The 69,237-nt window shown below is 51.3% G+C and overlaps 4 protein-coding genes across 5 annotated transcripts in view; all 4 read left to right on the top strand.

Annotated features, from left to right (window-relative positions):
• The window catches only part of RAC2 (Rac family small GTPase 2), a 10,234-nt gene extending 384 nt beyond the window's left edge, over nucleotides 1-9,850 (top strand). The window contains exons 2-7 of one of the 2 annotated variants that reach the window (XM_073325579.2): nucleotides 2,917-2,988; nucleotides 4,796-4,913; nucleotides 6,302-6,364; nucleotides 7,232-7,391; nucleotides 8,768-8,900; nucleotides 9,606-9,850. In XM_073325579.2, the coding sequence (XP_073181680.1) occupies nucleotides 2,917-2,988; nucleotides 4,796-4,913; nucleotides 6,302-6,364; nucleotides 7,232-7,391; nucleotides 8,768-8,898 (544 nt within the window). In that variant the 3' untranslated portion in view covers nucleotides 8,899-8,900; nucleotides 9,606-9,850. The other variant, XM_073325599.1, reaches the window with a different exon arrangement.
• Nucleotides 9,851-13,537: 3,687 nt separating this feature from the next.
• On the top strand, nucleotides 13,538-18,677 carry SSTR3 (somatostatin receptor 3). Its single transcript, XM_073325566.2, has 2 exons — nucleotides 13,538-13,835; nucleotides 17,258-18,677. The coding sequence occupies exon 2, from the start codon at nucleotides 17,295-17,297 to the stop codon at nucleotides 18,513-18,515; it is 1,221 nt and encodes a 406-aa protein (XP_073181667.1). The 5' UTR covers nucleotides 13,538-13,835; nucleotides 17,258-17,294; the 3' UTR covers nucleotides 18,516-18,677.
• A 10,366-nt stretch (nucleotides 18,678-29,043) lies between these two features.
• C1QTNF6 (C1q and TNF related 6) lies at nucleotides 29,044-32,922 on the top strand. Its single transcript, XM_073330238.2, has 3 exons — nucleotides 29,044-29,200; nucleotides 30,673-30,922; nucleotides 32,284-32,922. Exons 2-3 carry the CDS (start codon nucleotides 30,679-30,681, stop codon nucleotides 32,829-32,831), a joined length of 792 nt encoding a protein of 263 aa, XP_073186339.2. The 5' UTR covers nucleotides 29,044-29,200; nucleotides 30,673-30,678; the 3' UTR covers nucleotides 32,832-32,922.
• Nucleotides 32,923-55,753: 22,831 nt separating this feature from the next.
• Nucleotides 55,754-68,227, top strand: IL2RB (interleukin 2 receptor subunit beta). Its single transcript, XM_073330225.2, has 9 exons — nucleotides 55,754-55,855; nucleotides 56,235-56,355; nucleotides 57,321-57,396; nucleotides 58,166-58,274; nucleotides 59,193-59,341; nucleotides 59,865-60,033; nucleotides 62,343-62,454; nucleotides 64,386-64,470; nucleotides 65,259-68,227. Exons 1-9 carry the CDS (start codon nucleotides 55,774-55,776, stop codon nucleotides 66,087-66,089), a joined length of 1,734 nt encoding a protein of 577 aa, XP_073186326.1. The 5' UTR covers nucleotides 55,754-55,773; the 3' UTR covers nucleotides 66,090-68,227.
• The last annotated feature ends 1,010 nt before the right edge of the window (nucleotides 68,228-69,237 follow it).

Below are 69,237 nucleotides of genomic sequence, written 5' to 3'. Positions count from 1 at the left end.
GTCATGCGTTATGTCGGGATGGGGGACGGGCATTTTCCGGGGCAGGTGTACAAGGCCCACTGAAGCACAAACTATTTGTAGGTTGGCCAATCTCCCCTAGATGAAGGTGTCGCCTCTACAGTGCCTCCCTCACTGCAGCTATTGCTGGTAGAATGGGAGTCAGGTTTAACATACAGTGGGGGAAATTGTGGTTTCCCTTCTACTGGGCCACGCCACAAGCCATCGGTGTGGGTGACTGACACATGGCAGTGATGCATGGATAGCGCCGTGGGTCCTCTTCTGTGGATCTCAGAACCTATGCTCTTTCCATGAGTTGTCCAGGAGATCATTGAGTGGGACTCCCATGGACGCAGCAGGGAGGAGATGTTCCTTTCCCCTTCGTCCCCGAGACACACCATGCCCTCCGTCTGCCTTAGGTATGTGAGGCAATGAAACCCTGGGCATCTGAGCACAGCATAATCGTAGCCTGGCTTATCCATTGCTTGGCCAGTGTGCACCCTGCTGTCAGTGGATATGGCCCGGCCAAGGCCTTCAACAGCAGGAGCTTCCTCAAGGCGGGCCCCAGTGGGCTACTGCCCCTGCAGGGGCACTAAGAGACAAGCAGCCAGGGCCCAGGAGAGCATCTGCGAGGCGGGAGTAGTGTCTGGCACTGTGAGGGTTAAACCACTTCCAGGCTAGGAGCTGGTGATGCTGTTATCTGGGGCAGCTATCGGTAGCATATGAAGTGACATTTACAGAGGCCCTGCACCCCGCAGTCACTTCCTCCTTTCAACTGGCCCCAGGAGGAAGTTTGCAAACAAACGATCAAATTATAGAAACCACCTTGGAGGCAGGGGCAGGCGAGAGGGTGGGGGAGGGACAAAGAAATACAGGGCAAACCCCAAACAAATGTTGGTACCTGCCAGAAAAATACCGTAAAGACCAGAAACTAAGGGCTACAGAGCCGTACCTGAAACCACCTGCACAGGAAACACCCTGGGACTAACCCCACAGTTGCCCCACAACCTCTCCCCAGAACTCTGCTAACCCCCCAACACAATGCCAGTACTCTGCCCCATAACTCTACCACCCCCAGAGCCTCCCCATAACTGTTAACCCCATAAACCCTATAGCTCTGCTAGCCCCATATCCCTCCCCACTGACCCCATCACTGCCCTCCAACACAATAATCTCACAACCCTCCCCTATAGCTCTGCTAGCTCCATATCCCTCCCCACTGACCCCATCACTGCCTTCCAACACAATAATCCCATAACCTTCCCCCATAGCTCTGCTAGCCCCATATCCCTCCTTCAGCTCAACGGCTCTATCCCCATAACCGGCCCCCAGCACAATAACCCTATAACCCTCCTCAGGAACTCTGCTAATTCCATTGCTTTAAGGTGATGCCAATCCACCTGGGAGGCAGGTCAGTATTGTTATCTCCATTTTACAGATGGGGAAATGGAGGCACAGGAAGGTTATATGACTTTCCCAAGGTCACCCAGCGAGTCAGAGCTGGGAAAGGCCAGTCCATTAGCCACTAGGCCATCCTTCCCCTGTTTATCCTGGCTGTGATTTCTTTCCCTCTCTGTAATCTCTTTTTTCCTTCACAGTTGGCTCCCTTGCCCTTCACTAGAGATGGTTGGAAACTTTTCTGTGGAACCTTTTTTTGTGTGACCAACTCATTGAAACGCTGTCTCGGGTCCAGGATGGAATTTCTGGACACAAAGAGAGCCTGGTTTCCCCCAAATATCCCATAGCCTAGTGGTTTGAGCACTCAGGCTGTGGGGGACGTAGGTTCGAGTCCCTGCTCTCTTTGCATTTCTTTGAAGTCCCTTTGGCCTGGTCTCTCTCACACTAGCACTCTCTTCTGGGGTTGGGATGGGTTGGGATGTGTTGTGGCTCTGGCCACCTAGTGCTCCACGATGCTCCATTGAAAGAGGGGTGGTGCTGGTGGCCTGCAAGGGTAGGTCTGCACAGCAAAGAAAAACCCGTAGTTGCCCGTGCCAGCCGACTCAGGCTTACAGGGCTGTTTCATTGCTGTGTAGACTTCTGGCCTTAGGCTGGACCCTGGGCTCTGGACCCTCCCACTGTGCTCCAGGCCGAGCCCAGAAGTCTACACAGCAAAGAAACAGTCCTGCTCTATGAGTCTGAGTTGGCGTGCACAGGCCAGCCGCAGGTGTCTAGTTGCTGTGTTATACAGGAAGTCAGACTAGATGATCTGATGGCCCATTCTGGCTTTAAACCTTATGACTCTATGAGAGGAGAAGGGGAGGAGGGGGGAGGAAGCTTTGGCTGCTTGCTCAGAAGCCCCAAGAGCAGCCTCGCTGCTGGCAGCCTAGCTCACGAGTGCCATGTCAGCTGGAAGGAGCGAGCGATGACGTTTGGTAGGTAGCCTCAGGAAAGCCAACATGGTGCCGTGCGCATACAGCATGAGGTGTCCTTTCCCTCGTACTGACGCCATGTCCCAGTGTGGCATTAGAAGGTGCTGTCCTGTCGGGGGTGCCATCTGGGCAATTGCATTCTGTTACTCTACGTTGTCACTGCTGTATCAAACGGACACATATACTCCTCCGTCTCCTGTCAGAAATTCTTTGTTGCTGTGCACTGAAAAGCAGCTGCTGTGCTCTACCCCAGTACGGCTGCATTTCAGCTGAGCGGTCCCTGTGTAAGGTCTATAAAATGCCTCAGCTTTCAGACTAGAAGAACACTAGAGCAATGTAACATCTTCTGTCCTTCCCTTTCCCTCTAACACTCTAACCCTGCTTGTGCAGTGATTAGGGCTGGGAATCTGGTTTCTCTGTTCTTCTCCTCCAGCCCTCTGCTATGTCTGGCTTTCTGGCCAGGGAAGGCGTGATATCCATCCCCCCCGCCCCTCCGCCCCCAGCAGGAATCACAGTAACAGATCCTGGGTGTGTTTTCTGTCTCTTCCAGAGCTGTGGGTAAAACCTGTCTCCTCATCAGCTACACCACCAATGCCTTCCCAGGCGAATACATCCCCACTGTGTGAGTATCCAGCAGATGGAGGGCTGGGGGCCAGGCAGAGGGCAAGCAGGAGGGCAGAGGAACACACAGCCATCGGGAGGACCAGCTCTCTGCACCCATAAGTCAGTATTGGGTCAAGCCTCGACACCAGAAAGCTGTTCATTTGTAGGCTATGGGGTTGTCCGGCATCTGGATAGTCCCAGCCTTCATTTTGCCAGCTGTGAAAGGGACAAGGGGCCCACTTCATCATTGCCCTGTGACTCCTTTACACCAGGAAGCCTGACCTAAAGGGACCACAAGGAAGACATAAGCCCTGGCACAGGGAGCCTTCATACCTGGTGCAGAGCCAATTCTGTGCTGCCTCAGGGGGAACCCTAGCTGTAGGGGACAGGGTAAAGGATGCAAGGAGCGTGTCCAGGCAGCAAGGTGCAAGGCCAGGACAGATCTGCACCACTGCAAACTCTTTTAGGGGCCACTGAATCGGGGATGCAATTTAGGATGGCCCCAAGCACAGGCTACTAGCAGCTCTTGATTAGGGATGGTGCAAGCTGACGTTCTTCTCTCCCTTCACCACCGCTGGCATGTGCCCTTGTTCTCAGTGAATAGCACCGTACTGCACAAGAAGTCCCACTGAAGTCACTGGGGCTACTCCCTGTGTGTGGGGGTAAGGGTGTCAGAATCTGGCCCTTGGGGTTCCAGCTCCCTGGAAGAGCCAGGTGTGTGTTGCTGTTATACTACAGTAGCAAAGGAAAGTGTCCTGGGAAGCTGCATATAAATCACTGTGCAGACAGGGCTGGGAGCACCTGAAATCCTCGCCCTTTGGCACGGTCAGTTTGAGCTGAGCTTTTGGCCACGAGAAGCCGCCTCTTCTTGGCAGCCGGATTGTGCTGCGATACTGTCACCTCCTGCGTGCCAAACGGTGTGGTGCGTGTAGCTGTGCGACTCCTTCTACTTGCTGTGCACCACACCGGTTCGTATCTAGGACCCCTGCCCTGTGTGCCGAGAGAGGCAGCCATTTTGTTCTCTGAGTTGGGGCTGCCTGTTCCAGAGGAGACATGCACATGGTGTGCTCCCTCACGGGGACTTTACTTTGGTTCTTTCTTGTTGCTTTTTTCCTTCACTTTAGACTGAGAGCTTGTGGTTGCTCTCTGCATAGGGAAAAATATAACAAATGGGGTCAGGATGGGAGACCTACGAGGAGCACCTGTGTGGGTGGCAACTGTTCTCTGTGCTGCCAGTGACCCTGTGTCCCAGCACGGTGCCAGGGGACGCTCTGCCCCAAGACAGGAAAGCCTCACTGGCTATAGGCATTAGAGATACCACAGCGTGTTTTGTACGAGTAGGGGTGCAAGCCATGGCGTCCTGACCCAGTTCCAGTGGGGGTTTGGCAGGGAGCACGGTCCTGTGTGATACAGAGAAGGCGGATGGCGTGAATCCGGTTAAGAGGGCAATCTGGCTTCTAAAACAAAAGGGTACAGACGAAGGCTTAGAGAGCACAGAGCTGGAGTGGGGCGTGGGGAGAGCTTGGCGAGGGGAACTTGAGGGGAAGTAAGAGATTGGGACTTCGCAGGCAGGATGGAGCCCCAAAGGCAGTGGGAGAAGCTGGAGCTGGGAAGGATTTCGGGACGGCTGGGCTATGGGGAGGTAGGTTGCGGTGGGATGGGTGCAGGCATTCGGTGAGCCAGCAGCATCGGAGCTCTGCAGGGGGGTGTCTCTTTCCCTCCCGGGCGCATGAGGAAGAGGCGCATTGTAGCCATGGCCTCCTGCCCCCTGAGCTCTCTTCTCCCTTGTTTGAGGAACCGACTCTCTCTCTCTCTTTGCGTTGCAGGTTCGATAACTATTCCGCCAACGTGATGGTTGACAGCAAGCCCGTAAACCTGGGGCTGTGGGATACAGCTGGACAGGAGGATTATGACCGGTTAAGACCCCTCTCCTATCCGCAGACGGTGGGTCATTTCTCACTGTGCCCTGCTCCCCCACTCATTGCATCCAGGGCACATTCCCTTGGCAACATCTCCTCCCTGTGCTGGAGAAGTCGGACTTACTATTGGCCTGTGATGGAGCTAGAGTTCCACTCTTAATTTGCTCCTATCTCAGAGCTCACCAGCCCCCGAAGACCCCATCCCCATTATTTTATATGCATGCATTTGGGGGTCCAAAAGGGTGCAGGGATTATGGGGAATATTTTGGAGAGCCATCTAAATATCATACGGTATCATTCAGCATTAAGGTGTCTCTCACAGGATTTGAATGACTCTGGGGATTTGCAAATGAGGTATGGAGACTTTCATGTCTTCTTGTGTCCTGATTGTGAGACTGGAGCGTTCCGAGTCCATGAAACAGAGCTTCTTACCTTTAAGAAGCGGGGATGGTGGTACTTTACTCAAGCTCCATCCACAGGCTGCTAAAACAATCAGGAGTGAAATAGTTAATTGTTGGTTTCAGAGTAACAGCCGTGTTAGTCTGTATCCGTAAAAAGAACAGGAGTACTTGTGGCACCTTAGAGACTAACCCATTTATTTGAGCATGAGCTTTCGTGAGCTACAGCTCACTTCATCGGATGCATGATGTTAGTTAATTGTGTTGATATGGTCATCAGTGGGATTCAGAGTCAACACACATTAGTGCCATTGCCCCAGGCAGTCCGGCTGCAGATTCGGGAAGACAACACTGTATCAGTTCACATTCAGCAGGTTTCCTTCACAACTTGGAAGGGCTAGAAACATAGGCTCAGAATTGTTGTTTTTAAACTAAAGCTTAAATTCTGCAGTGATGGGGCCACCAGAGAAGTATTTTTCTGAGTACCCAAGTACCCACTGGGTCTCACTCCTGCATTTATAGTGACCAGTTTGAATCTGGCCCCACCTTGGCAGAGACCCAAACCATCCCCATCTGATGGTTGGTTGATGATCTGTGGGAAGTGAGTGAGGGGGCGTCAGTCCATTTCCCAGGAGGACAGGAGTCCCCATCACAAAAGCTCCACTGCCACACTTAGCAATGATAGATTCCCTCAGTAACAGCGTCAGCTGTTACCAAGGGCTGGCTGCGCCAGGAGACTGAACAACCTTCTCTCCCCTCCAGGCGGCTCACAAATGTCAGGACTGAGTTGCACAGATTGGGAGGGATGGAGGGAAAGTGCATGGTGCGGTACCTTTTGGGGGGGGGGGGGATAACAAGAGAGCTTGAGTCTCCAGGGCTGTCAATCCAGCCCCTTTCACCGGCCCACCCCCACTCCAATGCTGGACAGAATGCTCCAGTATAGTGCTGGGAGGGGTCCCCCTCACGCAATGCGACGTGCACGGCCTAATCCTCGAATGCTGCTGTGTCCTTACAGGACGTCTTCCTGATCTGCTTCTCTCTGGTCAGCCCGGCCTCTTATGAAAACGTCCGCGCCAAGGTAAGCGCATCGTGGCTGGTGTGGAGGTATCTGTGCGCAGAGGGCCGAGGTAGGCACTAACTCGCCACGTGCAGCTCAAGGAGCCAGCGAGAGCCGCACAAATAGATGCTGGCCTTGAAAAAGGAACGTTTGTGCAGTGAGTGTGGGCGGTAACAGCTGATGGATTAGCTGGATCCTGAGAGCTATTTTTCTTTGTGTCTCTCTCAGGAGTAGCTAGAATATTGGCCTACCACAGCCTCTGGGTTGTCCAAGAGAGATTAACGAACAAACCGGGCTAGATTCTAGGGCCCACCAACTGTGCTGCTCCAGGACATGAGAGTGGGTAACACACTGTTCCCCGTTCTCACCTGGGTGCTTCCTTAGCACCCGCCCCCCACTCCTGCCCCTTTACTGCCCTGGCCCCAGCAGCTTTCACTGCTGCAGCCTGCACGTTCAGGGGGCAACTTTCAACCAAGACCAGCTCAGCACAGCTCTTATGCGTGGGTAGTTTCTGGGGCATGGGGATACGTTCCCCCAACATTCAGCTTGGGGCGGGGTGGGAACCAACAGTGTATTTCCCCGCAACTTTCAGCTCCCACCTAAAGGGGAGGGAGGCAGCTGGGGGGCGAAGCCTGAGGCTGTTGCATAGCTCTCTCCCTTCTGCCACTCCGGTGTCTCAGCTCCGGGGGAGGGAAGTCCCACTTTGGGCTCTCTTGTCAGGGGCTTTGCCTCTGGACCCCACCATGGAGCTGATTGGAGTCTGGCTGCAGTTGTCCACACTACCACACAGGACAGTGTAGGAGAAAACAGTGGCAGCTGGATTTTATTTGGTGTGTGGGTGTGTGTCTTTCTCTCTCTCCTCCCGGCCCATTCTCGACCTCCCTCTAGTGGTTCCCTGAAGTCCGACACCACTGCCCCAGCACCCCCATCATCCTCGTGGGCACCAAGCTGGATCTCCGTGATGACAAGGATACGATCGAGAAGTTGAAGGAGAAGAAGTTGTCGCCCATCACGTACCCGCAGGGCCTTGCGCTGGCCAAGGAGATCGGTAGGTAGAAGGCCTTACTGGCAATACGCCGAGGCTGCTGGGGGAGAGGACGGGTGTGTGTGTGTAAGCTCTCCACCAGTTTGGCACGCGCTTCCTTGGCAGGGGATGGGGAACATGGGCAGGATCCCATGAAGCTGAGCGGGAGCTGCTACCGGGCACCTGGAAGAAATGCCAAGGGGTGTGTGACAGAACAGGGTATTGGGGGCTCTGGAAGGGCAGGCTGTGTATAGAGGCGACACCTTCATCTAGGGGAGATTGGCCAACCTACAAATAGTTCGTGCTTCAGTGGGCCTTGTACACCTGCCCCGGAAAATGCCCGTCCCCCATCCCAACACATGGCCTCAACCTTTTCTTTTTGTGACACTCTTTGTGAGGGGTCCGACCCCTCAGCTCCCTGTCTTCTGCCCCTCTTCTGGCCAGGATCTTTTGCTGAGACATCCCCCACCAGCTACCCCTCCCCGGCCTCTTCTAGCTGGTCAGTCTTTTCTGTGAAAGCCACAGCTGCTCTGCTGGCAGAACCCTCCTCCCCAAGTCCGGAAGTAGGAGGGACAGTGAGGTCTTTAATTTGTCTCAGAGAGACCCAACCGCTGCTTCCTCTTCCTGTCCCCGTGATCTGGCGTTTGTGCGAGTGACTCGGGGAAGATGGTAGCTCTGCCCCATCCTTTTTTGTTCATCTGTGTGTGTCTCTTTCCCCTGCTCCGCTGCACGGTACAGCACTTCCTTGCCTCGTGTAGCCCCTGAACCCGAGACGTAGCTAGGTGAGAGGAGAGGGTGAGAAGCAGAGGCACAAGGTAGGGAGAAATGGGGTGTTTTCAGCTGGGATTTCAGAGAAGAGCGGGCTAGTCAGTGAAGCACAGCCATTCCCCCAGGGACGAATCACAAGCACTCGCCCCCAACCTACCTCCCATTCTCCACACAGCCACCTCATCCTCCCCTCTCAGAGCGAGGATGCTCTCCGCTCCACCAGCCTGGCCACATATCTTGACAGCCCGACCAGGGTTGGGGATCCATCAAATCTGTCTCACATGGCTGTGAAGCAGGTTTGGCAGGGCTAGGGCCAAGTCAGTCTCTCTGATCCTCAGTTCCCCAACTGTGAAATGGGGGTAATAGCACTGCTCTACCTCACAGGGGTGTTGTGAGGATTGATGTGTTATTTATTGTGAGATGCTCAGCCATGGCAGTGTTGGGGGCCAGAGCAGACAGACAGAGAGAGACAGATGGATGCATCTGTTCTGGCTGACATTGGCCCCTGAGATTTCTTCATTGATGGCGTCTCTTCTGGGTGAGGACCCTTCAGAGTTGCAGGGCTGGGCTGGGGACCTCCTGGATTCACTCCCATTTCCTCCCAGTGATGGTGCAGTCTTCTCTCCTGGCAGATTCTGTGAAATACCTCGAGTGCTCGGCACTGACGCAACGTGGCCTGAAAACGGTGTTTGACGAGGCGATCCGAGCAGTTCTCTGTCCCCAGCCCACCAGACCAAAAAAACGGGGGTGCAGCCTCCTCTAGGGGTAGGTGAAAAATGGCTCCCCTCCCCTCCAGACCCCAGTCTATCAGCACTAAGGGGATTTGTCTCTGTCGATAACCCCCTCGCCCCTTCTCTCCCTTGAAAGGACCCTGATGCTGCCTGGGGGGAGCCCTCTGCCCTGAAGAAGACCCCTTGCAGGACTCCCCTTCCTGCCGCACCACTCTCATGAACTTCCTGACTCTACCCTGAAGAGAGGCTGCTGTTGCCAGCTTCCCCCAATGGGACCCCCAAACCTGCCTCTGATCTGGGACCTCAGTGCTTCCTTGGAGACAGGGGCGACCTGTTGTGGGGGGTGTGGAGCTTAAGCCCCTCCCCTTAAAAATCAACTCGACATATACGGAAAACAGCAAAAAAGCCCCTCCCCCTGCAATTTTCCTGCTTGGTCACTAGGGGCTGCTTTGTAGCTGTCCATTACCAGGCAGCCGCTGCCTCTCCTCCCCCTTCACATTGCTTCCCCTGCTCTTCCCCCACCCTCCGCATAAGACCCCAGGGAGGCAGGAGAGAGGCACAGAGTGGCCAGGGACAGGAGACAGAGCTGATCAGGGCCAGGTGAGGGAGAAAAAAGGCTCTCTTCTCTCCTCACACCACAGCTGGGCTGGAATGGGAGGGATGGATGAGGTGGGGAAGGCAGGATGGAAGGGTACAAGCTGGTGTCACAACCTGCCTCCTCTTGTTATTCCATACACAGATTCCAGCCCCAGTCCTCAGCTCGCTCATGACACCAGGCTCTGCTGATGTAACAGTGGTTGAAGGTTTCAGCGTCTTGGACCTTGGTACTGCTTGGTGGTCACAGTGCTTGTTTGTTTCTGCTGCCTAGAAGGACCAATATGGGTCTGTAGCACTCATTTGTCCATTTGCACAACCTCCCTCCCTCCTCCCGTCAATTTCTGTATAGGGAATGAGAGTTAATAAACCAACTGTACCTTCCTGCCATTGGTGTCTTGTGTCCCTTCTCTGGCACTTCGCTGCAAGCTTGGCTGTCCGGGTTTGATGCTGTGGCTGCACCATGCTGGCTGTGGCATCTCTGGACACTCGGAGGGACCACAGCCAACCAGCTGAATCCCTCCTGCAGCCGTCAGACTGGCTGGGCGTCACCGCAGCTGAGATTCAAGCTGGGGACGGTGGCGGTGGCGGGGGGTTCTGAAGGCAGTGTCAGCTGAAAGGGAGTGGCCTCCTATCTCTGGCTGAGCTGGTAGGTGCCTGCATTTAGCTGTTGCTAACCTTCCTTCAGATCTGCCTGTTTCTGTGGGAGAAAGTCTCCTCTCCTCAGGGACCTATCAGCCAAAGGGCCTAGCCTGACAGAGCCCAGGCAAGCCTCTTCCCCAAAGGCAGAGGAAAGGTAAGGCTAGCAAGTCTGTTGTGAGGGGCACAGGAAGGGAGCCTAGGACTACCTGAACTTATGGATCCTCTAGAGCGCCTGCTAATACGGTCTGTCAGAGCTTACATACTTTCCTCAACGGACCTGTACACACCGTCACTTATGCCTACACCCATACACACACCTATACATACATTGGCACTCACTTACATAGCCAGACATACAGAGCGGTAAGCAGGAAGTGGGGGGCGGGGTGGGGATGAGTCATCAACCAAGGCAAATAGCCCACCGATCTGCTGAAATCCAGCAGATGAGAGCTGCCCCAGCAGGGCGATGGAATCTGCAGCTGACGGCACCTGGGTGACTGATTCACTGCAGGGGCACCAGGAGCCTTGGCTGCTGCTAAGAATAGGGAAAGCAACATTACGTGATGGCTGTTAGGGCAGATTCCCGAGCAGACTTCTCCCGAGCACTGCAGATCCTGGCTCACCCAGGTTTCCCTTCTCCCCACCCCCATTACCAGGAGTCTAACGAGCTGGAGGAGGGTTCAGGACAAAGCAAACGGTAAAGAAAAATCCAGAGGCAGTAATAGGAAAGGGCAGGGGGACTGGATTGAACCAGCTTTCCACTCTGCAACAAAGAGTTTCACAGGTTAATGTCAGCTAAGGTCTGTAACAGAAAATTCCATGGGTTAAACCCTGGTGGTGGGGAGTTCCTCAGGTTACTTCAGGGGTAGCTCAGAGGCAAGGCGCACCTCAGAGACAGCCTGTGGCACTATGTTTCATGCATTAACTCCTGGTAACATTCAGTGGCGGTGGGCTCCGCAGATGCCTGCACTGCGAGATGAAGTGCCTGGGCCCAAGTCACAGCTGGTGTGGGTGCGGTAGGCACAACACAGTGGAGTCTGGTCTCAAGTTCCCTACACACGCATATGTATGGGGGGTGTAAACACCAGAATCTATCACCAACCCCAAGCTTTCAAAACTCATGAGTCAGGCAGGCCTCCCCCTCCCCCCAACAAATCATGAGAGTGGCTTAAAATCTGAGGACTCATCCCAGGCTGAGGTGTCGGCAGAGGAAGTTTGGGAACTAATCGATAAATTAAACAAATAACTTTTTCACACCCCTGAGCGCCATAGCTATGTTGATCTACATTTTAAGTGTAAACCAGGCCTAAGCCAGCATTGCGGTCCTTTTATTGCAGCTTAGCTGACACAAAAAGGTTCCAGCAGAGCCCAGAACTGGGATCCCAAACTGTAAGCTGCAAGCAAGCTGGGAGGGGTTGCAAGCACTTTGCAGGATAGGATTAGAATTCAAAATGACCTTGACAAATTGGAGAATTGCTCTGAAATCAAGATGAACATCAATGAAGACAAGTGCCAAGTACTACACCTAGGAAGGAAAAATCAAATGCACAACTACAAAATGGGAATTAACAGGCTAGGCGGTAGTCCTGCAGAAAAGGATCTGGGGTTTATTGGATCACAAATTGAATATGAGCCAGCAGTGTGATGCAGTTGCAAAAAAAGGCTAATATCACTCTGGGGTGTATTAACAGGAGTGTTGTATGTAAGACATGGGAGGTAACTGTCCTGCTCCATTCTGCACTGGGGAGGCCTCACCTGGGGAACTGTGTCCAGTTCTTTCCTAAAGTGTGGACAAATGGGAGGGAGTCCAGAGGAGAGCAACAAAGAGGATAGGGTTCGAAAACCTGACCTATGAGGAAAGGTTGAAAAAACTGGGCGTGCTTAATCTTGAGAAAAGAAGACTTGCGGTGCAGGGACCTGATAACAGTCTTCAGCTATGTTAAGAGCTGTTATAAAGAGGACGGTGATCAATTGTTTTCTATGTCCACTGAAGGTAGGACAAGAAGTAATGGGGCTTAATCTGCAGCAAGGGAGATTTAGGTTCGATAGCCGGAAAAACTTGCTAACTGCAAGGGTAGTTAGGCTCTGGACCAGGCTTCCAAGGGCAGTTGTGGAATCCCCCATCACGGGAGGTTTTTAAGAACAGGTTGGACAAATACCTGTCAGGGATGCTCTAGGTTTACTTGGCCCTGCCTCAGCACATGGGACACGGGACTTGAGTCGACAACTCAAGGTCCTCTCCAGCCCTACATTTCTGTGATTTTATGTTCAGTCGATGGAGTTGCACTTGTGCCCATTTGTATCAGGTCCGAATTTGGCCCTAGGAGCTCAGATATTGAAGGTGGGAAGTGGCAACCAGCAGGATCTCAGATGCGCCCCCAGAGAGGAATAGGAAACAAACAGAAATCACTCTCATGAAGGAGGTGAGGAAAGGATTCAGGGAAAGAGAAGCCATTAGTGGGAGGCCCGCAGAAGGAACAATGCTTGGCAATGTGGGGTTATTGTTTTTATCCAGAGGGACGTGTTTGCAGAGGGGGCTGGATTTCTCCCCTTGGAGCCAATCCCTTTCTGAGCCCGAGATCCGATCACCTGTTTGCTGAGGTGAGGCAATGGGCAGAGGAAGGGGGGGGGTCTCGTTCCCTAGGAGAGCTCCAGCAGGGAAATGGAATATGCCCTCAGATAGGTAGGTGGTAGAGACAGAAAGATCCCTACTCCCCCATTCACCCTCCCTTGTCCTATTGGAGATGCTTGTGGGACAGAGGCGGGGAGAAGGGTGGCAGTGGAAGCTGGGGTTCATGCCCCCCTCTGAGACCCCTACATATACCAATGCGCTGTGATCATGATGAAGCCCTGAGGGCACCAATTGTGCCTGCCTAGACTGTAAGCCCCTTGGGGCAGGGAACTCCTCTGCTGCACGTCCGTAATCCCCCACCTCGCCTGCGGCCCTATAAAAAAACTCCCCCTAGAGAGTAGGGATCAGCCACCTGCTCCATCCAGCCTGCCTCCCCTGCACTGCGTTCTCACAGCACCCAGCCGCTCTCTGCATCTCTCCTTTCCTGCTTTCACTCTCCTCCACTCCCCCTCATTCCTTCTCCGTGTCTGGCTTGCCCTCCGTCACCATCTGTCACAACCACCCCCTCATTCCTGTTCTCTCTCTCCCTCCCCCTCTTCCTTTCTCCCTCCCTCCCTCTCTCTCTCCATCATAATCACTCTGGTACTCCCCTCTTTTCCTTCTCCCCGTTCTCCCTCCCCTACCATTCATTCTCTCTCTCTTATTCTCATGCTCGCTCTCCCCCCCACCCCACCAAGTCTATGCTGATTGGCTGATGGGATCATTCCCAGGAGTAACTGACACGCTTGATATACCTAACCCTGTCCACCAAGCCCCCACTTCAGTGGATGGAGAGCTGGAGAGGTGAGTCCTGGCTCCCCTGAGCGGTGCTGGGAGCTGGGTCTGGTCCCTGCAGCAGGCAAGCCCTGGAGACCAGATGGGAGAGTGTGAACATCCAGATGAGGCAGTGCTGGAGGAAGGCAGAAAAGTCCCACCACCTCTGGAACAGCAGAAGAGGTGAGGGCAGCAGGCACCTCTGGAGAGAAGTGTGACAAGCAATTCCAGCCCCTCAAGGACTCAAACCACACAGAGATTTCACTGGGAAATTGTTTTTAAAGGAGAAGAAACAATATGACACACATTCTCCCTGCGCGTGGAGGAACACGTAAATTCCATTGACGCGTAAGTACCAGGCAGATCTGCCTCCTCTTTCCGCCCTCTCCTCCAGGCGCTCTCATGTGCAGAAGTTGGTTCTGCCGTCCCCCCACATGGAACCTGCTGCCTCCCCTGCCCTGCTCCGTCCCCACAGACTGGGGGCTGGCGACGGCCATGGTGTCTGTACCCAGTGCAGGGGGTGAGAGAGTCATGAACTGGAGTAGGAATGAATGGGGGCAAGGCAAGGTGGGAGGGACAGAGAAGGTGCAGGATTCGAGAGGGATGCTATGTACATTGTTGCAGGGAATTCTAGGTGGGTTTCCCATCACTTACAAAGCTGATCTATACTTGGGTGATTCCCCTCCCCCCCCCCCAATTTCTCCCTCTGATTCCTCATTTCCCACTGACAATGTGGAGTAAAAAGGTTTCTTATTCCTAAAGACTTTGGATTTATTAGATAAAAATAGAAATTGGCATTTACCTCACAAACCCCCACCTCCCTGGGTCCCCAACCCCTCAGCACAAACACACTCGTACCACTGTTATTGTTTATTTGCATTACTGGAGTACCTAGAGACCCCATCAGGTGCCCCAGTACAAAAAGTCCTGGCCCCAAAGAGCTTATAAGCTAAGTAACCAGGTTTTTGATCCTATACCTCAATAGTTTCCTCAGCCTCATTGGGTCCACCACATCTGCACCCCCCTCCCAGAGGTCCAACCACACCAATACTCCCATGATCCCCATGCCTGCAGTCAGAGCGCCCACTGAGATCCCTTGCCTCTACCTGCTGCTCTTTATGGGACTTAGATTTCAACACTCCTTACTTCCTGCCATCAGCCTATTCCTATTCTCTAGGTATGTCTACATGGCACACTAAGTCTGGGCTCTGACTCAAGTTTGAGCCCAAGCCCCCTTCCGTCCACACACAAATCAGCCTGCCTTGGGTCAGCAAGCATTCAGGACCTGGGTGGGTCAGAGCCTGAGTCCAGTTGAGACTCAGGTCCAAGCCCTGTCATTGTGCAGTGGGGAGGCAGGTCAAGTCACTGACCTGAGTCAGAAGATCTGCGTAGCGCAATATGGACATGTTAGCACAGCTGTAAGACTTGGGGCCAGCAATTGTAAACTCAGGCATACAATGCAGGGTGGATGCTCAAGTGTGAGGTTGGAAACACTGCGTCCACAAGCCCAGGTCCCACAGACCTGGGCTTTACTGTGCAGTGGGGACATACCCTCTATCACTCTACCTGGCCCCCATGCCTGCCACTCCCCTGAAAAAATGAACATGTATATACACCACTGAGAAGGCTCTGGAAAAGCTTGGAGAAGAGTTCAAAGAATCATAAAGGTTAGAAATTGGAAAGGATTGAATCATAGAATTATAAAACCAGAGGGTTAGAAGGTACCTCAGGGATCATCTAGTCTAACCCCCTGCCAAGATGCAGGATAAGCTTTCTATTCAGTCCATCTTTCCCACCAGCGCATGGCAGCCCCTTGCAGTGTATTCTCAGGGCTTTGCCTGCCTCGTATTAAGTGGCCCAAGTGATGGGGCTTCCATTGCAAAGTTATTCCACAGTCCAATGGACTTCACTGTCAGGAAACTTGAGCTTCCCATTGTTCAATTTCATCCCATTACACCCCCCTTAGACTTCCCTAAACTGTTCAGCTCCCTCTCTGGGCATTTCCACTCTATCCCTGTCATAAACCAGAAGCTCATTCAACACAGATAACAAGGATAACGTAAGGATGTCCTAGTTGTGTTTGCTAGAGAATCAGGGCAGAGGGTGTCTGCTGGAATGTGGGCACAAGTAGAAGGTGTGAAACACGGGAGGCGCGGTGGTGACCAGAGGAGGTGTATCTGAGAGGTTCATCACAACACATTCCGATATGATAAGAACCAGCCCAAACCTCAGACTTTGCCTGAGGCTTCCAGAAGTTTGATTAATGTTTTAGATTTTTAATATCTAATTTTGCCTGCCCTGGTTTTGTACAGTTTGAAAAATACCATGAGGGAAAATAGTTCTTAGCTAATTTCTGAACTGCTGGAGATGGGTAGGATTGGAAATCGTGTCCTTTGAGATTCCCAGCCCTTGTTACTAGGGAAAAGCTGGGCTAAGCTTTGAAACATTGAGGGGTCTCCCGGCCCAGACCCTCAGGTGAGACTGGGGTGGGGAAGGTGCCATCTATTCCTGGGGCTAAGCATCCATCCCCTTCCATGCAAGTCCTCCCCACTTACAATATGGCTATTTGAGGAGCTAACCAAGCAGTGGGATCAATACACCAAAGGGTGACAAAGGCATGGGGCTGCCATTTGAAATCTCAGAGGGGCTCTTCCAGATGCTAATCCAAGAGCATCGCAGACATGCCACCATAGAAGCCTCTGGCATAGCTTGGGGCAAGAGGCTGTGTCTCCACACTTTGCCCTGTGCTGGGCTGCGGCTCCCACATGGCCCCAGCCCCGCCGCAAAGAATCGTGTCCCTCCTGTCCCATGTTCAATCTCTGCCATTGTCGGTGGAGATCTGGCACACACACAAGCTGCCTGTTTGTGCAGGGTTCACTCTAAGCGTTTCCATGCCAAAGCCTGATGTGATGGGCAATTGGGCATCAAAAGATTAAGAGCCCTTGAAGTTTATTTTGGTGCTGTGGAGTGGTAAGGCAGGGACTGCCCCTTCCATTAGGGACTTGGATTCGAGAAGGCTGAGAGCTGCTGCTGCGGTGTAGGGAGAGTGAGAGCGGGTGGTCACTGGATGTATAACGCCATCTGCCTCCAATGGGAATGTTATAAATACTCCATCTCCTCCCTTATTCATGTGCAGGGATGATGCAAACCTGCCTCTCCTTCTTCCAGGACACTAAGCCAAGCCTCTGACAGTTGCTCTGGACTTCAAGGGGATTTCTCAGCCTCAGTGGTGGGGGTGGACAATAATGTCCTGGTCCAATTGCCCAGGCAGCAGTGTTGATGCAGAGAGCACGTAGGCAATGTGGAGGCAAGGTCTGGGTGGGGCAGCTCCAATGAGGGACCCTGCCTGGGAGTTCTTCCCCAGGACAGACGTAAGGAATATGCTCCTGGGCCAGTGTAAAGAGGCTTCAGCATACATGAGAAGCAGGCCCCCTGAAACTAACTTCACCAGCCCCTGAGCCATTTTCAATAGGAAACGGAGGCCTGTGATTGCTCCCTTGGTCTCTTTCCCCTGGGAAGTCCCTTGGCTGTATACCAGGCCATTTTCCTGCTGGTCCTGATCACCCAATGGTGGTTCTTAAACAGCTGGTCACATCTGACATTCTCCCATGTGCTCCAGAGACTCTGGCATCTGAACCCCCCTCTCCTTCCCACCTGTGGCTGTGCCCACGTGTCGTTATGCCTGCTGTTTTATCTGTGGCTTGTTCGGCTCTGACTTTTAAAGTGTAAATACCTTTCTTCTTCCTCTCCTCCTGCCTCCAACTCTCCAGCTGACCCAGTGGGAGATCACCCCATCCTTCCTCTGCCATGGACTCTCCTGCTTTCGCCTTCCCCACTCCTGTGGCTTCTGAGGAGGGGAACATCTCCACCAGCTGGGCAAGTTTTACCCCAGGGAACCTATCCACAGCTGCCAGCCCGGGCATGGATGTCAGCGGAGTCCTCATCCCTCTGGTCTACCTCATTGTCTGCGTGGTTGGGCTGGTTGGGAACTCCCTGGTCATCTACGTGGTCCTGTGCCACTCGGTGAGCGAATCGGTGACCAACGTCTATATCCTCAACCTGGCGCTGGCGGACGAGCTGTTCATGCTGGGGCTGCCTTTCCTGGCTGCGCAGAACGCTCTCTCCTATTGGCCCTTCGGCTCCTTCATGTGCCGCCTGGTGATGGCTGTGGATGCCATAAACCAGTTCACAAGCATCTTCTGCCTGACTGTGATGAGCGTCGACCGCTACCTGGCCGTGGTGCACCCAGGGAAATCGTCAAAGTGGCGGACGGCCCGCGTGGCCAAGGCCGTTAGCGCCACGGTGTGGGTGCTGTCGTCAGTCGTGGTGCTGCCGGTGGTGGTGTTCTCGAACGTCCCCCTGGGGATGAGCACCTGCCACATCCAGTGGCCCGAGCCAGCCTCCATGTGGAGAGCTGGCTTTATCATCTACACGGCCGCGCTGGGCTTCTTCGGGCCGCTGCTAGTGATCTGCCTCTGCTACCTGCTCATCGTCGTCAAGGTCCGCTCTTCCGGCCGGAGGGTGCGGGCCCTTTCGGCCAAGCGCAAGCGGTCAGAGCGCAGGGTCACTCGCATGGTGGTGGCTGTGGTGGCCGTCTTCGTGCTCTGCTGGCTTCCCTTCTACGTGCTCAACATCATCAACGTGGTCTGCCCGCTGCCCGAGGAGCCGTCTCTCTTCGGGGTCTACTTCCTCGTCGTGGTGCTGCCCTACGCCAACAGCTGCGCCAACCCCATCATCTACGGCTTCCTCTCCTACCGGTTCAAGCAGGGTTTCCGCAGGGCCATCCTGAGGCCGTCCCGCCGGGTGCAGAGCCAGGAGGTGCAGAGCCAGGCACGCCCCCCAGAGAAGACGGAAGAGGAGGAGGAGGAAGCGGAGGAGAGCGGGGTCAGCAAGATTGCCCAGAATGGCAATGGCAGACAGGAGTGTCCCCTGGCCAGTGCAGCAGCAGGAGGCAGTGAGCAGAAGCCACTCCCGGAGGAGCCTGGGAGCTGTGATAAACCCAATGCACTGCACATCAGTTATTTGTAGAGAACGGAAGGGGGAGGCTCTGTCCCTCGGTCTCCTGGACACTCCAGTCTGTATCTGTGGGGGGTTGCGGACTGCGAGGCAGCAAGGTCTAAGGTTCCACTTGAAGATGAGGCGAGCTCGAGGAGTGTCGGGAAGGGCAGAGCGCCTCCTGTGACTTCAGAAATCCCTGTGGGAGGGGCGGGGCAACAGCATCTGGGCTGGGCTCGGAAGGGGGACCGGATAAGGGCAGACGGGGGTGGGGAGCTGCAGAGAGGAGTCCAGCACTGAATCCCCCTGTAACCCACATAGAGTATTATGAGTGGTTGCCAATTACTCTAATGCCCTCGTCACTGCCCAAGTTGTTCCAGTGTCCATGGGAACCAGACACTCTGGGGCAGGATCATGGGAACAATTCCCACCCCCCAACAAACACATAAAGTCTGCCCCCTAGGGCTGTCATAGAATCATAAAATATCAGGCTTGGAAGGGACCTCAGGAAGTCAACTAGTCCAACCCCCTGCTCAAAGCAGGACCAATCCCCAATTTTTGCCCCATCCCTAAATGGCCCCCTCAAGGATTGAACTTACAACCCTGGGTTTAGCAGGCCAATGCTCAAACCACTGAGCTATCCCTCCCCACTGTCCTCCCCAGCTGCTCTAGTATCTCTTGGGGACAGCTCCCCACCTCCTGTATGATCTGATACCGTCTCAACTGCATGGAATATCCTGGTTCTTTAAAGGGTTCTCACGTCCCACCTGCAGACTGTTCTGATAGGGCTGGTTTAGGACAGTGGGGCAGAGTATGAGACACACCCTTCCCCATCTCGAGATCCCAGGGTTTCATGGTGTTATTGTGCCCTGGTGGACGACTGAAGAAGACCAAGAGGCCATGGGTTGGGGGCAGGGCGTTCTGCAAGCTGTAATTTCCACCACCCTCCTCCATCTTATCATGAATAGACATAAAGATTTAGGACCCCGTGAACAATTTCAAAGGATCAGTCTGTGTGGTGTGCGTATGATTGTGCTGGGAGGATGAGGGCACATGTGTGAAAAACGGGGGTGGCTGTGGGCAGGGGGGCAGCTGTGTGGGAGTTAGGGTTGCCAGGTGGCTGGCTTTTGACTGGAAAGTCCAGTCAAAAGACGACCTGTGCAGTGTCTGGGGGTTTTGGACACCAAAAGTCCGGTTACCGCACTGACCAGCCTCCGCTGCCGGGTGGGTGGGAAGAGCAGCTGCTGCTGGAAAAGCTCAGTTGATGGACTGGAGAGAAGCTTAAGAACTGGCTCCCAGCTCCGGGGGAGAGGAGGTAGGTACCGACTTCTCAGCTGGGCCCCGCTCCACCCTCCCATGTCCCCTCACTCTTGCTCCAGGGACTGACACCCCCCTCTGCTGGGCCCCTGATTGTCCCCTGCCCTGCCATGCCCCAATTGGGCAAGCAGGCAGGCTCCATGTCAGCTCCTCCCAGCCCGCTCTGCAGGTGGCAGACGAGTCCCATGGGAGAGTGGAGCGAGCGACTGGGAGGAGGCTGTAGTGTCTGGTTTTTAAAAAATTGGAAAGATGGCAACCATACTGGGAGTGAGGGTGTGAATTTTTGAGAATATGGTAATGCCCATATAGCTGTATGGTGGGCAGATTTGTGTGTGTGTGTACAGGGGTTCGGGACTGTTTTTTCCGTGGGTGTGTGTATGTGAGGTTTTTGTATAGGTACAAGGACTGATTTTGTCTCTGTGGGGGTGTTTGTACAGGTGCAGGGGTTGATTTGTCTTTGGGTGTCTCTGTGGGGGTGTCTGTACAGGTGCAGGGGGTTGATTGTCTCTGTGGGGGTGTCTGTATGGGTGCAGGGGGTTGATTTGTCTCTGGCAGTGTCCGTGGGGTGTCTGTACAGGGGTGGGAGCGCATGGGTACGAAGGTGGATTTATCTGCATGTGTGTGGTGGAGAGGTGGCTACATATGGGGGTGTATGTGTGAGCATCTCTCCCTCTCCCTTGCTCCATTCTTGCAGGTTCTGATAAATGCCTCTCCCCATATCTTGAACTTTTCTATAAATGCTGTTGCTAAGATACAGCAATCAGTAAGAGCGACTTTAAATCCAGAGTCTTCGGTAGGATTCTGGGCACCTTCCTCCAGGGGCGGCTTTGGGGAAATTGGAGGCAGTGTGGGCGTGTGTGTGTTAAAGACCAGCCAAAAGGAGAAAGTGCTCCAAGAGATAAGGAAGATCCTGCGGGATGTGTAAACGGTGTCTCTCTGGGGCAGAAATACTTTTCAGTTCAAGGGGCACCTCCGAGAGGGAGGGGGCAAGACTGTGAGGGGCTAGTTGTATCATCGTAGGGAGCAGCCACAAGACCAAAAACACAGAACAGATTTGAAGCCAGGGTAGAAAAATGCAGTGGGAACAGCAGAGAAAGCAGGCTTGAATGGTAAGATCAGCCGCACAATGGAATCACATTCCTGAGGAACAAATTCACTCAGAATCAATATGTGGCTAAATGAGAACTTGTCGGTCACTGTGGCGATACCCAAGCCCAGGGAAAGCAGCCAGGGCTGGGCAAGGAGTGTACTAGGGTGGGTGTCTTCCAGCTGGACTGGCTGTCAAGGAGGGTTAACAGATACTGACCCAGCTGTCTTGGTGCTGGATTGTCTGTGACTGGGGGTGGGGTTGGGGCTGATACCCCTAACCCTGCAGTCCCAGCACTGGACTCTCTGTGAGTAATAACCCTCCCCCCACCCCAGGCCCATTGTTTCTTCTCTTTGAACCCAGTGTCTTGGTACCAGACAATCCATGAGTGAAGAGTAATCCCCACAAATCCCCTTTTCTGATTCCTGAAGCATCCACCCTTGTGCCAGATATTGCAAGACTCTCTTTGGTGACATGCATTCCCTTTGCTTGGCTGGGAAAGGGGTGCACGTATAAAGATAGGTATATATCACAACGTGAGATTTCAGGGCCTTAGCATCTGATCTCTTTCCTTGTAAATCACTTGTTGTGGTGACTCTTCATGTCTCCTCCTTTCTCCTATATCTCTGGAGGCTCAATCCATGCAGAGATACACTCTCATGGACTCTAATGCAGTCTGCAGTCTAAGGAGCAAACCCACAGCAATTGCAGGGAGTTAGCCAATCTCAGTGGCTAGCCAAAAAGGCCATTCTGACTGTGGAAAGAATTCCAGCTGTCATCTGGTCACCAGGAAGAGACGGGATCATGAGATCCCCACCAAACCATGACGATCTTCCAGAGCTCCCGTCTATGGCATGGTATAAGAGACAACAGGTACTGGAGAGGAAAGGGCCTAGATTCCACAATGATAGAAGTAAATAGAAAAGGAGTACTAGTGGCACCTTAGAGACTAACCAATTTATTTGAGCATAAGCTTATGAAGTGAGCTGTAGCTCACGAATACAGACTAACACGGCTGCTACTCTGAAACCTGTCATTATGAGAGGTAAATAGGTAGATGTCTTGATCCTGCTATTAGGTGGTATCACAGCAAGGGCAATGCTGGGTAATTCTGAAGCAAAAAGGACTGCTGGAAGACAGTAGTGAAGATAGCATTGGACTTCTGGGAAGGGAGGCAGCTGATGGCTTATTTCTGAGCAGTGAGTGGAATGAGTGTAACAGCCAGGAGAGGACACAGCAGGAGAGAGGCAGCTCAGAGTACATGGAGAGCAGACACATGAAGGTTTCCCATCTCCTTTTAGACTGGCTACATGACTGCTCTAGCTCCTGGCTTGGGGAGGGAGGGATCCCTGGCTGTCAATTATATTATCAATGTACTATGCATGCCACCTGGGCCATAGGATGAAGTAGAAACCCTTTGCCAGATTCATGGATTAGGGGGAACTCATGGTCAACCTCTGCAGCCCCCTCTGCTACAAGAGATCAGGAATGAAACCTCAAAGACATTTTTGCCTGCAACCCCTAGGTGCAGAAACACTAGGCTGCTCAGCCCTGCAGACGGGACTCAGAGTGCCCACTGGAAAGGCCGCTCTTTGTCTCCCAACATGGAGCTGGTTGAAAAACGGTATGTTTGGGGGGAAATATTCAACCATTTTTATTTTTTCAAGCTATTTCGTGAAAAATTGCAACACGTTCTAATTTTTGCATGGAAACAAGTTCGCCCTCCCACGTTTTCTACCTTTCCCTCCTGGTTTCCCCTCTTTTTTCCAGTTGCAAAATTGGTGGGGGGGAGAAGGGGGTGGAGAAAACAAATAGAAAATGAAAAACAAATCCTTTTTTTTTTTTTTTTACTTTTTTCATCAAAAAGTCAGAAAAAAAATTAAAATAAAAAATTGTCTGCAGAATTTTCCCTTGTTGATGAAAAGGCTGGTTTTCATTGAGGGGGTAGGGGAGTGAAAAATTTCAGCTAGTTCTGTCCCACAGCCCTACCTGCCCCTGCTCCTCTCACTGCTGAGTTCACAGCTGCAGTCTGCTTGTGCTGCCGTGTGCAAATTGCATTCATGTGGCTGGCCCTGTGCATCCCTTCTGGTTTGGGCCCTGCACTGGGCTGGCTCTGGGAACGATAGGGGCTGAAGTCATGCACAGCAGCTAGTTGAATTCTGGACATGTTCAGGGGGATTTGTTCTAATCAGACGTGGAAATGGATTTTTCTATTCTGGCTGCAGAGAAACAGAGATAAGGGTGCCATCAAACCCTCCGCCACACAAAGGGTTTCATTCTTATCACGTAGAGACTAGAGCTGCAAGTCTAGCAGAGGCCACAGCTCTTCCAGCAGCCCCTGCAATGCCTCTTTCCTGCTTGTATTTGATCATAGTCAGGGTGCTTAGAAATAAAAGGACCCCGTTCTGCTGGCACTGCAAGAATGTGTGTGTGCGCTTGCCAGCATGCGCATGCGTGTGTGTATTTAAAGCAGGGCTCTGATTACTGACCTTGAAAATATACTCACAACACAACACCCTATGTACCCCCACTAAGCCACAGTCTGCACCCACACAGTCACTGAGCTGTACCTACTCCCTGCTCGACCATACCCTGCTGCTGTAACTTTGTTGAAGAGAACTTTGCAGAGATGAAAAGGGCCACGTGGAGGGGTTCAGCCTCACTGAGGGAAGGGCACGTTACAAGGCTGTGCTGCTTACACAGCCTGCACTTGATATCCTTCTCAGCTATTTTCAGGAAGCCATTGTTTACACGATCCGTATGGTAAAACAGCAGCTCCGATAAGGTGAATGGCAAACCCACGCAGGCACATGGCATGTGCCTTCGCTTCTGAATTGTTTGGAGCATGGGTCAAGGCTGCAGGCTGGGGGTGGTTTCTAAACAGTTCTTGATGCAGGAGAACCAAACACACAAAAATGCAGAGAGATGTGAACAGATTAGATGCTCCCTGATCTCCTGGGGAATGCAATAGCGAACTGAAACCCTTTATCTGCTTGAACGAGGGGAAAATATGCAAATATTTGCTCATGAAAACTTAGTGTTCTTTGCCTTCCCAAGCTTAAAATATGCAAATGCAAACATAAGGCACCCACCTTGCACAGATCTCACACCCAGACACACAAAACCCCCGGCACAGAAACACAGACGCAGCGCCCATCTAAACACATGCACGCTCAGCGTAACAGGTACCATCTAATAAGTATACACTCCCCCTGTGGGACACAAATGCAACCCTAAAAATATACACACAGATGCATACATGTAAAAACATATCATAGAATCATAGAATATCAGGGTTGGAAGGGACTTCAGGAGGTCATCTAGTTCAACCCCCTGCTCAAAGCATATATGTGCATGCTAACTCATGTATGGTGCCTAGGCAGGCATTTAGAAACACGCTTGCAACACATCCTGTTCCCTGCAAATGGTGTTATATCGGCATCTCCAGTTAAGTGAGGAGCAAGGGGCTGTAGTACAGGAAGACACCTTGCCTAGCACATTCTGTGCCTGTTGTCGGCCATAGGTACAGCTGCACCCATGTTTTTAAGGCCTGCGGTAGGCAGGGCTAAACTGCTTGGGCACCATGGCTTCATCCGACACTCACTGCAATAAGTGGTAGTCTTTCCACTGACCATGTGGGATTTGGGCTGGGCCCCATGCGAAGAGGACTTACAGTGTTGCCAAGACAGGCAGCTGCACTTCCTGCTCACAACCGGGCCCAGAACATGCCAGTGTGGACAAGGCTTGAAGCAGAGAGAAAATCTAATCATGCCTGTAAGTGCTGCTCCCCGTTTCTCCTGCAGGGGGAGCTATTTGCTCACATTGGCCCCTATCCCGCTACACCTGCCCCCCCCTGCAATATCAGGGGCTGCCCAGTTCCCAGCACAGCTGTCAAGGCAGATTTGAGGGGGCAGGAGTAGGGGTGAGCAAGGCCCAAACCATGAGATTCCCATTACTCCCTTGCAGACAGTTCCTAGCGGTGGCCAAGGTAACACTACCACACGTGCTGGCCAACACAAAGCAAGCAGAATATTTCCTCAGGGTGGGAGGTGGGTAGTTCTGTCCTGCAGAAGTGGGGTCTCCCCACCTGGAGGCGCCCTGTGCTGGGAGGGGCACAGTCTCCTCCACTCTGAAAATGTGGAATTGTGCAGGGCAGCTGACTGTGGGGCTGGGCATGAGGCGAGTGGGAGGAGAGTGGGTCATGTGAGCAAATGGGACCCCTGTGTGAAGAGTCAGGACTGAGCAAACGGCTTAGATGGCAACCCAAACCAGCCCTGCACTCCAGCTATCTGTGAGACCCCTCTCATTTAGGTGACTTTAATGTGCTCCTTGCTGGCGGGGCCTGGGCGAAAGGCCCTGCAAATGGGGCAGACGCAGGGGTGCAACGTCACCGTCTGCGCACCACGAAGCAAGTGCGTTTGCGCTGAGCTGCTGCACAGGAAGAACAGACGAAAGCAGAAGCAAACCTGGACTCAGGCAGTGCTTTACATTTTCCAAAGGCGCCCTAAAATCCTGCAGCTGCCCTCCCTAGGACATGGACCAGTCTGGGGCTCTCCTTCGCTGTCATTTCAGGCTCCATCTAGCCTTAATTCATCCTCCGGCAGAGCTGTGGATGGCACTGCACTGGGTGCATAAAACACAGGCCTCGGAGGGTCTACTAACATGAAGTAATTTAGCCTCATAACACCCCTGCAAGGTAAGAATTAGGGCTGAGATGATCAGATGTGACTAGTCATTCTGGGGGCCCAACCTGAGCTGCCTTAAAGGGGCCTGGCTGTCAGAGGCAGGAGCTCAGCACTTCCTGACAATCAGGCCCCTTTATGGTGTCTTTTGGGTACCCAAATATTCAGGCACCTAAAATGACTGGTCATTTTTCAATATCTTGGCCTATTGGCCCATTTCACTAAGGCCAGGAGAGCCTAAGTGACTTGCCTGTAACACAGTGAGTCAGTGGCAGGGCTGGGAAGATAACAGAGGACTAACAACTCCCTACGCTGACTATTAGAAAGCACTCACTCCTTTCCAGGACAGAGCTAGCTCTGCTTCTAAGGAGTAGGCCCTGCTCTAAAAGGGGAATCAGCTGTTGAGTTGAACAAGTAATGGGGGCGGGGTGGGGGGGAGGAGGAGAGAAAGGCAGGAGATTGCTTAGCCTGGTACAGTCCACAGCATGAGGGAGGGACTCACAAAGGACCAGACCCTCCTCCAAGGGAGGATGGAAAAGACAGTAATTACATAAGAGTCCTTGGCCAGCAGCTGGTTTCAATCAGCTGGGCCTCCTCTCAGGGGCTCCTCTTGCAGTGCTAACAAGGAGCAGCTGAGGATACACGTAGCTCAGTGCAGGACCTCTCTTAAGGGGTTCAGAGGTAAGGGGTTCCCTGTCTTCCACTTGCAAGGCAAAGCACCTGGAGAGTGGGAAGGGGTGGAAATAGAAAAGCTACTTAATGATAAAGGATAAGTGGCTGGGAAGAAGTGGGAAGGGGCTATTTGCCTTCCTCCAGATATGCATAATGCCTCTAGCCTAGAGAAAGAGCCAGCTCTGCTCAGTGACTGTGGATGATGCAAGGAAGCGTGTGTTTGTGCGTGTGGTGCTTGGACTGCAGGGGGTTGGAGGAGCTCCTGTGATTAGGCCAGGAAGGGGTCAGTGCAGGGGAGGGGACAGTAGTCCTTCTCGATGGGTTAGGGGACACTTGCAGGGGATGGGTGGCGGGGAGACAGGGCAGGGGTCAGTCTCTGTAGATAGGTTAGGAGTCGTGCATGTGATGGGTGGGGAGGGACAATGTAATGAAGGGGACAGTGGGGAAGCTCATTTCTTTCACCCTCCAGGTTTTGTCTAGTGGGGGGCAGGGGAGCAGCTGCACTTCAGCAGAGAGTACTGGAATCCAATCTGGCAAGAGCTTTCCTGGGTTGGCTTCAAGGCAGAGAGAAAGCATATGTGTGCGCGTGCGCAAAGCCCTGTGGATTCCCCATGTGCTCTTGATCAGACGATAAAATAGCCCATGTAAACCGTGTTTTTACCCACTCCGCTAGCTCACAAGAGTGTAGCGAGAAGACTGGAGAGAAGATGGAAGCCAACCTTCTCCCACTGCTCCAAGGAAAAATGTCTCCCATAGATAAGATGCTGAGCTGCAAAAGGGGATGGAAAATATCCTACTTGGAAATAGTCAATAGCTCCCAGATGAGCTAGGCGAGGGGTCAGCAGCCTTTCAGAAGTAGGGGGCCAAGTCTTCATTTCTTCACTCTAATTTAAGGTTTCGCGTGCCAGTAATACATTTAAACATTTTTAGAAGGCCTCTTTCTGTAAGTCTATAATATAGAACTAAACGATTGTTGTAGGTAAAGTAAATAAGGTTTTAAAAATGTTTAAGAAGCTTCATTTAAAATTATATTAAAATGCAGCGCCCCCGGCCCGGTGGCCAGGACCCAGGCACGGTGAGTGCCACTGAAAATCAGCTCGCATGCCACCTTTGGCACATGTGCCATAGGTTGCCTACCCCTGAGCTAGGCCAAGATGACTCGGAGACTGGCTCTACCTTCATATTCACTCAGTGCTGTGGCTTCACTTTCACACCCCGCAGTAGGCTCCCAACCCTAAGAATAATAATGTTTAGCATTCTACAAAAAATTAACTAATTAAGCCTCCCCACTAGATATGGGAGGTAGCTAATTCAGGGTCATAATCTCTGTCACTATCAACTAGCACAACTCCATTAGCAGGGAATTTGGCCTAGCATCCCCATTTTACATATGGGGAAACTGAGGCACAGAGAGGTGACCAGGCAGGTCCATGGCAGAACCTGGATTAGAAGTCAGGAGTACTGTTGTGAATTACTGAAGAGCACCTCTGCCCTGGTGAGTCCACCCTGCCGGCTGGGACGAAAGGGGCATGTGTCTATGTGCGTTCACTTGTGGGGGTTCCAGTAGAATAGGCAGGGCAATAACATCTCCAGTGCTCCCCCTCCCTCCTTTGCCCCACGCTCTCTGCACATATTTCCCCAGACTTTCCGTTTGCTTTACCAGTGGTGCTGGGGTTCTTGCCAAGCCACAGCTACTCCTCGGGAAGCGAGCCGGCTGTAACCGCCTCTGACTCCCAAACTAAACAAATTGGAAAAACTTTTCCTTTCCTCAGGCTCCCATGGCCTGTTAAACATTCTCCGGCTTCCCTCTGGAATTACAGGAGTGGAGCAAACCTGCTGAGTCGACACTTATGCTCACAGGGTGGAGGGGGAAATCGCTTTGCTCACCCCTGGCTGTCCATCCTGAGGAACGCGGCCGCAGGCCTGAGCCAGGTCTGACTAGAGAAGGAGCCTGGAAGGCCTCTGGCTTAGCTGCATGGGGAATTGAGGGTAAAGGGAACCCTGCAACAGCACGGCATCTTGGCCCCAGACCCATCACGTAAGGCCCATTGCAGATGGCATGATGAGCTAGCCCAGGGCTGGCTACAAAGAGCCATGTACACACCTGGCTCGAGAGTGCTAGCTGGGGAAGAGTTGGTGGTGTGGGCTTTCCCCAGCGAGGTCACGTTTCAGAGCGTTTCCAGCTGGAGACGCCCTTTCTGGGCAAGATTTCAGGCAGAGGACATGACCCGCGTGCCAGAGAGGGAACCAAAACAGGGAAGAGACAGATCCCTGCCCCAGTCAATAGGAGGCGCTGTAAGGAAATGGAGCAGAGGAGGGAACACTGGGGAAAGCCTGCCCTAGCCACCCAGTAGGGGCTCGGGGTGAGCATCAGCTCTGCCCCAGTGGCAGCAGGGGGGCTAATGCATGGGCAGGCCAGTAGCGAGGAGTGGGTCATGCTGCGGGGGGGGATGTTTGTGCAGGGCTCGGGGCCCGCTGTGCCGCAGCAGAGCAGAGGGGGCTGGCAGGGAAAGGTCAGGCCTGGAGGGACTGTCTCGGCCAGAAGGGCAAGTGATGGACGGGGACTTGCCCAATGCCCCTGCTCCCGAGGGACACCCCCTGTGCGTGTCAAACCCGAGCAGGGAGCTGCTGCCACTGCCCCCGGGGGGGCTTGAAGGCAGGGCCCGGGGGGGGTCTCCTCGCTTTCCAACCTTCCCCAGCCGCACGCAAGGGTTAAAGGCGGCGGTGCGGGGAGAAGGGGGCGCGCCGGGGGCGGGGAGGGAGGCGCAGACCGGCTCTGCGCCGAAGCCAGCGGTTTGCGGTGCCTTTGGCGGCAGCGAGCGAGCGAGCGAGCGAGCTCCCCGCGCCCTGCGACTCGGGGCGGGCGGCGCCAGCAGAGGCTGCCCGGCCAGCAGCGGGGCGTGAGCGGCTCGCAGCGCCCGGGGACCCTTCCGCCGGCGGCCTGTCGCCTCTTCTCCAGGGTGAGCCGGGGGCGAGGGCTGCGGGTTGGATCGCAAGCGCGGCTCGCCGGGGCCCTTTGCGCCCCCCCCAGCTCCGGCGTAGGCGCGGCCAGGCGGAGCTGAGCAACCACGCGGCCCCTTCCGCGCTGCCCCTCGGAAGGCTCCTGCTGTGGGAGCACCGCAGGGCCAGAGGTGGCCCTCGGCTGCCTGCCCCGGCTTCGTGCCGCTGAGAGCAGAAGCTGGCCACTGCTAGCTAAGCCTCCAACGCCGCTCCCCCCCGCATGTAAATATTGCTACTCCCCCACGGGGGGCTGAGCCAGAGAGCGGGGAAGTGACTTGGCCAAGGTCACAGACTCAGTCAGTGGAGAGGACTCAGCAGCATGCGGTTTCTAGTCCTGTGAGCGGGTCACCAGGCCGCACCTTGTGACCTTGGCCGCGATGGAACAGTACCCACTGGGGCGTGAGCTGGCTAGATGCTCTCTAATGGGATTTAGGGCAAGGCTCCAATGAAAGAAAACACCCATTGCTGAGTGAGCCGCAAGAAGTTTGTCTGGGACCCTCCCGCAAGGTTAGAAAGTGATTTGATTTCAGAGTAACAGCCGTGTTAGTCTGTATTCGCAAAAAGAAAAGGAGTACTTGTGGCACCTCAGAGACTAAAAAATTTATTTGAGCATAAGCTTTTGTGAGCTACAGCGGATGCATCCGATGAAGTGAGCTGTAGCTCACGAAAGCTCATGCTCAAATAAATTGGTTAGTCTCTAAGGTGCCACAAGTCCTCCTTTTCTTAAGGTGATTTGAGGCTCCCATGAGCTAACAGGTTTATCGTTCCCCTACAAGATCTCCTGTCCGTCCTGATAGCAGCAGACCGCTCAGGAATACCCTGGTAATGTGCTTTCCCTCCGCCCCCCAATATGTCAGGGCATCAGCTCAGAAGTAGGTATGGTTTTGGCTTTGCCAGCTGTATGAGGTGAGAAAATGACCCAAGCAGGATGTTTTTAGTGTTGTAAGGTCACGACCCTTATCGCAGAGCTAACCTCAGACCTGAGTTTGTTTTCCTCACCAGGGGCTTCTGGATTTGCCTCTTCTCCTTTTATTGCAGCCTGAAGATTGAATCCCCAGGCACTGGTGCCCTGGGTTCCACTGGTTGCACTGTGGGTGCTGGTGCTGTAGGTTCTGGAGGACAGGCCTCCTCTTAGCGCCAGGACTCCAGGGAGTCAGGCATGCCCTAGCCATGACACCACTGAGGCTTGGCCTGCAGCCTTAGCCCTCCAGGGACAGCCATGTATTAGATTCCAAAGTAGCAGCTCTCTACAGAACAGTTACTAACTCTGTCTTTCTGTCTCCTTCTTTCCCTCTCTGCTCCCGCGATGAAATGAACTGGCTTTAGCCACAGAGAATGGAGGTGCAGTGCCCTGCCCTTTCATGTTGGCCTCTGCCTTGGCTCAGTCATCCCCTTCTTCTGTCTCTCTCTCTTACTGGCTCATGTCTTCCAGGTCACTATGGTAATGATTCAGCTACGAGCTCGCGTGGCCTTCCTTGTGCTCCCTCTGTTTGTATTTGGGGCACCTGCTGATGAGCCCGACCCCAAAGAAGCAACCACCCTCCCAAATGGCTGCAGACGCTGCTGCGACCCACTGGATTCCCATGGCTCCTCAGAGGTCACCCCCGGCACTGCCGGACGCCATTCGTCACTGTACCCAATGCCGGAGGTGCGTCCGTACATCAACATCACCATACTGAAGGGTAAGTGCCAAGCCGGTGTGCCTGGGACCCAAGGTCTGCTTGGGAACCAGCTTCACCCTAGTGAAAGGTAAGGTTCTGTGCTGGCATACCAGTGCCCACAGACTACCAGTGACTTCAGTGTCACCATACAGAAGGGCAACTGGTACATGCTAGCATAGCCAGTGCATCAGTTATACCCATCAAACTCCCAGTTGCCAGACTGAAGGGCGTGCCCCAGCATATCCAGTTCCTGATGTCCAGACTGATGGACGTCTAGTTGTCTGTCATTATCAAGGGAATGTGCCCATGCTGGTACGTGTAGACTTGGGCTCATGTCGCCAGAGAGGTGCAATCAGCCTGTAGAATGTTGGTTTTCCCCTGAACCCAGCAGTCGTCCTGCTGTAGCCTCTGAATTCAGGGGAGCCACGTCTTCTCCTGCTTTCCACTGGCTCCTGTTTATTGCCACTGGGGGAGAAGCATCAGCAGTTGCCTCTTGCCAATCTGAACCTACTTCAGGATTAGGCTGTCCTGCAGTGCAGAGGGAGGGAGCAGCGGGTCTTTCCCCAGCCAGGAAGAAGGAGAGGGCGTGCTGTTAACAAAGACACAGTGTCAGCACTAATGTCCTGTGCCGGGAAGGCTAATGGGAGGCCATCTCTGTGGATCTCATGTCATCTGGGAGAGGGAGGAGGGGAATGACGTGAGCCCTAACATTCACTTTTCTCCCCAGGCAGCTAGGAGGATGGTTGCATGAACACCCCAACACTCATATTTGCAAAGTGTGACTTCCAGCCACAGACCTGCTGGCTTAGCTCAGGGTGGAATGGGGGTGGCTCCCCAGTGCAGATCAGCTACTTCCTCAAGGGTCCCCATTTGAATCTCAGCTGTGCTTAATGCATAGGATGTGCATGCATGGTGAGTCCTGGCACCGAATGGGAGATTCTGCTCTTTGGACCCAGTTCATCATTGCTCTGCAGCCCCTTTGTGCTCGCTAGGCATAGGGGTGCTCAGAACCACCTCCAGAACAGCTCCCAGCAGTGGGGGCATTCTGGGGACAGAGCAGGGAGGGGGTGGCCGGGGGAACCGGTGCTCAAGGAAGTTTGCGTTCCTGCAAAGGCCCAAAGAGGCCTGTGAAACAGGGTAACAAGTTAGGAGTGCCCTAGCCTGTGTGGGAGGCTGCACTGGCCCCCACAGCCCCTGAACAGGGAAGGCACAGACTACCTGTGCTGGTGTCTGCACAGGGAAGAATCAGGTTCTCTGTATACAGCTCTAGTTTCTGGCCACAACCTTGGCCTCCTCAAGACAGCCCAGTGCTTGGCAGCTTTCACATCTTGCTTGGCAGCTTTCACATCTCATGGAGTGCATCCCTCTGCTTTGTTTCCTAGGAGACAAAGGAGATCGGGGGGAGCCTGGGATTCCAGGGAAATGGGGAAAAGAGGGGGCACCAGGCGAGCGGGGCTCCCAGGGTCAGAAAGGCAGCAAGGGGCAGATGGGTGCCCCGGGGGATCCCTGCAAGCACCAGTATGCCGCTTTCTCGGTGGGCCGCAAGAAGGCACTGCACAGCAGCGAGGGCTACCAGGCCCTGATCTTCGACACCGTCTTCGTCAACCTCTACGGCCACTTCGACATGTTCAAAGGCAAGTTCTACTGCTACACGGCCGGCCTCTACTACTTCAGCCTAAACGTCCACACCTGGAACTTCAAGGAGACCTACATGCACGTCATGCACAACGACCAGGAGCAGGTCATCCTGTATGCCCAGCCCAGCGACCGCAGTATCATGCAGAGCCAGAGCCTCATGCTGGAGCTGCGGGAAAACGATGAGGTCTGGGTGCGCCTCTACAAGCGGGAGCGGGAGAACGCCATCTACAGTGATGATGTGGACATCTACATCACCTTCAGCGGCTATTTGATCAAACCCAGCCTGGAATGACCACCCTCCTCCCTGTCTGTCCTTCTCTCTCTTGCTCCTTCTCTCTTTTCACTGCCCATAATCACTGCAAACTACAGGGGAGGAAATGGACTGGGGGTTCCCTGGGAGGGTCATGGGGTGGGAGGGCACCAGGGAGCCCGAAAGAAAACACCAGTTCTCCAAATCAGGGCCATCCTCATTCAAAGTGTGTCATTGGCTTCCAGGATAGCCCCATTCGCCTTGAATAGAAGGTGCCTCAGGTCACCACTAGTCTTGCTAGGCCATGTGAGCCTTCCCACGGCCTAACACAGCAGTAGGGACACAGGAATTGATACAAAGCAAGGGAGTGATGGTACAGTCCCCGGCTGTGGAAACTGTCGCTCATCTGGGACGTAGAGGACCGGATCCTCCGCTGGTGTAAATCGGTGTCACTCCACTGAAGTCAACAGAGTCACACCCAGCTACACCTGCTGTGGATCTAGCCCTAAGTGTTGAAAGAGAGCGAGACCCTGTCGGCCATCAGCAAAGCTCCCCTCCAAGCCTCCCATGGGGTGCTCTCCAGTCTCAACTCTCGTGTCGGGTTCAAAGCCATGCCAGCTTTGGACTGTTCCTTTTCTGGAGGCTGAAAGCAGACCTGCTCCCCCACCCCCACCAGATTTACACCAGCGTAACTCTATCGACTTCAGCAGCATTCCCCCTACTGCACGCTGGTGTGAGAAGAGAATCCGGCCCAGTGGTCAGCCACTGGATTCCACTGCCGCAGTCCCCTGGGCATGACTGGAACAGCTCTGCTAGGAGACCATCATTCCTTTAAAATCCCACCTCCAATCCATTTGAGAACACAATGGGGAGGGACTGGCTGAGTCTGGTGGTAGGTAACACCTTCTACTACTAATGCACAGGGTCAGCTTCTGTCCAGTACCTCCCTGCTACTCCAATGGAAGAGGGATAGCCAGTGGTTGCTTGGTAGCCTGTACAAGGTGAGTTGGGCATCTCAGTCCTGCTCCCAGTGAACAGGTGTCCACATCATCAAAAACATCCCCACCTCTGACTCTGTCTCCTTTGCTGGTGATCTCAGTGGAGAAGCCACGGAGACTGAAATACACGCCCACCCCTCGCAGTCGGGTCAGACACGTTGGCAGGGCTGCACGGCAAAGCTTGTGCTTCCACGGCCTGTGCGTGACAGCTGGGGTTTTCAGCGGCCCTCAGTGCTGACCTCGCTCTGCTCCCGCTGACATCAAAGGGAGCTTTGCCACTGACTTCACTAGCAGCAGAATCAGCTCTGAGTGCTTTTGCAAACCCCACGCTACGTGTACTGAGGACACACTAAAGATGAGATGCCAGGCTATCACTGGGTTCATTTTCCACAGGACGGAACTCACACCAGAAAGACATCAGAGGGAAAGAAAAGGAGAGGTGAACTCGAGGGCACTGCAGGCCAGTTTCTCTCTTGTTCATATTGCTGCCCCTCATTTCCTCAGGATGAGGAGCTGAGGGGAAAGGATCGAGTCTCAGGACCTTCCCCACATGACCCTCATAACCGCTTGCATTAGCACAACTGGTATGAAAAGCAGGGTCCCTCCAAGGAAGGTTGGTCCTATCAGGGGCCCCGTGTGTCTGATGGAATGCCAGGGTGTGATGTGTGAGGAACATGGAGACTGGAATTCCCCTTTCCCGGCCCAGCGGAGTGTGGAAAGACTCCAGAGTCGGGCTTGGGGGAGTCGTGAGGGAGCCACATGCTGGGGGTGAGGTTTAGGAGTGAAGGAACTAGCAATTGAATTCCTCTCCCTCTCTTTTTAGAAGCCACAGACTGCCAACCCAGCTGTTGTGTATTTACAGTGTGTGGCGTCCCTGTGTCTCCCCAGAGAGCAGCAGGAATCTCTAATGCTGAATAACTTCCAGACCTGAGCTCTGAACTCCCTCCCTTTCCAATGTCACTGTTTACTTCTGCAGGGTGAGGGCCAGCTCAAACAGTCCAAAGGGGCAGCTGGTCGGTGCTTAAAATACATTGGGGGGCAGGGGAATGTGCGTTTTGTGGGCCAGCTTCAGCCCCTTGGTGCTAAACCAGGTTTCAAGAGTCACTGGTGCTTACTGGGTGGGGTGTCAGGGTAGCAGAGACACACAGTACTGTGGACTTAATGGTGCTTTACATTACAGAAAACTACCAAGAACTTTTGTATATATGTTTTCAGTTTTATTAAAACTTTTTTTGCACTTTGAGATGATTTCCCTTATAGGATCATTTCTTTCTGTCTCCAGTCAGGTTAAGGCAAGGGGCCCCACTGGTCTGGGAGGCCAGAAGACCTGGCTTCTATTCCTGGCGCAGTCACTCACCCACTGAGTGACTCTCGGTGCCTCTGTTTCTCCATCTGTCAGACGGAGATAATGATGCTCAACCTCCTTTGTAAAGGGCTTTGAGATCTATGGATGAAAGGCGCTATGTGAGATTTGTCATTAGTAGGACATTTCTAATCCTTCATAGAAAATGTTCTCAGCTACCAAAGCTCCAAGACAGTGCAGGAGTTATTGGAGAATAAACTACTAGCGAAGGGAAAAGTACAAGTTGTTTGAGGGGTCTTTTTAGCTGAACATGGGGAAGGAGCTGGAAGTCGCTTGTAAGAGAACAGATGTTTTTTCTTGTGCTGTTGCTGATCTTGGTCCTGGTTGGTTGCTCTACACAGGAAGAACGGGCTTTCCCTGTGGTATTTCCAGGAAGATGTGACGTCTGAACCATAGCGGAGGGAAATGAAGTAATTGAATGAACGTTTACAAACGTCGGTAATGTTACGGGGCGGGGTGAGGGGGGAGTTTGAGAGCCAGGTTGAGGTGATGGCTCAGGCTGGGGAGATCTGTGGGGGAAAGTGGAGGCCTGGGGATGGCTCAGCTTTGGGTCTTATGTAAGACCCTGGTCTCAGCTGCCTCATGTGCCAGGAGCCTCTGATTGGTTTTTAACTCATTTGGGATGGGATGGGGCAGATATAATTACATTCCTCCTCCCTCTCTCCATGGTCCCAGTGCCAGTTCCGGACTCCAGGCTGGAACCTTGCACATCTCCAGGTCCTGCCTGAGCCGCTGTGGCTTTTCTCTCCTACCCCACCCTTAATAGAACGAAACAAACAGGAAGATCCTCACGAAGCGCAGAGCATGCTCACATCTCAGTGCCATTAGCGGAGATGCTGCTAGAATCGCTATGTCTATTGCACCCCAGTGTAGCCCCTGCAGGAGCCATTCGGTAGGGTGGGGTGAGGGGCTGACATGCTCAGCCTTTGTGTGATTTGAGCAAATAATGCCCTTTCTTTTGCTCCCTCGCTAATCACCCCCACTTCATTCCACACAAGGGGAAGCTGCATTAATGGCCTAGCTAGCTTGGCCACCTGGCACTGAGTGACGGGCCATCCTGACTGACTGAGAAGGAAGGTGCCCAGCACACCAGTGAGGGCTGGCCTGTGAGTCAGCCATTTACTAGCCAGTGTGATGTGTCCTAATCTCAGGTGGACCATGGCATTTTCCTTTATGACTCCACATATACAAGGTGAATGAGTGATACCAAGCCTTAAAGGGATCTCACAGCCCAGCTGGCTGCATAGCCATAGTATTTTGTTAGTGCCTGTCAGAGCATCAGGGCTCAAATAGCTTGTTTGACCCACTGACAAGGCTGCTTCACCAGCCACTGACTCACCTCAGGGTCTCCAGGCCAAACTCATAGCTAGTGTAAACAGCATTGACTTCAATGGAACTGTTCTGGTTTACAGGAGCTGAGGATCTGGCTCACCCTGTTTTGAGGGATCACATGAATAACGTGGTGAAAGAGTGGCAATGTAGCCTAGTGGTTAAAGCACTCGTCTGGGATTCAAGAGTTGCGGGTTCTGTTCCTGACTCTGCTGCTGACTTACTGGGTGCTTGTGCAAGTCAGGCTGTCAGTGTGTGCCTCAGTTTCCTTATCTGTAAGATAAGGATACTGGTCTCCTTTGTAAAGCACTTTGAGAGTGGTGACTGAAAAGCCCTCTATAACAGGTGGGTTTTATTATTCGTTAGTGTTCAAAGGTGCCTGCCGAAGGACTGTCCCTTTAATTGGCTTCCTGCCCCTTTTGTAATCTAACAGGTAAAGTGGGGGAAGTGAGAGATCAGAGGCGTGAGGACAGGCTATCCTGGAGGAAGAAATGGTGGCTGCAGCCCCAGCCCAGTTGGAGAGCTGTGCAGTAGCTCCTTGCCACGTGTTACTCCCCCTTCCTACCCACCCCCAAGAAAAAGAAAAAGAGATGGAAAAAAAAAATCAAGGGAGAAGCAGGGAGGGGAGGGAGAGAGAGCCCAGCACCAAAGAGAGCATCCCAGAAGGGGACCACCTTCAGCAGCCGTGCCACACATGCAGTGGGGGGGAGGAGGAGCACCAAACACGGTCCACAGGCCCCTTGTTGCAAACTCCAAGGCAGCTGTCAGCTGGCCCCCTGGCCTAGCTGGGCATCGCGGTCGGCCCCGAGGGGAGCACTGGTATGCGTGTCAGGGCGTTCAATGGGCTCTACTGACAGGCCCGCCGGGGAGCTTTGCTCAGCGCATTCCGCGTGGGGGCCAGCTGTGCTGTGATGTGGCTGGTTTTCCCTCCAGCCCAGCCTGCCCTTCCCCCGCCCCTGTGAGCTGCTCGAACCCAAGCGAGGTTTACAGCTGGGAGCAGGGAAGAATGCTCTGGCCAGCAGCCCCGAGAGCTGGTATAAAAGCAGGCTGAGCAGCCCCAGCGTCCCTCCCTGCACGTTCCCACTTGGTGCCTGTGGCGAATTAATCACCACCCAGCTCGCCTCCTTCTCTTTTCCATGCTGAGCGCAGGGAGCAGGCGAGAGCCTCCAGCGGCAGAGCGCCCCCTCCTGGCACCAGGCTGGGCTGCTGGAGGTGGGCCGTGGCAGGTGAGAGAGAGAGAGCAGCTCCATCAGCAGTGTGACCCTGCGCACCATGGAGGGAGAGGGCAGCAGGGCAGCAGCTCAGAGCCTGTGCTAGGAGGCTGGGGGCTGGAGCACGGCCAGGTGGTGAAGGGCAGACTCTCCAGCAGCACTGCAGGGTCTAGCTCGGAGCCGCAGTCTGGTATCTCCCATCCCCAGGTGGACACATCTCACCTTTTACCCACAGAAACAGTTGCCCTTTTCAAGCCCAGCTTTGCCGTTGAGACGACTTGAGGAGGAGGCAGGGGAGGGGCTGGGGCGCTGTGTGAATGGCTCCACGGGTCACTTTGATCTCTCCCTCGCCCAGGTTTGAGTGGCAGGACAGAGGACATGCACTCAGGCTTGTGACATGTTTGCAGCCCACGGGCTTGTCTTGTTGTGCCTCTCAGACACTTGCCACACAAACTGCCAGGGCGTCACTGCAGACTGAGAGCCCTTTTCATTCCCTATTGTCAGTGGTTAAAGTAGATTGACCTAAAATGAGGGGCTCTTGCCACACCGCGGGCCTGATCTATTGAAGTCATTGGGAGTCTTTCCACTGACCTCACTGGGTTTAGGATCAGACCCTGTCTGAGGGGAACGGGGAGCTTTGGGGCAGTGCCCCTTATCTCAACTAGGGAGCCCTCCCTCTGCTTTCAGGAGGGGAGCTCCCCACAGTTCCCACTTTAACTCTGGCCTGTTTCCATAAACATAGTGAAATGACTCTGACACGGACTGCTCTCTAGGAGTCCCGGGTTCCGCTGGCAGAGTCTCAGAGGTGACCAGATCTCCAGGGCTTCTGGATAGGAACCCTACCACAACAGAAACATGTGTATGTGTGTGCGTGCAGGTCAATCACGATTTTCTGGGGCCTGTCATCTATCCGTCAAGCCCAGCTTGTAGGTCATTTAAAAAGTCCAGCATGCGTATTGGTTGTTGTGACACCTACACTGGGCCTCCCGGGGCTGTGTTAAAGCAATACACATCCTCAGGCAAGTCATGACAGTGGCCCCACCCCCTACATGGAGCAGTGGTGGCTGTGAGGCAGGGTAGCAGCAAACTGCACACACACACACCCCACCCCCCACTTACCCAGCAATGGGGTGTACGTTTTGGCCGGGCTAGGTTTGCAGCACTCCTTCTGCTCCTCCCACGGAGTCCTTGGCCTTGTCCCCTAAGCAGTGGGTCTTGGAGTTAACAGCCATTGAGGTGGAGCGACTGTTTCAGGCTCTCTGCAGACTCAGGCAGACAGTGCTGCTTTGGTTACACATTTTCAAGCTTTGCTTTGCAGCTGTGAGGGCTAGAACCTTTTTTAATGAAAGCTGAGAGTCTGCTGCTGTCATGTGACTCCAGGAACTGGGCCGCAGGCATTGGCCTGAGGTACTTATGCTTTAATCCAGCCTCCCCCTATTGTGAGGCAGCATCAGTATTATTATGCACTAAGTGATGACAATGCCCTGGGCGCTGGTGTGCGATTCGGTTGTGTCACATGATTCTTTTCTCCTGCAGGGTTAAAAACAAGCACAGGACAGCTCTTGGGGTGGGAGAGGGTGGAACCCTCTTTTGCATTGCACTCTGCTTGGCCAGCATTCTGGTGGGCCCACTTTCCCCTTGTTTTATGTTTCATTCCAGTGTCAGCTGGCTCTGTCATTTCAAAGACCCTCAAAGGAGGGCCCTGGGTGTGAAGTGGAGGGGGAGCAATCAGAGGGTCAGATGAGGACTGAGAAAAGCAACAGGAAAGGGTCAGAGACCTAGCTCTCTCACCTGAGCTGCTTCTCTTTGGTTAAAGTGGCTGGGTTGCATTTGTTCTGCTCAGCAGCAATTCACACATCTGGCAACCACAACTCCTTCCACCGCCCACGCTGTTCCTCCCCCTCCTATGGCTTACAGCAGGGGAAGGGGGATTTTTCACCAGGCTGCCGGCATCACTTCCAAATGGACAAAAACAGTTCGCAGAGAGCTTCACCCTGATCCCCATTCAGTGGGGGGGGGGGTGTTGATTTTGCATGGGCCCATCTCCTAGGGTGGAGGTCAGTGCTGGTGAAAGTTTCCAGCCTGGCTGCCCTTGAGGCTGAAACTCATGACTGATCCCTGTACCGGGCTTAGTGCGGCAGGGGCTGTGGCAGTGTGCTCACACACGCCCTGCCCAAGGAATCCCGATCCTGACATGGAGAGACCACATAGAAAGGGTGAGCAATCCCCAGAGTTCATTCTGTCCGTGGTCTGTTTCCAAGCAAAGCATTCAAGCTGAGCCAAACTTTTGAACTTTTTTGATGCTCCCTCACCAGTCAGGTGTGCGTGTGTGTACGCATGCACAGTAGGGGACCCCGGAGGACTTCTCCACACCCCACCCTCAGTGGCATACTGCATCCCTCTGGCTGCATCCCTCTGGTTGTGATCACCTCCACAGAGAGGTTGGTGGGGGCGCCACAGGGGACACAATTGCTCAGTCTGCTGATGAGCTATGAGTAGAGGGAGAAGGAGATATTAACGGCTTCAGTGCTCTGTCACTTACCACCTGTCTCGCTTGAGTAGCCAGCACTTCATAGGATGCTGGCATTGCAAAAGACACCTCCTCCCCCCCCCACCTTCTAGGAGCTGGCAGATAATGGGTTAAGCAACATCCCAGCCTCCCCTTGCCCTGAAGGTCAAATCACATCTCCTGCAAGTCTCCCCCATGGTGCTCCCCTGAAGTGGGCCTGGTGAGTGGAGCACTTTAGGCAGTTTTTAGCATAATACCCCTGAAATGTTACCTGCAAGTGGCTCTATGTCACTCCTCCACTTAAGCAGAGCCTGAAGGCTCCTCGGTGACCACATGTGGATAAAAATAATCCCCACCCTTTCTGCCTTCTCCTCCTGGGAGCCGCACCACTCTCACAACAGAGCTGACACATATGCAAAGGCCCTGCAAAGAGACTCACTCAGGGCTAACCAGCAGTAGCCATTGTGCCTGCAACGTGTCATGTCGTGTGCAGCTGCAAGCGGTAGAGTTCCAGGGCCCAGCTCCCTGCTGCAGCTCCACTGGCTCCCTGACACCCATTTACGCTGGCAGAGAACTGGCGTCGTTCACGGGAAAAGTCTGCCATGAGGCGGCTCCTCCGGCAGCTCAGCAGAGCTACTAAGACAATAGGTGCCGCCAAGGGGCAGGCACTGAAGACAAATGAGGGGCACTTCATGCCTCATATTTCTTGGCCTGGCAAAGCCCTTTGGGCTCTGGCGTGCAGGATGTGTCTGGTCTACATGCCACTGGTCTTCAGGCCACTCAGCTCTTTGATCTGTGCGTTGTCCCAGGGCTTCTTTCTTGATTTCTTCCTCCCAGGTCCCTGCAGAGTGGCCTGTAACACTGTCCTTCGAATAGTTCCCTACCTCCCGGGGGCGCTGTGAGGTGCTCCCATACTGCAGTGATGGGAGCCCTAGGAGAACACAGATGGAATCTGGAAGGACAGCCCACACCCTTACATTAGCAAAACCATAGACTTATGTGGCGTGGGTAAAAGGCTGCACCAATGAGGAGCCGTAAAGGCAAAACATTCAGAGCCACCAGTGCAAATCACAGGGCTTCAGGGAGGCACACTCACCTCTTGCACTGCTGAAAATAAATAGTTTCTATTCAACCACATTAATGTCATTAAGAGTAATAATAGTTGTGTTCATGAGCCACCTCCCCCATTCAGAAACCAACCGTCTAATCTTCTCTCTCTAAAGCTGCCCCCACAGACAAATAGAGGGGGAGACTTTTCATGGGACAAAAGGGGCAGGAGGAAGGTTTTAAGCAGAAAGGGGACTCTGGTTATAATGAAAAACTCCTCTGGAGAAAGAAAGGAAGTGTGATTAAACATCAAATAGGCCCTTGTAATAACTGCTCTGGGTTTATTTCCATTGCATTTCCCTGAAGCAGCGTGTACTTTCTTGAAGTCATTTTGAACGTACAATAAACCTTTGAAATTATCTTAATTTATTAGGCCTTAGAGCCTTTTGTTACTGCATAACAAATCTGTTGTGTAGTTGAATACAAGCTATTCTTACTGTAAGCACACAAGGCTCTAACATCCCGGGGCTATCGTGTGACGGTAGGGTGATCAGATAGCAAGTGTGAAAAATCAGGACAGGGTTTGGGGGTAAAAGGCACCTATATAAGAAAAAGCCCCAAATATCGGGACTGTCCCAATAAAATTGGGACATCTGGTCACCCTATGTGATGGGATTCCCGGGGGACAATGTGGAACTGTGGGACCACTGTGCCCCCTTAACACTCCAGCCTGGGCTGTCTCTGACAATGCTTTGCCAGTGACCAGCAGCAAACCCCTCCAGGCACTATCATCACTCAGCCACCAGCATGCAGAGGCACAGCCAGCTAACTTGCATGAATACTCTCCACGCCACTCATGAACTATACACAGGGAAACAACAGCAAATCTCCCTAGCCCCAGCCTTGCACCCCAGAAATATACCATCTTACACTGCTCAAGACCGTCTCTTGAACAGTGCAAGCTTATTAAATAGTTTGCCACTTCATCAAAGGAAAGTGGACATGCACTAACCTTTGGAACCTGAGCAGATTTCCCAAGCACTTTAGACAAACTCACTGGTAAGGATAAAACATTAAAATAAGTTTATTAACTACAGAAAGATTGATTTTAAGTGTTTATAAGTGGTAGGCTTAAAGGTCAGAGACAGTTACCTTAAGAAAATAAAAAGTAAACGGGCATTCTAAATCCTAAACTTTTAGACTAAGCAAAAGTTGAATCAAACAGCTTTTCTCGCCTCACTGGATGTTGCAGGTAGGTTACAGTTCTTAGTACACAGGTGGCATTTCCTTCTCAGCCTGGGACCAGTCTCCTCAGTTCAAGTCTTTGTTTTCTCACTGTTTATGTTGCATTCAGCATAGGTGCTGGAGGAAAGAGGTGGTCTCATGATGTCACTGTCCCTTATTTTATACTCTTAGTCCCTGGAAAGGTACTGACCTGGGAATGTCCTGGTGCACCTTGCTGAATCACAGAGTTGAGCAATTCTCATTATGTGGTGCTTACCCAACTGTCTCTTATTGAACTGTAGATTTCATGTTTACAATTCCCCCACTGATCAATGGTTGTTTAATACCTGCCTGGGTGTTGGTCACCTCCATTTTTGTCACTGGAGAAGTAGCAGTGGGTGACTCCCAAAGTCACAATATGTTTCAACAACAACCGTATTGCAAAAGCTCATAACTTCATACATACTAATGATATACATATTTTGACAGAACAATGAGTTTCAGCAGATCATGGTCTTTCCTGTGGTATCTTAAATGGCATGCTGTATATGAAATATCACAACCATCTACCAGTGATGAATATGGGGGTTACAGGGTGCTCCTTTGAGATATAGCACGTTACAGCTCCCTCCTTACTTTATTGCAAGATGGTCAGTTGCTGACAAACTCGAAGGCAGTGTGTGTTAAGGTTCTTTTGAATTTTAACAACATAATTCCCAAGTGTTGCTAAACATTGTAGTGTTAACCGCATATGCTCCTGCAAAGTTTTGTGTACTTTTTAGCACTCTGTTGACTAGTTTAGTGAACTCATAAGTTAACTAGTGTGTTTTCTCTGGCTTACTAAAAAGCATCTCTTTATACCTTTGCATTACTGCTAACACTTCTGCTTTCCCAACTAGTGTTAACTCAATATAGATATTAATGTTTTCCAACATGTAGTTATCTTGGCATCCAGTCACTAAAGCAATGAGGCGGTGTGCCTCAGTTTTCCCTTCCACACAGCAGTCCAGGTTTATTATGGTTTTCTCTGCTGTGACAAGCTTTAAGTCTGTTTACAGGTAGTAGCTGAGAAGGCTGTAAGCTTCTGACATTACATATGTTCTCAGTTACCATTTCTAGCATGTCCAAAGGCTTTTCCCAAAAACTGTGCATAACATACCATACCTTATCACAAGATTTAACATTAATACCATATTTTTTATCACAGATGGGTGTTTACAAGTATCTTTATCATACCATGCCTTCTGGTCAGACATTCTGGTTTTGAGGTTTGTTTGTTCAATACCCATTGTGTCTTTTTCTCCTTCTTGAACCTTTGCATGTAATCATTTACTGACTTTGCTTTCACTACCATGTCCCCTTCTGCATGGATTCTTAATCTACTCATATCTCTGGGATTCTGGAACCTCAGGGCCTGGTGAAGTAAGGGTTAAGGGGGATCCTGCATATTGGCTGACCCTTTGTTGTGCTGTCTCCCTACCCTGGGACTGTACATATAAAAAAAAATCCATCTCCCCTCTTAGGATCACCCTGTGTTCCCCATTCCCAGCACTGAGTCCTTCCCCACCTCCTTTCCTTAGATTGTTGTGATCCCTGCTCTCTGGGTTCAGAGTGTTTGCTCTTTGACCAGATGTTTCTGTTCTCAGCAGCATTTCCTTTGCTGCTTTCTGTGCCTTACCAGCCTGGAGGAAGACCCTCTCCCCTCGGCCAGCTGGGTCATTTGTGTGCTCACAGACAACCGATGCTTGGAAGCTTCCTGGACTCAATTTCTCGGCTGTTACAGCTGTGTGAGCTGCATCTTGACTTAAAGAGACACAGTTATTTTCCACAAGCATGTCAGGACCAGTGTCCTGGAAAACTGGGACCTGGATTGGGGCACCACCCATCACCCCTTCTCTATCCCCGAGAAGTCAGCTGTGTGACTGTTTCCCTCTGAAAGGTCAGTTACACAGTTCCCTCCCTGAAGCTGAGTTACAGGCTGTGGGTGCACAGATGCTGGATCAGCCACTTTGTCCTGGGCATTCTCTCCCAAGTGACCACTGTGGAGACATTTATGTGCTCTCACTATTCTTTCCCCATGATGCTGGCTAGGCAAAGCCAATTGCTTATAGAGTTGTTATCTCCTACAGAAATCCTTTCCCTGTTTTCCTTCTCTGGGCCCCCCTCTAGGACACATCTTTCTATGCTCACTAGAGTGGGATCTATCCCTGGTTCATCTGCAGGGCTCGCAACTAACATCTGGAACAGCGACAGGTACTCCACCCATCTCCCTTCCTGAGGAGATGCTGCCTTTAGCTGTGGTGCAGGAGCCGGTCTCAGCTCACCCCCCCACCCACACCTGGAAGCATACTGCAGAGGAATTTCTCTCATTCCTTCAGCAGTTTATGGGACTTTACTCTTTCCCTCTGGGGTCACAGCATAGTATTCCTTCTTGCTGTGGGCAAACACCTTAACAGCCTGAGCTACCCAGAAAAATCATTCCCAATAAGCATGTCAATGGGGATACTGTCCGCTATTCTCACTTTTAATTCACTTTCTAACCCATCAGTTTCTACGTCCATTTTGGATAAAGGCATAAGAATCCTGAATCCTCCTACTAATGAAAGCTCTGCCCTCTGTCCTGGCAATATGTCACCTTTTTGAATTAAACTCTGCTTAACCACAGAAATCAGTGCACCTGTATCTTCCCATCCTAAGTATTCCCTGCCATTAATGTTGACAACTTTTATATGCTCTATGTCTGGTTCTGCAGAATCCAGTCCCACAAAACCAATACGATAAGTTTCAGGCACCTCAGAGGCTTCTGTGCTGAGGACAGCAGCACTAACATGGGCTACGTGTTGCCTGCACAGGGCATTTATTCCTCAGGTGATCAGTGGAATCACAGTGATAACACCTGTTGGGCTTGTCTGTTTTCAAAGGAGGTTTGAGATGGGGATTAGAGGAATGGTTTTGGGAAGGTGAATACCCAGCCACCCTCCTTTCTCCCAGGGGTAAAACAGGAACCTCCCTTCCCACTGGTTTAAACTCCTCTTTCTGTTGTTTACTTTCAGTAGATGCCTGGGTCTACTCAAAGGCATCAGTTAGAGAAGTCATCTCCTCCACAGAGATCACATCTGTATCCCAGGAACACTGTTTTACATCCTCTTCACATATACTTAGGAAATGTTATTGACCAATGAGATCAATCATTTGCTCAAGGTTTTCAATTCCTTTCCCCCTCACCCATTTTCTGATTGAGTCATTCATCCTGTTTACATATTCACCATTATTCGTACCAGCACCCCTCTTAAGAGTTCTACATTTTACCCAATATATTTCAGGGGTGATTTGAAACTTTTGCAAAACAGTATTTTTAAATGTGCAGTAATCTAAAGCAGCCTCAATTGGCATTTCATTGAATATATTTAGAGCTTTACCAGTTAACTTTGCAATCAGGGTGGGGACTTTCTTATCAGCAGGAATTTCATGAACTGCACCCAGCCTCTCAAAAGTAGTAAAATATTCTGTGATATCATCTGTTTCCTTGTATGCAGGACCTAACTGGTCCCAATTGTGGATTCTTGGAGTGATGGGACTAGTTGGGTTTCGTGATTTCTGGTTCTGCTTTTCTAGCAAGTCCAGTTGGTGTTTTCATTCTCTCTCTCTTTCCTCAGCTTCTTTGGCTTTCAGCTCTAGGGCCCACTGATGTGCTGTCTCCCATTTAGAAGCCTCTTTCTCTTTCTCCTTTATCTCCAGTTCTTTCATTCTTAACTGACGCTCACAGTCTCTCTCTTTTTCCGCTATCCGTAATAGGTATCACAGGGGTAGCTGTGTTAGTCTGTATCCACAAAAACAATGAGGAGTCCAGTGACACCTTAAAGACTAACAGATTTATTTGGGCATAAACTTTTGTGGGTAAAAAACTCACTTCTTCAGATGCATGGAGTGAAAATTAAGGATACAGGCATAAATATATATTGGCACATGAAGAGAAGGGAGTTACCTTACAAGTGGAGAACCAGTGTTAAAGCCCAATTCAGGCAGGGTGGATGTAGTCCACTCCCAATAATTGATGGGGAGGTATCAATACCAAGAGAGGGAAAATTGTTTTTGTAGTGAGCCAGCCACTCCCAGTCCCTATTCAAGCCCAAATTGATGGTTTTAAGTTTGCAAACGAATTGTAGCTCTGCAGTTTCTCTTTGAAGTCTGTTTCTGAAGTTTGTTTGTTGAAGAATGGCTACTTTTAAATCTGTTATTGAATGTCCAGGGAGATAGAAGGGTTCTCCTACTGGCTTTTGTATGTTCCATTTATCCTTTTACAAAGAGGATCATCAGGAATGGTAACATACAAAAGCCAGAAGGAGAACACTTCAATCTCCCTGGACATTCAATAACAGATTTAAAAGTAGCCATTCTTCAACAAACAAACTTCAGAAACAGACTTCAAAGAGAAACTGCAGAGCTACAATTCGTTTGCAAACTTAAAACCATCAATTTGGGCTTGAATAGGGACTGGGAGTGGCTGGCTCACTACAAAAACAATTTTCCCTCTCTCTCTTGGTATTGACACCTCCTCATCAATTATTGGGAGTGGACCACATCCACCCTGACTGAATTGGGCTTCAACATTGGTTCTCCACTTGTAAGGTAACTTTCTTCTCTTCATGTGCCAATATATATTTATGCCTGTATCCTTAATTTTCACCCCATGCATCTGAAGAAGTAGACATTTTACCCACGAAAGTTTATGCCCAAACAAATCTGTTAGTCTTTAGGGGGCCACCGGACTCCTCGTTGTTTATCTGTAATAGGTATATCTCTAACTTTGCAGCTGCTTCACTCTCGCTCATCTTTATGCCTTTCTGTCACTATTTCTTTCCCCTGAAATAAGCAAACAGAAAATAACAAACTTGTAACCTTCTTTTTGACTGCCACCACATTTAAGATCCCACTTAAAATTGCTACACCAGTGCATAAAGTGCAAATCTCACTCAGTACAACAGGTTGTGCATTTCACCCTGCTCACTGCACCACTGTGACAGGATCCTCGGGGTACAACCTGGAACTGTGGGACCACTGTGCCCCCTTAACACTCCAGCCTGGGTTGTCTCTGACATTGCTTTGCCAGTGACCAACAGCAAACCCCTCCAGGCACTATCATCACTCAGCCACCAGCATGCAGAGGCACAGCCAGCTAACTTGCATGAATACTCTCCACGCCACTCATGAACTATACACAGGGAAACAACAGCAAATCTCTGTTTATGTTGCGTTCAGCATAGGTGCTGGAGGAAAGAGGTGGTCTCATGATGTCACTGTCCCTTATTTTATACTCTTAATCTGTGTCCCTGGAAAGGTAGTGGCCTGGGAATGTCCTGGTGAGCTTTGCTGAGTCACAGAGTTGAGAAATCCCTTTTGTGTGGTGTTTGAATTGAATTGTAGATTTCTTGATTACAATTCCCCCATTGGTCAATGGTCATTTTACGGCCGCCTGGGTGTGGGTCACCTCCTTTGTTGTCACTGGAGAAGTAGCAGTGGGCGACTCCCAAAGTCACAACATGTTTCAATAACAACCCTATAGCAAAAGCTCATAACTTCATACATACTAAAGATATACATATTTTGACAGAACAGTGAGTTTCAGCAGATCATGGCCTTTCCTGTGGTGTCTTAAATGGCATGCTGTGTATGAAATATCACAACCATCTACCAGTTATGAATATGGGGGTTACAGGATGCTCCTTTGAGGTACAGCATGTCACACCTGACACTTCTAAACTCATCCATGCAACAAGGTCATCATAATCTCCTTTCAGGGCAATACAGGTAACTGACTTAACGCCAGACCAGCCAGCGGAATGCTCACTGATTAGGTGGCTACGGTGCTGCTTTGATGCAATGCTGGCCTCCTAGTGCAAGTCAGCTGTGTGGAGCTGCTGTGGCCATCTCATGAAGATCTGACTCTTGCACAGGACCCATTTTTTTGGTACTGCTGCTGCTGCCAGGTGGGACCCTTCGGTCCAGGTCCAGGTGGGAAGTTCCAGGCGGCACTCTAGCCAGGCTGTCTCCCACTGCAGGGATCCTCAGGTTAGAACAGTTTTTAAATCAATAATAATAATAATGTCCAAGCTGCAGCAGCACAAGAGGGCTGAGTGTGATGCAGGATCTGGCCCTTCATCTGCAGGTCTCAGTCCTTCACAGAGCTGGGTGAGGGTCATTATCACCATTTTCCAGTAGAGTAATTGAGGCTAAGGTCAAGAGGTTAATGCTGCATAAACCCGATGGTCATCTCATAGGTACGTATGCCGCTTTATCAACAGCTTTTCAGGAAAGTTCTTCAGGCACCAAGCCTGGCCATAAGTTACTTGGGCAAGGTCACAGAGGGAGGCAGTGCCATGACCAGGACTAGAATCTGGTTTCATGTCTTATTACTGGACCAAGCAGCCCCTGTGGCATTGCAGAGGTGTAACGGAGGGCATAATTGGCCTGCAGAAACTTTCTTACTGGGACTGACGCACGAGAAGGAAAGACGTCAACTTGACTTTCAGAACCACAGCTGAGTTTGCAAGACTGGCCGTTAGGAAACAAACCAAAGCATCTTTTTACTGTAAAGGGAGCACATTCGCTATAGACCTCCCTGAGATGACAAGCAGAGCTTCCCTTACCCCCATTTTAACAGAGACACTTTTCAGAGTAGAACCACAATTTAAGGGAAAATATGCTTGACAGAAGGTTGTAGTTTTAAGAAATGTAAATGTCTGAAAGACAGGAAATTCAAAGTAAAGGTTACACTTAAAAAAACCCCATTCTTTGGAAGGTACCAAAACTAACCCCAGGGGTGTCGAGAAACCTCACTAATGCTTTTGGGTGGGAGGAAGGCTCAGGAGTCCTTCACACTTCCAGCTTCTCCTCCAAGATACATGGTGATGGTCATGCACCAATGGCATGCCCGCCATACGAACCTCCCTGTAGATGATATTGTTAATAAACCATACTCAACGTCTCCAAAAATAGCCCAGGGCTTCGGTCCTCCACAAGGGCAACAGAAGAAAACAAACGCAGAGTTTCTAGGCCAAACCATTTTTTATGCTATGATGAGCCGACAACCACCCAGAACAGAATAATTCCACGCAAATAATTTGCACGCAATTTTCTGCACTCTCATACCACGCAAATGACTTCTCATTCCAAAGAAATTCTACACTGACATGTGATTGTGCATGTGAAATTTCAGGGGGGTTGGTTTGTTTCAGTCAGGTAGGAGAAGGGGGAATCAAAACCAGGCTTTTAACGAACAACTGTGCTTCACCCTTAAGTAGGGAAAGGCCCCATTGATACATCCAATCTGAACCTCAACTTTTTGCACGTCTATGTTCAAATATGAAGCCTTGATGTTGCATTAACAAAGGTTTTTGTATTGAATTCCCATGTCTGATAATCTGTTTTAAAGACAGAAAAGAAACCAAAAGGAGAACATCTTCACTGGGGCTCTATGAGGATGGGAGTGTTGCTCAGCTTCACAAAAAAACAGCCCGTAGCTTCATTAGCGCAATTTCATAGGAAATGATGTAACTAACAACCAAAGGTAATGGGCCTGATCCTCAGCTGGTGTGAATCAAATGCAGCTAATTGAAGGCAATGGAACTATGCCCACGGTGGAGCTGATTCAATTCTTGTACTATGCATGCACAAGAGTGACTTTCTATGTATTTTTTTCAGCCATCCCAGCAGGTGCTCCTCATGGAGGACTAACTGCCCATGAAGCTGGATGTCTTACCCTTCTGCTTGGCCTCATCTGTGCTCAGCTAACATTGTATGCATTGTTTGGAAAGAGGAAAAAGGGTTTTTATGGCCAACTCGCTTAAATTGCTGTGAGCTCCAACTTTCCAAAGCGATTGATATTTGGGCTGAGAGCAGGCCCGGCCCGAAAGGGAACTGGGGGAGAGGATGAGTATAATAAATGCTGCATTGCAAGTTTAGCAAGAAGTTTTGCTACTGAAAAAGCGGCGATCAGGGCCGTCCCTACCCATACGCAAAGTACGCAGCTGCATAGGGCTCCAGGAAACTTGGGGCACCAGATTTCCAGGTGCCTAGCGCAGCAGCGTGCTGCTCTAGCCCCAGGCCCCCCAGCCCTGCCCCTCCCCTGTTCTGCCCCCACCTCGCTCCCACTCTACCCCTTCCCCAAAGCCCCCCCCCCGCCCCACCTCTTCCCACCCCCGCCCCAGCCCTGCCTCTTCCTGCCCCTGAGGAGTGCAGCACGGCCAGGCATGCACTCACTGGCGGCAGGAAGTGCAGGGACCCGGCCCCAGCCACGCTGCCGGTGAGTGCTGGGGGGTGGTTACCCCCTGCCCCCCAAGCCAGCTCCCCTCCCCCCCCCACAGAGGCTGCGTAGGGCCCCAGAATAGCTAGGGACGGCCCTGGCTGCAGTGCTGTCCAAACACATAGGACCTGGCTCCATTACCTTTATTCCCACCGAGTAGTACCTTTGTCTGCAGGCAGTCCCCTTGATACCCAGGGAACTAAATCACAGAGTAGGCTGCTGCATGGGGCTTGTCCGCATTACAGATTTTTGCACCGATGTAAATGACACTGTTACAAAATCGCTAATGTAGGCAGGATAAGTTGTGCCGAGGGAACACTGCTTTACTCCAGGGCTAGGGTTGCCAATTTTGGTTGGATCTATTCCTGGAAGTTTCATCACATGATGTGATTTTAAATGAAAGATTAATCTGTAATTCCTGGAGACTCCCAGACAACCGTGAAGGGTTGGCAACCCTCACCAGGGCAGCACAGGTATGCTGGCCATTTCACTACGACCGGTGCAAACAAAAGCCCTCCAAGTGGGGAAAGAGTTTCGGCATCTGCACCATAAATATTGAAAGTATTTGATTATGATTAAGGGCTCTCCACCCTAGCTTTGTCTTTTCTCAATTTCCAGGGCAATTCAGCCCCTAGAGTAGGCTAGTCTAATTTACTCTGGCGGGTTACAGTCCCCAAGTGGCCATTACACTAGCTTCATCGGGGTGGCCAACCTGAGCCTGAGAAGAAGCCAGAATTTACATTGCCAAAGAGCCACAGTAATACGTCAGCAGCCCCGCATCAGTTCCCCCCTACCCCAGCTCCCAGCGCCTCCCGTCCATCGGCAGCCCCGCTGATCAGCACCTCCCCCTTCCTCCCTGCACCTCCCAATCAGCTGTTTCATGGCATGCAGGAGGCTCTGGGGGTTAGGGAGAGGAGCGAGGGCACGCCAGGCTCAGGGGATGGGGAGGGAAGGGGGGAGTGGGGGCAGGGCCTGTGGCAGAGCCAGGGGTTGAGCAGGGAGCACCCCCCAGCACATGGGAAAGTTGGCGCTTGTAGCTCCAGCCCCGGAGTCGGTGCCTCTACAAGGAGCCGCATATTAACTGCAGAAGAGCCGCATGGGGCTCCGGAGCCACAGGTTGGCCACCCTTGAGCTAGGGCTTGCTGGAACGTGGTAGCACTTAGCCCGCACACCCACTCCTTGGCTACACCCTCTCCACTAGGGTGTAGCTGGCCAGATTCTTTGTCTGCCTATGCCATGCAGAGATTTCCCTGGCTCAGGAATACCAAGCTTATGTCCTGTTATGGCCCCTTTGCACTGCCAGATTATATGGAGCAGGGCGCTGCGACCCATGGCATTCACAGCAGATTGTCTCTATTGGAGGCTGATGTGTTGTGTTCTCTACTGCAGCATTTTGACCAGGAGCTTGATGCCTCCTTGGTGTCTGGACTGTAATGCTTTGTGTGAAATGGTGCCCTCGAGCCCCTGTGACAGGGTGCTCCATGCCCTGCTAGGATGGCTCCTGGTCACTCTGGGGAATAGCTCGCAAGGTTGATGCCCCTTCCCATCCTCCGCCTTTCTCTTTGGGTTTGCGGCCCCTCTCTCACTGCACGAGCTGCTGCTTCTTCTTCATAACTTAGCCCTCCGGCCAGGTCATTTTACATGTTTTCCACTTCCGGGGTAACAAAGTCCCTTCTCCCGAGCAGTCTCAGGCAGTCTTCCCTTTCACTGCCCCAATGTGCCACTCCCTCAGTGTCTGGTCGGGGAAACTGGGCCCATCCTCTACTCCGGGTTCCGGCTTAGGGACTCTCTAGCCAGCAGCTAAGATCTGTTCCCTCTTAGACCTTACTGCCTTTCCCTGATCCCTTTCCTAACCTTCCTTCGCTGGGTCAGCCAGCTTCACCACTCCCTGCTCCCAGAGAGCTACTGCAGGCTACATGGCTCTGCAGCCTCCAAACACTCCTCCCTTCTCCTGGGGAGTGACTGCAGCCTTTTCCAACAGCTGGCTTTATACAAGCCCCTCCTGTTCCTGCTGGGCTTAATTTACCCTCTCAGGATTCATGTGAGGAGTTACACCCCACACAGCCCTCAACTGCAATCTCTGTAAAAATAACTGTTCCCATTCCCTCAAACCACTGTCTTACTCCTGGATTCTCTGTATTTGAGAGCTAACCTCTCTCACACCCACTTTCTGTGCTGGCCTGTCCGTGACAAAGAGCTAACCCTCTCCCCAGCACTCCCTGAACCCACTTGTCCAGGTTGGCCGTCGCAGAGGGCCAGTCCCACAACATCCCTGCATTCTGCTCTCTGAAATTGCCCATCCTGGAGCTCTCTGTGACTTAGGGTTCATCTCCCAGACGCTCAGCAAAACCTTCTGCTGGACCTGTGCTCACACCTCAGAGGTGCTGAGGCCTGGACGCAGGGAGTGTTCAGCTCAGTGATCACTGCAGACGTGCCGCAGCTAGGCTCCAACACCATGGGCCATGTTTGTGCAGCCCTAACCAGACAGGAAATGTGATCGGTTGTACTTCAGAGAATGCTATTTGTGTGTATGAGGGACGGGGGGGAGGAGTGGGCGTCGGGGGATGCGTGTGTGCCGGTGTTTGTTGTGAAGTGTGGGGAGTTTGAGAATCGGGTTGCGTTTGTGTCTATCTGGGTGTGTAGTGTGGGGTGGAGGCAATATCTGGGTGTTGTGAAAATGTGCAGGAGTGCATCTTAAGGAGCCATCTCTGTGGGGGCTGTCGCGTGAAAGGAGCCTTCTGCCCTGGTCACTACAGAGGAGAAGGAGCCAGGACTCCTGGGGTTCTATTCCTGGCACTACTGCTTACCTGTTGAGTGAGCAAGTTGCTTCATAACCTCTCCGGGCCATCTGTAAAATGGGTCTTATCCTTGCCTCATGGTTGTGTTGTGTGGATTAATTAACTGAGCCCCTCAGGTAGCAGCCAGTGTAGACGCACAGAGCCAACCATCATTATTTCTGTGGGGCAAGGGGTCTGTTTGTTTGTGTGAGTGGCGTGTGGGCAGAGGAGTTGTGTGTGCGGGAAGGGTGTAGTTGTGTGTGGTGCAACTGCGTGTGTGAGTGGGGAGGTTGTTTCTGAGGCCCTCTAGACACACAAAGTTGCACAGGCTGAACTACAGGCATGATTTCAAACTGATTTAGTGAAGTTGGTATAACGTGTGCATGTGGGGTTGCTTTTAAATCAGTTTACACCTGGCTTATATCGGGTTTGGTATTGGGTATGTGTAGGGGCAAGCAAACCCAGTGTAACTAGTCTTAAACCAATATCAGCATGTCCACGTGTCACTGTGGGCGTGTTTGTGTGCAGGGGGCACGCACCCAGAGATATATCTTCGCGTAGCACTGCGCACAGACCAGTCTCCAATTCAGCCTAGTGCTGCAGCCTCATACCTGATTCCTTCCCACCCCCTCTCATCACCTTTACCGTCAGGAAGTGGACGTGGTTTGGGGCTTTTTATTCTCGGCCTCGCTAGCCATTTCGGGACTCCGGAGCTTAGTCTCGCTTTGACGGGGCAAGCTAGATGCAGCTTCCTGTGCTCAAGGTGAAGAAATGACAGATAGCTAGCAAGCCCTTTGTGCTTGCAGAGCTGCCCGGCTCCGGCCCCTGTCCATTCCCACTAGCAGTGCCATGTGCTGAACTGGAAGCCACTCTTGCCCCACCCCACCTCTTGCCATTTGAAGGCTGGCACCTGAGCTCCACTGGACGGACTGGTCCAGTCCCCGAGGGCCATCTCTGGCACGACTGCACAGCTAAGGAGGCCATCGCATAGGAAGGTAATGGGGCGATGTCAAGCGGCTCCCACACGGGGGTGGCTGAACTGAGAAGCTTCTTGGAAGGAGTTTCAGTCTGACATATTTTTCTAGCTATTGGCCAGGTCTGATCGTTTATTTATCTCTGTCTCTCTCTCTCTCTGTTTCCACATCCCTCCTCTCATCATGCCCCACATTTCCCAAGAACAGGATGGTTGTTGTTTGTTTGCTCTCTTTCTCTGAACTGAAATCTTCTATCAGAACTGGAATCTGACCGTGCCCTATGGCAGCCCTCTGGCAAGCCATCACAGGTCCTGCCCCCTCCCACAAGGGTCCGGGGTTTGCTCAAGACACCGCCTCGTTTTGTACAACCAACCCAGGGCTCCCCTTTCGAGCACATAGAGGGCTATTCCCCCTGCCACGACCCTGGGCAAAATGGGGTGCCATTGGAGGAGCTGCATGAGTGTGGGTGAAGCCTGGGGCGGTACGGATATGGAGAGCGAATGCTCCTTCCGAGGCTGCGCTGGGTGGGGCCCATCCTTGGAGCTATGTGTGGGGTGTAGCTCAGGACTGTCCAAACACGGAGACCCGGGGTGTGTCAGTATGTTGAAACCTAGATTTACCGAACATGAAATCCTTTCTATGACCCTCATTTTCCCTGTCCCACTCAGGTTCTTCAGACTCCGTCCACTAATCCCTAGCCCCTCCACTAACACTCCCGACCACCCAGAAGGCCCCTGACCCCACAGCTAATTAACTACAACCACTCCCTGAAGTCGCGAGTTCTTAGGGTTGAAAAGAAACCCCTTCATAATGTAAACTGGGTGCGACTCCGGCAGTACTGTCTGCCTGAGTCAGCAGCCTCCCTGAAACAACAGCTCTGAGTGGTGTGCTCTCATATTCATTTCAAGAAGGCATTGACTTCGTTATCAGTTTAAATGCTAGCATTGCAAAGTGTTTCACTGCGGAGCAAAGCACACAAGGAAGGAGACAGGTCAGATTATGGAGATAGGTGCAATCTGTTGAGTGGGATTTAATCTGGGCATCAGGCATGGGCAGCTTGGGGTGTATGCAGAGCTTCAGTTGGGGGCAGACCTTGGAAGTGCCTCAGACTCCTGGTAATAGCACCAAGGGAGAAGATTATTGCAGGGACCTCCTCCACAGAGAAGTGTGGAACTTTGTCATCCTCACCTGTGCTGGGGTGTGTGTCTTCTTCTCTCTTCCAGTGCGAGCCCTTCCTGTGTACGGCAGAGATGAAGCCTTCTCCTCCCCTTCTGCTTTGCCTCTGGCTGTCCATCCTTCTAGATGTTTCACTGGCATCAAAAATCACTCAGGGTAAGAAAATGTCCTCCTATGTCCCAGCAGGAGAATTAGGGATGTGTGCGGGTGGGGACACTATTTATCCTTATGTGATATGGGAAGATCACTGAAATTTGAAGGTTTGTCCATGTCTTGCAACAGGGCAGGAAGCACTAAGCAAAAGCGACGCAATATACATGTTCCTATTGGGGGTTCTTCATTCTGGGGCATTGAAGAAGTGAGAAGGGCCATAGGTTTCTTCCATTCTTGTTTGGAGGTGTTTCTTGGATGTTTCTTCAGGGCACTAGCCAGCCTATGAATTGGGCACTGCATGGAACTGGATGAAATGATCATTAATGCTTAATGCCTTTGTCATGACAGGATTGATGTAATGCCATCTTTTCTCCATTCATAGCACCCTCAAATCTAACTTGTTTTTATGACTCGCGGGCGACTCTCTTTTGCACCTGGGCTCCAGACAGGAATGACACAGAAGCACTGTGCCAACTTGACGCTTTGTTTCACACTGATGAGAGGTACGTGGCTGAAATTATTTAGCAAAGCCAGTGAATGTCAGGCTCTAATTATCATCTTGGCTCGGTGGTCTATAGCTATGGGGTTGTTGGTCAGGTGAGGAGCCAGACCCCCTTTGGTGGTTAGGTGGGTGCTCATTTGAGGAACAGGTCTGCTTTGGTTCTTGTGGTTGGTGGGTCTCCACAGACGGCTGTTGGCTTTCCTGAGACTGCATGGGTGTGTCCACTGTGGTAGTGGGCTCGCCAGGGCTGATGTGTGGGGTGGAAAGCAGAGCAAGTTTCCCTTGAATGGGGACAGTGAGTCAGAGCAAATGGGCTCCAGGCGCCCGCCCAGTACTAGGTCTTTGAACTCTGAGCTGGGTGAGGAACTGGGCAGGTCAGCACCGGTGGGGAGAGAGGCAGGTGGCAGTGGCTAGAGGACTCCCACTGAGTAGAGCAGCAGTTTGACTCCATCTCCTCCCCTCCTCTTGCAGTAGTGCCTTGCAAGGTGTGTAGGAGGGAAAATGTGGTTCACCTTCTCAGTGCTCCCTGCAGCACTGGGGAGGGATGCAGGAGACAGTTCCTCTTGCAGCAGCTGCCACAGCGGTGCTGGGCATAAAACAGAGTGGGTGGCTGGCAGGGTTTTGCCTGTGAGAGCACCAGGACTCTGCAACTTCCCCCCTGCCTGGTCCATAATACTTTGAATCTGATGACTTTCTGGGCACGCTGTCAAAGACATCTGTTTGAGATGGGTTTTGGAGGGAGGCTGAGGGTGTGCTCCTCACATCAGTGAAGGTGATATAGGTGGCTGGCTGAGTTCCTGTTACCATTAGTTTAATGCTGTTGGGATTCCGTTGTATTGGAGTAGCAAGGATGTCTGGGTGCCTAATGCCTTGGATGGGTGCCTGTGATGATTTCCAATCTAAATAAATAATTACATGCATACAAGCCCCTCCAGCTCAGCAGTATTCTGGTCTTCTCTCTGACAGGGATCTAAAGAGTTGTGAATTTCCTAGCATGGCACCCAGGAGATGTGAACTAGCCTTCAGTGAAGACATTGTTGAGGTAAGCCAACTGAAATGTACTGGCTAATAAAAGGGGCTGGGGGTGATTGGTATATGGGTTATCACTGTAATAACAGTGTGGCACACAGAAGTGGTGCTATGAGAGAAAACTTTATTTCCTGACTTGGGGCAGGGTTCCAAGGGGTCAGTATCCAGTCACCGTCCCAGCCAATCTGCTACAAACCCCAGGAGGTGTCACACTGTTATTATAGTTGTATTTAGCTCCCTTCCTTGCGTCGCCAGTCATAGCCCATCAAGAACTACGCAGGCCCCAGTGCCTGTTTCCATGGGTCAGTCCAGAGCCTTGCAGCCTGAGGTCACAGGTCTGTTATGGTGCCCACAGAGTTATGGCCTCCCCAGGTGCTGACCGTGTGTACTCACAGGGTGATGCTCTCTGAGGCTGCGTTGTTGTGGCATAAAGGCAGAGAAGCTGTGACACAACCTGATTATCGCATCCTGCAGGACCGATGGTACTTAAGGAGAAGCCCCTGCCACCCCTACCCAGCTTCAATCTGCTTTACACTCCACTCCTTGTGGAAAAAGAGATAACACTTCTTGAATATTTAACTCATCTAATCTCTATCCCTCAGTTTCCCCAGTGGGGCTAATCTAACACTGCCCTGCTTATTAAGATGTGAAAAGCACTTTGAGAGCCTTAGGATGGGAGGCATGATGGTCATGCATTAACATCCCTGTGACGATAGAGGCCTTAGAAATGTGAACAATACATAGTGGGGGACTAGTAATGCGAATAGCAAATTTTCCTGCAGTGGCAGGTCTTCACCATTGCAGACTCACTTAACCTGACTGTGTCCTGCCAAGTTGGGGAAAACTGGACAACTGTGATGCAACAGCAGGAATTCAAACCATGGGACAACAGTGAGTGTTAATCAGTGTTTGATCCTCCAAGGCTTCCGTCTGTGGTTAGATCTGTCCCCTGTGCCACCTTGTCCGCCCCAGGCATCCTTCTGTTTACCCCATGCCTGATCTCAGGCTTGCCTCGTCTCCCTGCCCCACTGCCACTGTATGCTCACTCGGTCACGCCATGCCACTAGGTGACCAGATGTCCCAATTTTATAGGGACAGTCCCAGTTTTGGGGTCTTTTTCTTATATAGGCTCCTATTACCCCCTACCCCTTGTCCCGATTTTTCACATTTGCTGTCTAGTCACACTACCTGCCACAGATTCGCCATGCCTCCTCCTGTTGCTTCCAGCATTGCACTGCCGCTCCCCTGGGCACAGGCTCTGACATACTGCTTGGTACCAACCACCCTCTGCCCCCAGCCTGGGTGCATTGATCTGGGGATAAGAGCTTCATCTGTTAAAGCTGTGCCCTTTGGTGGCAAAAGTTGAGCTAGATCCTTTGCTGGTGTCAATCTATGCAGCACTACTGCCTGCAATGGGGCAGTGCCGATTTACCCCAGCTGAGCAACTGGCCCTCTGTAGTTAGTGGGGGAAAAAATCCTAGCAAGACTACAGATTGCTTGACTCTGATCCTGTTCCACTAAAGTCATCGGGACTTTTGCCATCTATTTCAATGGGGGCAGAAGCAGAGCGCCCTGGGGAACAGGAAAAGAGACAATCTTCACAAAATGAATTGTTTGGGACAAATGATTGGGGTGGGTTCACAGATGCGCACACCCAGTGGAACGGCCCAGAGATCATCCCCGGAGAGGGGTGTCTGCCAATGAAGCCACATAACAGAGAGAGAGAGAGAGCGCAAAACGCTATTGTAGCGTTTGCTTTTGTTTCCCATGGTGTGTGTCCCAATGCCTCTCTCACTCTTCTCTCCCCAGTACAGCTGAGGCCACCTGACAACCTCCAAGTGGTAAACACCAGTGACTCCAGCTACAATTTAACTTGGAGAATTCCTATTTCGTCTCACTACTTAAAAAAGAAACGGGAATTTGAAGTGTTGTGCAGAGATCGCACAAAGCCCTGGGAGGTGAGTGCAGGATCCCAGACTAGCTTCTCCTGCTGATGGGCCTCAGGCCTGTAACTAGTGGAGGAGGACAGAGCCGCCTTACTGCAAAGAACCTGCTATTCCCGCTTGTGCTCTAGACCCTTCCCCAGATGGCTGCAATGCCCTTGCCTCAGAGGAGAGGCCAAAGGGGGCAGTGACTCCTACTTCAGCTTTATCTGCCAGCGTATGGTGACGGCAGGGAAGCAAAGGGAAGTTCCAGTCTGCCCAGTGCTGGGATGAGAGGCATCAGAATGGTGTCCTCCCAGTATGGGACAGACAAGACTGCGGCGATGGAAAAGGTAGAATGGGTCTCCTCCCACTGTGGAGCAGAGGGGCTTTGATGTGGGCAAGGGGTGCCCTCCTGGTACAGCTTTGGATATAGGATATGCTGGCTGGGAGAGGCCCCGAGCCAATTCTGTTCTGATTAGACAGCGGAGAGGTGTGATGGTGTAGACTGTGGATGGGAGAACATAGCAATCACTCTGTAACTTTTACTCCATTCCAGCCTGCCATGCTCCTCTCTATCAAGCAGGACCAGGAATGGGTGAGGCTTGAGAACCTTTCGCCAGACTCAGAGTATGAGGCTTCAGTTCGCGTGAAGCCAAACACATATGGTGTGTGGAGCAACTGGAGCAAGACGCTTGCATGGAGGACTAATCATAGCGGATATTCAGGTAATGAGACTCAGAGGAGTGGGTAGGCCAGGGCTTGGAGATAGGTGATGAGAGAGCAGGGACAACCCTAGTCCAAATGGTGCCCCAGGTGAGGGGCGTCTTTGGTGCACCCTCCCCCCTTTGTTAAACTTTTGAGTACCTTATTTTTTATTGAATGTGTAGGGCATATCATAACTTTGATGCATGGTTTGCCTGCATGATTTGTCGCTGGCATACAAAATGATAAATTTGCAAGCTAGGATCTATAAATCAGTATTTATTCATGCTATATATAAGCAAATAAAAACATTTGTTTCCTCTGAGCTTATAGAAACTTTTTAATTTTAAGAATAACTGAAGTGTACTAACGTCAAGAAATTGAACAGTGCACCAACATTGGATGGGGCAGTATTAACTAGTGTTACAGTGGTGACAGCCTTAGACTATTAACGCTAGTCCTTTAGTTCAAAAGAAGTAACAATATATTCTTTTATATTATAACCCCTACAGGTAGGGGTTTGATAGATATCTCTGATGTTTCATTAAATATGTCCTTTATTAGTCGCTACTTACTCTCTTCAAGTCTTAAAACAAAAGTAGACTTTCACAATTACACAATAAAACAAGGTTCACAGTATCGCAGCTGGGATCTCACATCACTTCCCTTCGTTCTTATATCTCACTGACTGACTGGCGATGCCCCATCCCGTATATACCCACGAGGGCACGGCTGACGACATTCTAGGATGTTCAAGGAAAATGTAGTTCTCAGAAAGTCTGGAATGTTCCATGAGATTCTACAAAGGTCCAGAACATTGTACAGGGTCAGTCAAAAATGAATCCACATATGGAATACCTGAAACATTTTACTTCAAACATTCTATTTTCCCTTTTGTCGCTAACAACAAAAACAGCACCCCAAGCCCGGCGCCCCTGGGTCGCCTTCCTCTAAATCTGGCCCTGGGAGAGAGGCACAGGGGACAACAAGGGCTGGAGTTATGTGGGAGCAGGAAAAGTAGGGGAGTGGAGGGATGCACAAATCAAAGTACAATAGAAAGATGGGGAATAGCTTGAGAGGAGCCTTTCCTGTAATCCTAGACCCAGGTCAGGTGAGCAGGGCCTGCTGGTCCAAAGCACAAGAGCCCCAGAGTGAAAGCCTGGCCCCATTAAAGTCAATGGGAGTGGGCCATGATTCCAGTCACAGACTCCAGTGGGGGCCTCCCCTCACTAAGTGCAGCAGAGCAACTCCCTGACCAGGGGAGCAAGAGGCCTGGGGAACACTTTCCAGAGAGCCCCTGTAACTTAGGAGCCTAAGTCCCATTTTCAAAAGTGACTTGGGCCCTTCAGTGCTTAAGGCTCACTGAAAATCAGTGGGACCTAGGCTCTGAAGTGCCGTGGGGCCTGATGTTTAAATGTCCTGAGGTGCCTAACGCCTGTTGAAATCAATGGGAGTTAGCTGTCTAAACAGCTTCTGCAAAATGTTACCCCAGGACTCCTCTGTGGGCAGTGCAGAGCAGGGCTAGCTGTCCAGGCCAGTCAGAAGCCTGTGCAGCCTGCAGCCTTGGCAAATCCCATCTCCAGCAGGAGTGTCTGGTGAGTCCTTGGCTCCTTTTAGTTTTAGTTTCTTCACAGGAAGTAGGCAGCTCGTGGGTCCCCCCATGCTGAGGCAGGTAATGATATAAACGGAGCAGCTATGTTTAGAAGGGGCAGTGTTTTGCTGTGGCTATCAAACTTTGATAGCATATGATGTCAGTGAAAAGGATTCAACTACAACCAGCTGTCGTGGCAACTGGGAGCCAAAGTTCCCCGAGGTGGAGGAAACAAAGGGATCTTATTAACATCTCAAGGACATGAGGGAGAAGCTTCTCCAAAGGTGTCCCACTGCTCCCTTCCCTCTTCTCTCCTCTGCACCCTTTCCCCTATTCCAGGGGGCTCGGCAGGTCCAAAATGAGGCGCCCTGGCAGAGGGGACAGAAGATGAAGAGTAACAGGAGTGGGGCAGGACGGAGCTGAGGTGCATTTGTAGAGCTATGCTGAAGAGGGAATAGCAGGGGGGTGGCAAGTCAAGGATGAAGTGCATGGTCATTGCAGTTGTGTGGCAGTCCAGGACAGGAATAGCAGAGAGAGGCTGCAGGTGAGCTGTGAGGTGCATTGGCAAGGCTCGGGGGGCTCAGATCTGTTCCTAATCATAAAGGCCAGTCACCCACTTATCTGACCTGGATCTCAAACCTCTTTGTTCAGAAGTGAAAAAAAACCAACTGGAGTGACTGGGGTTCCCATTTCCTCTGTTCTGGCTGGCTCTTTCCAGTAACTCTCTCTCCCCTCTTGCAGAACTAGCCCCGGGGGACCTTCAGCTTACGATGCCAGCCCTTGTGGGGACCATCTGCACCATCTTCGTTGTTGTCATCATTGTCTTGATCATCACCTCACAGCCATTGAAAAGGTAAAAGGGACATGAATGGTCCCCTCCAGACCCTGTCCCAAGCCCAGAGTGCCTTTCTGTCCTCATTTTCTGTCTCTCAGATGAGGCCAGAGTTCCTTAGTCTGAGTTGGAGCTGAGTCATTCTGCCTCTCTGGGTTGCTACTGGCATTGTCCCAAGGGACGCCCTGACAGTGAGGGAATTCAGTGTTTGCACCATGATGCTGAGACACTGTGACACAGCGAGATGTCATAACATCACCAAGCTCAAAATAGCCACAGGACACTCTCTCTTTGGGCCATATTTTTAAAGGAATTCACATTGAAATCAATAGGAGTTAGGTGCCTAAATACCTTTAGAAATCTGACCGTCTAGCTGAAATTCACCTTTGTGTAGAAGAACCAGAACAAGGCCTATGCACCCCTTAATCTCTCAAAACAGTGCTACAGTGGGACATGACTAGTGCTTGGACTGCATGCAGGCCCACTGCATAAGGTTTGGATTTCACCCTCTGATTATAGGTCATGGGACAGGCCCCTGCACTCAGGATAGTTCTACCTTTTTTTGGTGGGATGCTGATTTAAACCTCTTCCTGTCCATCATTTCTGTCCTGATATTGTTCTGAATTAATGCTGAACATGCCGCACAAGGGCACCCGGTACAATAATATAGAGAATAGCCTGACAGCATCATGGACATTGAAAATGGTTTCAGTTTTAGTCACCTCATTTCAGAAAGGGACACAGCAGAATAAAAAAAGACACAGGGAAAAGCAATCCAAATATCAGAGGGGGGAGGTGCTTGCCTATAAAGATGGATTACAGAGGGGGACTATTTCATTTGCAGAGGAGGAGAGATTTTAGGAGTGTGTAAAATGATTATGGGACTAGAGAAAGCCAACTGGCCTCTCCTGTTTACCCTGTGTCATAATGCAAGGGCAAGGGAGCACTCTGTTTACAACACATATAAACACAGCTAATCCTCTTCCCGGAATGTATAATTAACCTGTGGAACTCAATGATGCAGGATAATGCTGTGCAGAAAAGGATTAGTCATGCAGGAATGAAAATAGCATCTGCAGTGATGCAAGCTAGTATAAATGTACAAGGACTATCAAATCCTCCTGCTTCAGAGCACAGGCTGAAGGGGGTCAGGAGGAATTCCCCTCACCATAGATTATTGCACAGTAAAGGTGCATTAGGAGACCTTTAAGTATCTGAAGGATTCGGTATTGGCCACTTTGAGAGACAGGAAAAGCAGACAGGATGACTTGGCTCTGGTATGGTCTGGCAATACCAGTGTAGCTTGTTATGTCATGATGGTGTAAGGCGTCATGAAGTGGTGCTGCAGTGTGAACGCCATACAACACTGCCATGCTGAATCCTGATGACAGGACATGGAGATTGTAGTGTTGCCATCTCATGCTGCCATTTCATGATGGCACTGCAATTTCTGCAATCTCTGCATCGCTGTGATGGCAACCAAGTGAGGCACAATCAGCTCATGGCAACCAGGCCTTGGAAACCATACCAGGAATTTGGACCAAAGATGGCGACTCTCCCAGCTTGGCAGCTAATGAAAGGAATGGACAGGCCTGGGCAACAGGGAGAGGCAGGCAAGGATGTTGGTGAATGGCGACATTATCAGCTCTGGGGATAGGGCTGAGGGAAATAGCTTTTGCAATACCATTTTCTCTCTCAATTTCTGTGTCCCTAATACATCCATCGGCAAATGCAGAGATTTTCTCAGGCTACGGGTGCGGGATGGGGGATAAAGAGCTCTGGGGCTTGGTTCTCCCTTACTTACACCATTTTTATACCAGCATAACTCCAGTGACTTTAGTGGAGATATTATTCATTTACACTGGTGCCAGTGAGCAGAGGGTCAGGCCCCTGGAAGACCGTAGGTCTACATATCACGTTCACTTCTCTCTCTCTCTCTCTCTCTGGTGAAGGCTTAAGAAGGTGCTGAAGATTTACATTCCAGACCCAGACAAGTTCTTTCCCCCGCTGAGCACTGTGCACAGAGGCGACGTTCAGGTATGGGGACCAGGGGCAGGCGGGCTGTTCATGGGAGGGGGGTCAGAGAAGGACGAGGAGGGAAAGAAGGAGACGACTGGCTGCCTCCCTCATGCTGCAGATGGATGGGAAGGATGTCCGGCTCCCAGATCTAGTGTGTGCGTGTATCACTGGACCCTCCAGCACTGGTTGCTGCTGGGGGATTTGCTTTAGTTTTATTTTTGACCTTTCTAAGCTGCCACTTGGCTGCTGCATCTCTAAGTAAAGAACCAAGAAAGTACAAACCACCAAACCTCAGCACTCTGCTCTGCTGACAGGAAGGGCTGAGAGAGCACACAGGAGTATAGGAGAGCTCAAGGCTCTTGGAGACCATCCCATCCTGCTTCTATGCCTTCTTCTTCACTTCCTCTAGTCCCTCCTCTGGCTGTTAGTCATGTTCTTCCTCTCTCTCCCTTCAACTCCTCTCTTTTTCTCTGCTACTCTCTCTCTTTCTCTATTTCTAGATCCCTTTCTTTTTCTTCCTCCCTTTTTTTATGGAGATCACGCATGGAAAGCTCTTGAGGCTGGTTCCTTCTTTTAAAATGGCTCAGAGCCTGGCGAGGGATCCCCAGGGACCTATTCCCTATGGAGATCCCAGAGGAGTGATGATAAGGGCGTATATTCTGTATGGGAGATGTCCGGAGTGTATTCATCATGGGCATGAAGGAAAAGAGACCCTAGGCCTCTGTGTCTCTGTTGTGAGAGTGTTATACTGCTGCCACTTTGAACATAATAATATCTCTTCTGTGTTTCCCTTCCTTCCGCTTCAGAAATGGCTCTCCTCTCCATTTTCCACGTCTCTCTTCAGCATGAGCAGTATCTCCCCAGAGATCTCAGAGCTAGAGATAATTCAGAAGGAGAAACAGGAGTCCCAGCTTCTCCTTCCCAAGGCTTTTCTCACCTCTGGTGCCCCCCCAGAAACCAGCGGGCACTCACTGACTAGCTGCTTCACCAACCAAGGCTACTTCTTTTTCCACCTCCCTGACTCCTATGAGATTGAGCCCTGCCAGGTGTATTTCACCTACGAGCCTTTCGCCCGGAAGAGCAGTGGCAGTGAAGATGGTGATTCCTACGGAGCACTCCCTTCCCCAGATCTCTGCATGCTGGAGAATGACCTGCCACTGTTCTCTTCCGGATTTCTTCATTGCATCGAAGCAAACCAAGGTTTCCAGAACAGTTCCTTTGTGGGAGAGATACAGAACACAACCAATGGGCTTGGGGCACTTCCTGAGGCTCTTCTGTCACCCGAGAGCTCATCCCCAGCATCGGTATTGGAGCAGGATGAGAAGGTGAATGGAAACGTCACAGTTTTACAGCTCTCTGAATCCCAACAGAAGCCTGGCATGGTCTTCTCAGATATCCCAGGGTTGCATGACAACGATGCCATTCAAACCACAGAAGAGGCTGGGGACGCAGGCCCTGAAATCAGTTCCACTACTACTATGGCAGATGCTAGCTCTTTGTTTTCCCAGCCCATGCCTCTGAGGCAAAGTCAAACTGATGATCTCCACAGGACAGCTTTCTCCAGCCAGGTCCCAAACACTGAGGCCTACCTATCTTTGAGTGAGCTCCAAAGCCAATACAACCATCATTCGGTCTAAGATCTGCCTCGAGAACCTTCTGAGCTTGAGGCCTTCTCTGGAGGGAGGGATGGACAAACAGACAAACTGTCTGAGAGAACAAGAAGTTGGACATTAGTTTTAACAAACCCAGTGGGACCTATCTTTTTACTAGCGTGGAGAGAGACCCTTGTACTTTTCACTGTTGCAAGGGAATGGGACCTTTAGTGGCACATGGAACAAGCGTGATCCAAACCTACAACCTGAAGGGAAAGTAAAGGCCCTAATAGATCATCTTTGGATTGGGGATGGGTGAACATATGAAGGGATGAAAACCTAAGAAAAAGGATGCTCAGGAAGAGAGATGTGTGCATGGATGGATTCTGTGGTACTTACAACACCATGGGTATGCTAACATCTTGGTAGATACTGTGGCTGGATGGATACCATGGAAGGAGAACTAGATAGATGAATGGGTAGACAGATGGATAGAGATGAAATTGAGAAAGTCAGAAAGGGGCATTACAACTATTAAAGTACATAGGACAAGTGGAGAAAGAGAAATTGGATTGCTCTGCAACTCAGCTTAAGGATAGTACCAAACTCTGAGGCTGAGCAGCCAAACTTTCCATTCCTCAAGTACCAATTTACAGGGCATGTAAGCATCTATAGGGGAGTAGAAATACTTAAGCTGCTAGTGAGTGCTGGGGGCTGCTGAAGATGGGGGTGATGGAAGGGGTTAAGGATGGTCCTTACTGATTGGCCTGGGGTTTACTTCATTTCCTGCATCCTTCCCACTCCAGACTGTGTGAAGTGAATATTCTAATCAGCTTGGTCCCAACCAGATATCTGGGTTTGGGCTTGGGTCTTCAAAGACAATTCAAAGCTAGAAATGAGTCAAGTCATGCAAGGGATGTGATTAAAAAAAACAATCACTACTATCGGCAAAAAATACTGGGGAAAATTCCCCCATCTTATGAGGTGTGGGGGAAGCAAGTGAGATGCTAGCAATAAAATAGAGTACAACATTTCCCATTCTTGGTGCAATCTTTCAATGAAATCAAAAGCCTCTTTGCCCTACAAACCAAAACCCTGTCATTCGACTATGTTAAGATAATTGCGGAAGAGTCCATCCCACATCCTGTAGTAAGTAGAAATCATCTAATTGGTAATCCCCATTCCTTCCTTTGTTTGGAGGGAATCATTCTCCAATTAGCAGTAAAGGCAGGTAAATCAGCTCCAGATAAATGACTACAGATCCTCACCTTTGCCTAAAACCAAAACTCAGTCCGTTCATTTGGGTCAAAAAAAGTTTGGATAGCATTTTGTAGTGCCTCCATATTTTCTGATTTGGGACAGAAGTGCTGAAATATCCAGGGAGGTTGGGGATAGAGGGAAGACTGCTGATGTTGGTTCCATGGTATCCGTCCATCCATTCCTGTGACCATCCTTTGTATCTATTGTATCTTTTTCTTGCCATCTTTCCAGACCTGTCTAGACATGGGAAATACCAACCTCATGCTAAAAAGACCTGATCTCTCTCACATGAGATTTCCAAACCAAATAAATTTGGGTAAGCATCCAAACTTTTGAGGAACTTATCCAGATCTTTAGGACGCTTCTGTAAACCTTCCAAGATTCACCCAAATTTAATTCACCGTTCCCCATTTCCACACTAGAGTTGAGTTTCCCCCTTTGTCCTGGTACTCATGTTTCAGCACCAAAATTATTCTCCCAGTTTTCATTCTCCTGAGTTATTAAATTGAACGCTGTGCTTGTCAGATAAATGGGTGTCCATTGGGTTTGATTTTGTCATTAAAGTGCTGCTGATATGGCAATAGAATGGAGCCTGGCCTGGTTAGCAGTGAGAAGGTTGCAGGGAGCCAACCCGTTCCTGTAGCACTTTCTCCAAACCACTGCACATGTCTCAGGATGCCTGTTGTCCCACCATCTCAGAGAGACTGGGGATAAAGAAGAAACAACTGCTTCCCAGCTGAGTGAGGACAAGGCCGCCCAGTGTATTTACTGTGCTATGGGAAGCTCTCAAGATGCACCATAAAGAGTAAGCACTGCCAGGCTGAATGCTAGCTTAGATGGCCAATGATCCCATAGCGGTTCCTCTGTTCCTACGTATTTCTTCATAAGCTTTTTAATCATTCTTGCTGCTAAAATGAGTAACAAATACCAGCCCTTTTGTCAATAAAATAAAAATCAATGCAGTTTCAAAATAGTACATTTTTCCTTGCCATTTGGTAGGGGAACTTGGATATTAACAAATGCTACTGGTTGGATGGAAGTTAGTTCTTGATCACAGTTCAGGGATCAGGAAGATGGCATGAGGGGGGTTAGCTCTTGGTCACAGATAGTCTGCTGCCTAAACAATGAGTTCAGGGGGCAGAAAGGGAATTTGCCTTTAGCCAAAGATTGTTGGACCTTGGTAGATTAGGCTCAGGGAGCAGAAGGAGGTATTTTAGGGGATTGTCCTTCACTCATAGATAGTTCAGCTGTTGGGCCTGATCCAAAGTTAGTCTCCTGTGGGCTGCAATCCTTTGGTCTAATTTCAGTTGTTGGGTTTAATGTGAGGGTGTGGCTGGTATTGGGGCTATACAGGAGGTCAGACTAGTTGTGCTCCCTTCTGGCTACCTTATACTCTATGACTCTATTAAAAGAATGTCAAGACTCCCATTGACTTCAGTGGGCTTTGAATTAGATCCTTTGGACAGCAGATGTAGGGATCAGATAGCAGTTTCAGGGGGATGAACCCTCATTCACAGACATTCATGTGCTGAGCACTGGGCTCAGGGAGTAGAAAGGAGGCATCGGGAGGAATAGTTTTCAGTCACAGACAGCTGGGTAATTGATAGCAGCTTCAGGGGAAGGGGAAGACATTTCAGGGGAATTAACCCTCAGTCACAGACAGCAATAGGGAGGGTAGAAGTAACGTAAATTGTATTTTAGAACCTAGTCACTATGATCCCCTCCAGATAGACTCAGGAAGTATTGCTGGCAGCGAAACTGCCGCAGGCCACTGAGAATCACTTGGCCAACTAAATGTCTTCTGAAAATGCTGATGGTTTTCAAGCATGTAAGCTGCTAGAAGTGAGACAGCAGCCACTCTGGGGTGTGAATGTGTGATGTGTTGTTGCAGGAAGTGCTCAGCGTAAGATCTGAAGATAACTGGACCTTTATT

Source organism: Lepidochelys kempii, chromosome 1 (genome assembly GCF_965140285.1).
Source record: "Lepidochelys kempii isolate rLepKem1 chromosome 1, rLepKem1.hap1, whole genome shotgun sequence".
Classification (NCBI taxonomy): domain Eukaryota; kingdom Metazoa; phylum Chordata; order Testudines; family Cheloniidae; genus Lepidochelys; species Lepidochelys kempii.
The sequence above is the reverse complement of the archived record's forward strand: the minus strand, read 5'-3'. Positions and strand labels throughout refer to the sequence as shown.

Bases quoted from the DNA above. Each gene is read 5' to 3' on its own strand.
- SSTR3 (XM_073325566.2), top strand. From the start codon at position 17,295: ATGGACTCTCCTGCTTTCGCCTTCCCCACTCCTGTGGCTTCTGAGGAG.
- C1QTNF6 (XM_073330238.2), top strand. From the start codon at position 30,679: ATGGTAATGATTCAGCTACGAGCTCGCGTGGCCTTCCTTGTGCTCCCT. The intron at 30,923-32,283 runs GTAAGTGCCAAG...TTTGTTTCCTAG, and splicing joins CAACATCACCATACTGAAGG to GAGACAAAGGAGATCGGGGG.
- IL2RB (XM_073330225.2), top strand. From the start codon at position 55,774: ATGAAGCCTTCTCCTCCCCTTCTGCTTTGCCTCTGGCTGTCCATCCTT. The intron at 55,856-56,234 runs GTAAGAAAATGT...CTCCATTCATAG, and splicing joins GGCATCAAAAATCACTCAGG to CACCCTCAAATCTAACTTGT. The intron at 57,397-58,165 runs GTAAGCCAACTG...ATTTTCCTGCAG, and splicing joins TCAGTGAAGACATTGTTGAG to TGGCAGGTCTTCACCATTGC.